Source organism: Ovis aries, chromosome 4 (genome assembly GCF_016772045.2).
Source record: "Ovis aries strain OAR_USU_Benz2616 breed Rambouillet chromosome 4, ARS-UI_Ramb_v3.0, whole genome shotgun sequence".
NCBI classification, from domain to species: domain Eukaryota; kingdom Metazoa; phylum Chordata; class Mammalia; order Artiodactyla; family Bovidae; genus Ovis; species Ovis aries.
The window spans coordinates 4,257,476-4,329,564 of record NC_056057.1 but is presented as its reverse complement, the minus strand read 5'-3'; the positions used below and the strand labels follow the sequence as shown (position 1 = coordinate 4,329,564).

Here is a 72,089-nt window from a genome sequence, read left to right as displayed (position 1 = left end):
CCTAAAATGTCAATGTTCACTTTTGCTATCTCCTGTTTGAGAACTTCCAATTTGCCTTGATTCGTGGACCTAACATTTCAGGTTCCTATGCAATACTGCTCTTTACAGCAGTGGACTTTACTTCTATCACCAGTCACATCCACAACTGGGTGTTGTTTTTGCTTTGACTCTGTCTCTTCATTCTTTCTGGAGTTATTTCTCCACTGATCTCCATAGTATATTGCACACCTTATTGGGTGCCTACTGACCTGGGGAGTTCATCTTTCAGTGCTGATAAACCCTAGCCTTATCAGCAACCTTAGTCTTAAGCTATTACTGTAAAACTTATCAAGTTCTTCTGGTGGGTTGGGACAAATATTTTTTGGAGGCAGAAATCCACTATGGCCCTCTTTGCTGTGCGAAGTAATAAAGCTATTCCGTTCTACTTCACTCAAACTCTGTCTTCAAGAATCGATTAAGCACTGGTGCACAGAGGCCAAGATTTTGGCATCATAAATAAGGCAGAGGAAACATTTAGGATAATGCAGCACTTTATAATGATAAAAATTCAGCTAACTAGGAAAGAAAGACAACTTCTAATTTTATGAAGGGTAACCTTGTGGTTACAGTCCATGGGGTCACAAACAGTTTGATACAACTGATTAACTAACACTCCACCACACACACACACAGACATATCCCCCTACAAATATCTATGACTCATATCCTGCTTAATAAATGTTTTTACCATCAGGACATAAAGATATAATCCTCCATCTTCTTTTAGAAGTATTATATTTTTATTTTTCACCTTTCCATCTATGATCCCTCTGTAACTGTTTTTGTATGATGTATGTGTTGTGAAGTAGGATTTTTAATAATGACAAAAACAATGGGAATATGTTCATTAATGCTAAAACTGGGTAATAGATTTTGCTTTGTTTGCACAGTGAAAGAGCAAATAAATAAATTACAGCTAAAAGCATCAATGGATGACTATCATAAGAACCACACTGAGCATAGCCCACCCTTCACAGAATAATAGAGATACACACTTAATTTCACTTATATAAAGTTCTACAGCAGAAATTGTCTATAATAAAATCAGAGAAGTGGTTTTCACAGATTTTAGGAAAATATTTATCATTAGGAGAAAAAAAGAGGTTAGTGATAACAGAGTGTAATACAAATGTCATTGAAGTGACTGGTCTTTATTTTTCAAACCTGGTGGTCGTTTTTTCTCTTAATGAAATATGTAGACTTTTTTAAAATGTTAGCTACATATCCTAACACACACAATTTTAAAACTGAAAATACATATAGGGAAAATTTTGGTGTCAAAAGTAAATAAAACAACAGAATAATATCAAAATTTTCTATGAAAATTTATTTTGTGGGATTGTTTTTGCTTTTTGTTATTCACATTTGAAAATAAAAGTGTTCTTATCCTTCATTCCAAGAATTATTTTTTTTATTCCTTATCTCAAGTAAAAAATACCTAAATTCACAGACTCTTTTGTTGCACTGATCCTGTATATCAGCAATCAGAAGGCAAAGAATGAATAGGTTTGTAATAATTAAAATAGTTCTTTATTTCTATAAAATCATTCTGGTTAACCCTGCTTCTTACAAGTTCAGAAGTACTAAAGCACTTCTAACATTGAATTATATCAGCCTTTGGCATATGTAACAATTTTTCCAATCTAGAGGCTTAAGCTTCTCAACTCAGAAATTAATTACATTTAATGCTTCATTGAATTTTTCAATTACTGGTCACTCCTGGCCACAACAGTTCTCTTGAATGTCTACTATGATGTCATTCCTTTGATTTTAAATAATGTGAAATTGGCATCCACTTTTCTTTTTTGATTAATTTGAATGAGAAGATTTCTGGCTGCTTTGGAGTTAAAAATCAATTGGAAAAATATTCTATATATCACTGGTCCTAAAACATCACTGCATATTAGATCTACCTTACAGGTTTGAAAAATACTAATGCCTGGATCTCATCCCAAGAAAAGCAAATTTAACTGGTGTGGGATGTGAAAGTCCTGAGGAGTTTTGAAAGCTAAATAAGTGCTTCCAATATGAAGTAAAGTTTGATAATTATTTCTCTGCATTATCTGCTCCATTATCTGCTTATGGATGTGGCAGGTTTTTCAAATAAATAAATGTTTATTCATTTTTAATATACAGTTAGTATATCTTTGCACTGGAAAAATAAAGAAAAAACACAACTAAGCAGATACTAGAATAAAATTAGTCATTTATAAGCAGATATTTAGTGTTTGCAAATTTTCGTTATATTTACTTTCAATCCAAAGAGACAGACTCATTTTTCATTAAGTTAGAATTTCTAATTTGAGGTTTCCAAATTATTGTGAATCAGAAAATATAGTAGCTATGAATTGACCATAAACAACTAAAAATTAAACAGAATCCTTCCATTTAGTTCAAAGGTACTGTTAACAGGTACTGTTAACTTGGATTAGTCCTGGCCTCTCTTATTTTTTGCAAATGTCATGGAGGCCAACAAACTTGAGAACCCAAACAATAAAACCCAAATGTGCAGAATCCATAGGAATATCTTTGTAGAATGTCAAGTAGGGAGCACTCCATTTGAATAAAATAATAATTGCGATATTCAGCAAGTTACTTTTGTGGGTTAATTTTAGTAATAATAAAATTATTCATTTTACTTAGCTTTATGCTCAGATCACGCTAATTAAAGTCATCATCGCTTTGAATGAGTACAAAGAACTTAAGAGATAACTGCTGTTTTATATTCATTTCAGAAATGAAGAAACTGAGGACCAAGAAACTTAGTTTTTCTGATGTCATATATTTCATTCATTTAAACGATTATTTTAGTCATTGCAAAACGAAGAAATACGTGACCATTTATGCTATATTCAAAATGTAGGAGGAGCAAGAAATGAAAACCAGGGAAAGAATTCTGATACAACAATTAAACTGTCAGGTGCACTGTCAGGTGCGCACTGTGCATTTTGCACATCTTAACATGCTGTATTTATTTAGCAAGCACTTGACTTCAGAAAATAATGATTGCACCTTCACATGTATTTATGGCACAAAACAGATAATTTCTATGTCACTCAATTTCCTCCAGTGGCAACATCTTGGTCAACAGAACGTTAGAGTTCCAGATCACGTCATCGTTTTGCTGCTTTCTGTATTAGAATGACATTGAATCTCTCTCTCTTCCCCTGAGGGTTGAGGGTGATGGGGTCATGAAAAAATAAAGTTTCTGAAGAAGTCCAAAGGCTTTACAAAGTTTTCCCAGTCTTGTGCAGGCTAAAGAAGTGGCTGCACTGATGGAATTTGGAGTTCCTCAGGAAGCAACACATAAAGTTTTTTGTGTGAGTTTGTTTTGGCTCTTTTCTTCCCACTAATGTAAGAATTGTATTTCTCTTTCAGTCCACTCTGATGTTAAGCCAACAAGTGGAATCCACGAAAGTGCTATGGAGGTGTTCACAGAGGCAAACGAGATTTGAGTTCTTTTTAGCGTCCCACTTTCCTAGTTTTATCAGTTAATGCTGATGACAGGTGAACTGTGGAACTTCAGTGTGTGATGATTTTCCACAGAAACCAAGCAATTCTCTTCAGGCACTAACTAGGTGTCAGATTTAACTCAATTCTGACACTACTTACAAGGAAATGACAACAGATCCTATAGGTGGAGGGATTAGTCCCACAGGACTACACCACTTCAGATGCCAGTGTTTTCAGATGATATCTACATTGTTGCCTGTGCCTCTGATTGAAAATTGGAGTATCCCATCACCCCCTCCTGAGATTTGATTAACAGGTTAGGGTGGCCCACAAATTCAGAAAACCTGTGTACTCACTAGGTTACCAGTAAACTACACAAGGTATTAAAGAATATGAATGAACAAATAGAGAGATATTAACATATTGTGAGATCTGACAAAAGGAGCTGAATCTGGCATGTGGACATATTCTGGTTTTCAATTTGGAAACTCTAAAAGCCCTATACATTTGTTTTTATGGAGGCTTTATTACATAGGCATGGTTAATTAATTCATCGATGACTGATTCAACCTCCAGGCCATTTCCCTTCCTTTCAGCGAACATCCAGGTTACACAGTGAAACTAAAAATTTCCAGTCGACTAATCACGTGATGAATTCCCCTGGAAACCAACCCCCATCCTTAGATACTTTCCAAAAGTCATTGCTGGTGGTGGTATTGAATAGGAATATGTTATGGCCATTAAGGAATATGTTACAGCCATTAAGACATCTTTACAGCTTTCATCACTTAGGGAATTTCATGGGTTCTAGAACTCTTGTGCCATAAAATAAGACAAAGACTAAATATATATTTTTTTTCTTAAAATCCATAATATTACAGGAATAGAGACATCCTGAGCAATCTTTGTAAAATTTCCCCACTGCTGATAATAAGCTATCTTTACTTAATATAGTTATTTCATGAAAACTCTTTACTAGGTTTTATTTGAAATTCCCTGTCTATGCCTCAACCAGTAATGCTGAAGAAGCTGAAGTCGGACGGTTCTATGAAGACCTACAACACCTTTTAGAACTAACGCCCCAAAAAGATGTCCTTTTCATTATAGCAGACTGGAATTCAAAAGTAGGAAGTCAAGAAACACCTGGAGTAACAGGCAAATATGCCCTTGGAATACAGAATGAAGCAGGGCAAAGACTAATAAGAGTTTTCCCAAGAAAATGCACTGGTCATAGGAAACACCCTCTTCCAACAACACAAGAGAAGACTCTACCTATACATGGACATCACCACATGGTCAACACCGAAATCACATTGAGTATATTCTTTGCAGCCAAAGATGGAGAAGCTCTATACAGTTAACAGAGCTCTATACAGTTAACAGAGCTCTATACAGTTAAGAAAAACAAGACCAGGAGCTGACTGTGGCTCAGATCATGAACTCCTTAATGCCAAATTCTACCTAAATTGAAGAAAGTAGGGGAAACCGTTAGACCATTCAAGTATGACATAAATAAAATCCCTTATGATTATACAGGGGACGTGAGAAATAGATTTAGATTCAGATTTATATAGATTCAGATTTAGATCTGATAGAGTGCCTGATGAACTATGGACTGAAGTTTGTGACATTGTAAAGGAGACAGGGATCAAGACCATCCCCATGGAAAGGAAATGCAAAAAAGCAAAATGGCTGTCAGAGGAGGCCTTACAAATAGCTGTGGAAACAAGAGAAGCGAAAAGCAAAGGAGAAAAGCAAAGATGTAAGCATCTGAATGCAGAGTTTCAAAGATTAGCAAGAAGAGATAAGAAAGCCTTCCCCAGCTATCAATGCAAACAAATAGAGGAAAACAATAGAATGGGAAAGACTAGAGATCTCTTCAAGAAAATTAGAGATATCAAGGGAATATGTCATGCAAAGATGGGCTCGATAAAGGACAGAAATAGTGTGGAAGTAATAGAAGCAGAAGACATTAAGAAGAGGTGGCAAGAATACACAGAAGAACTATACAAAAAAGATCTTCACAACCCAGATAATCACGATGGTGTGATCACTCACCTAGAGCCAGACATCCTGGAATGTGAAGTCAAGTAGGCCTTAGAAAGCATCACTACGAACAAAGCTAGTGGAGGTGATGGAATTCCAGTTGAGCTATTTCAAATCCTAAAAGATGATCCTGTGAAAGTGGTGCACTCAATATGCCAGCAAATGTGGAAAACTCAGCAGTGGCCACAGGACTGGAAAAGGACAGTTTTCATTCCAATCCCAAAGAAAGGCAATGTCAAAGAACGCTCAGACTACCGCACAACAGCACTCATCTCACACTAGCACTACTCACACTAGTAAAGTACTGCTCAAAATTCTCCAAGCCAGGCTTCAGGAATATGTGAACCGTGAATTTCCAGATGTCCAAGCTGGTTTTAGAAAAGGCAGAGGAACCAGAGATCAAATTGCCAACATCTGCTGGATCATGGAAAAAGCAAGAAAGTTCCAGAAAAATATCTATTTTTGCTTTATTAACTATGCCCAAGCCTTTGACTGTGTGGATCACAATAAACTGGAAAATTCTGAAAGAGATGGGAATACCAGACCACCTGACCTGCCTCTTGAGAAACGTATAAGCACGTCAGGAAGCAACAGTTAGATCTGGACATGGAACAACAGACTGGTTCCAAATAGGAAAAGGAGTACATCAAGGCTGTATATTGTCATCCTGCTTATTTAACTTCTATGCAGAGTACATCATGAGAAATGCTGGGCTGGAAGAAGCACAAGCTGGAATCAAGATTGCAGGGAGAAATAACAATAATCTCAAATATGCAGATGACAGATGACGCCCTTATGGCAGAAAGTGAAGAGGAACTAAAAAGCCTCTTGATGAAAGTGAAAGTGGAGATTGAAAAAGTTAGCTTAAAGCTCAACATTCAGAAAACGAAGTTCATGGCATCTGGTCCCATCACTTCATGGTAAATCGATGGGGAAACTGTGGAAAACAGTGTCACACTTTACTTTTTGGGCTCCAAAATCACTGCAGATGGTGACTGCAGCCATGAAATTAAAAGACGCTTACTCCTTGGAAGAAAAGTTATGACCAACCTAGGTAGCATATTCAATAGCAGAGACATTACTTTGCCTACAAAGTTTTGTCTAGTAAAGTTATGTATGGATGTGAGAGTTGGACTGTGAAGAAAGCTGAGCGCTGAAGAATTGATGCTTTTGAACTGTGGTGTTGGAGAAGACTCTTGAGAGTCCCTTGGCCTGCAAGGAGATCCAACCAGTCCATTCTCAAAGAGATCAGCCCTGGGTATTCTTTGGAAGCAATGATGCTAAAGCTGAAACTCCAGTACCTTGGCCACCTCTTGCGAAGAGCTGACTCATTGGAAAAGACTCTGATGCTGGGAGGGGGTTGGGGGCAGGAGGAGAAGGGGACGACAGAGGATGAGATGGCTGGATGGCATCACTGACTCGATGAACTTGAGTCTGAGTGAACTCCGGGAGTTGGTGATGGACATGGAGGCCTGGCGCGCTGCGATTCATGGGGTTGCAAAGAGGCAGACACGACTGAGCGACTGAACTGAACTGAACTGAACTGGCACAAACAATAGCTTTTATGAAAATTTCAGATTATTCTCATACAATTGATGTCCAAAAAGGTTCTAAAAGTTCTTTTCATATTCCAAAGTCAATATTTTATGATGTCTTAATATCAATATTTAAATTTATATTTAAAATATTTAATTACTTTTACCATTTTAATAGCTTCTTTGAGCATCTTTAAGATCTGACTTCTTGAAGTATCATGGTATCTGAGCTCATATTAAGAGTTACCAATGTGGTGAATGATAAACTATAGCATTTCCTCTTTCCTCCATTATCCGTTCTTGAATAGGTTTTTATGATAGTTGCCATCTCAGTAGATATTAGATCATTCAACTGTCCCTGATTATGTTGACCATCTTTAATTTGTTTTCTGTTGAGTCTTAAAACTCTTGTTTTTGCATTTAAAAATCACAGACTACTCCAAAGATATACTTGTTTACTGTTAATCTAGTTACTCTCTTTCAGTTGGAAGTCTATGAGGAAAGTGATAGACTCCTTCAGATGAACAAGTTTTATTCTGTCTGAGGTTCATATTTTAAGGATGAATTGAAATCTATTAAGGCATATCTTGCCTGCCTGTTTCCTATTTTAGCCTTAAGATATGACCTGTCAACAAACAAGATTGAATCTGGAGTTTTTAAGGGTGGTCTGATAAATCTGTTCAAGGCTTAGTTGATTCTCAGTAGAGGAAAGATAGACATGGATTTTTCTTCTTCAGGGGAAGGTAGAAGAGTAGAAGAATTTAAAGTGTTATCATAATGGAGAGAAGTGTATGAAGAATAAAATAATAAAATTCAAAAGTGCTAAGCCTGCATACTGAAAAATGTGGTAAATTTCTAGTAACTATCAAGGGTTGTATCAACTAATTGGTGGTAGTGTTGAAGAAGCATCCTAAAATTAAATAAGTAGGAGCTTTCATTTTTTTGTCTAATGCCACTAAAGCCTTCAAACAAGGGAAGTAGAATTTTCCCCCAAGATCTAAAGAAATGCTGAAGTAAGAAAGTGATACATTAATATTCCTTTGAAACTGAGTGAGCATATTAAGTGTTTGTTCAGAGCTTTCATGTATAAACAGGTGTAAAGATTTATGATAATTAAGAAGATATAGAGTGATCAACTGTGGAAGACCAGGCTTTAAGTTCCAAACTATCATTCCTGTTTAGATTCCAGGGGGAGATTCAATTGCCAATCATTGTACTCTTCATATTTGTGCTGTGTTATGCTGTGCTTAGTCACTCAGTCATGTCCAACTCTCTGTGACCCCATGGACTGTAGCCTGGCAGGCTCCCCTGTCCATGGGAACTCTCCTGGCAAGAATGTTGGAGTGGGTTTCTATGCCCTCCTCCAGATCTTCCCAACTCAGGGATCAAGCCCAGTTCTCCTTCATTGCAGGTGGATTCTTTACAGTCTGAGCCACAAGAGAAGCCCATTCTTCATACTTGGTGATTACAAAACAATCAGAAACCTACTGTCCACAATAGCCAGTGAGAACTGAAAAACCTCTTACATGCTGCACTGCTGATCCTGTTTGTGACACCAAATTATCTTACTGTTCACACTGCTCGTTGAACCCAAGGCAAGGCTCAAGCTAACAGGCTGAAAGGAGATGTGAGTCATAGGAACTGCAGAAATGTTTATTCTCTCCTGGTTATCATAGCAGCCATAACACAGCCTCTCTCCTGTTAGATGTCGTAGCCATAGAAGCAGCCATATGTAACACAACTGCATACAACCCTTCATGGTTTTTCCAGGTGAAGCTTACAGAACAAATGCAGAAGCTACAGAACAAAAGTAGCCCACAGCCAAGCAAGTACCTGATGGCACTCATGCACCTTGCTGTAAGTGAGCTCAGCTGTTACATAATCATTATTTACAAAACATGGAGAAAGAGCAGGCGGCCACAGGACGAGAGAACCTGACCATACCATCTTGGCTAATTTGCTCTTTCCCTACACTTTCTTTTAATTTTTAGTGATTTATCCTCTGTCAGGTTGAAGATACTTAATTCTTTAGGATTGTTTTCATTCAGGGTTATATATAACAAAATACTACAGACTTGGTGGCTTATAAATAAAAGAAACTTATTTCTTGTATTTGGGAACCTGGAAGTCAAGACCACGGTACCAGCATGTTCTGGTGAGGGTTGTTTTCTGGGTTTCCACCTCATTGTATCCTCACTTGCTGTAAGGACCAGGGAGCCCTATGGGGTTTCTTTTTTAAAAAACGCTAATCCCACTCATGAAGGCTCCCCCTTCATGACATAATCATTACCCAAAGGCCCCATTTGGTGGTTAGGGGATTAAGGATTTATCATGATCCACATAACATGTTAATTCTGATAAAATTATACATTTTCATTGAAATCTATATTGAGTTAAATAGTAAATCTTAATGGTCACTATCTTTAGAGTTGAACAAAAGTTCAACCACACATTGCTTAAGAACAGAATCACAAAGAAATTTAAGACTTCTTATAGCCCTGGTTAATGTTAACAACCTGTGAAAAAGAAAGGGGTGTCTCTGTAAACCTCTGTGGCCTCACTGCTCAAGTAAATTGTTGAAACTTACTGAAAAAGTCAAACAGATATTGATCACCTGGATCTAAAGCAACACTGAAGAAAGTAGAAGAAAGATTGATAACAATAAAACAGCTAGCCTTAGATAATACAGAAGGTAAAATAGTGTGTTTGTGTGTATATTATATATATATATGTGTATATGCATATCTCATACTTCATACATATATTTAAATTGCACTTAATACAGTTTAATTCAATGTTCAAATTAGCTGTAAATAGGTTATGAATAGGAGAGTACTCAGGAATCTCAGCAGTGGCATTAAAGGAGCATTGGTTTTGGAGATCTGGTTCCCTAACAGAAGTGTCTCAGAAACAAAGTTTTCCTTTAACGTTTTGATGGGGACAGTCACAGGATGAGGCTGGGGAAAAGGTTTGTGCTCATCAGTGAGATTTGTGGTTTGCATTGTAGTACTCGTATGAATAACATTTCTGAAAGATTCTTCTTTAATATTTAGAGAGAATTCTCCTTGTGAGTTTAATTGTAAACTAGGAAATCGGGCTCTGATTCCTCTTCAGTTCAGTTCAGTTCAGTCGCTCAGTAGTGTCCGACTCTTTGCGACCCCATGAATCACAGCGCACCAGACCGCCCTGTCCAATACCATCTCCCGGAGTTCACTCAAACTCACGTCGATTGAGTCGGTGATGCCATCCAGCCATCTCATCCTCTATCGTCCCCTCTTCTTCCTGCCCCCAATCCCTCCCAGCATCAGAGTCTTTTCCAGTGATCCAACTCTTCACATGAGGTGGCCAAAGTACTGGAGTTTCAGCTTTAGCATCATTCCTTCCAAAGAATACCCAGGGCTGATCTCCTTTAGAATGAACTGGTTGGATCTCCTTGCAGTCCAAGGGACTCTCAAAGAGTCTTCTCCAACACCACAGTTCAAAAACATCAATTCTTCAGTGGTCAGCTTTCTTCACAGTCCAACTTTCACATCCATACACGACCACTGGAAAAACCATAGACTTGACTAGATGGATAGATGGACCTTTGTTGGCAAAGTAATGGCTCTGCTTTTCAATATGCTATCTAGGTTGATCATAACTTTTCTTCCAAGGAGTTAAGGGTCTTTAAATTTCATGGCTGCAGTCACCATCTGCAGTGATTTTGGAGCCCCAAAACATAAAGTCTGACAGTGTTTCCACTGTTTCCCCATCGATTTCCCATGAAGTGATGGAACCAGATGCCATGATCTTCATTTTCTGAATGCTGCGCTTTAAGCCAACTTTTTTACTCTCCACTTTCACTTTCATCAAGAGGCTTTTTAGTTCTTCTTCACTTTCTGCCATAAGGGTGGTGTCATCTGCATATCTGAGGTTATTGATATTTCTCCCGGCAATCTTGATTCCAGGTTGTGCTTCTTCCAGCCCAGCGTTTCTCATGATGTACTCTGCATAGAAGTTAAATAAGCAGGGTGACAATATACAGCCTTGACATACTCCTTTTCCTATTTGGAACCAGTCTGTTGTTCTATGTCCAGTTCTAACTATTGCTTCCTAACCTGCTTATAGGTTTCTTGAGAGGCAGGCAGGTGGTCTAGTATTCCCATCTCTTTCAGAATTTTCCACAGTTTATTGTGATCCACACAGTCAAAAGCATTGGCATAGTCAATACAGCAGAAATAGATGTTTTTCTGGAACTCTCTTGCTTTTTCCATGATCCAGAAGATGTTGGCAATTTGACCTCTGGTTCCTCTGCCTTTTCTAAAACCAGCTTGAACATCTGGAAGTTCATGGTTCACGCATTGCTGAAGCCTCGCTTGGAGAATTTTGAGCATTATTTTACTGGCATGTGAGATGAGTGCAAATGTGAGGTAGTTTGATCATTCTTTGGCATTGCCTTTCTTAGGGATTGGAATGAAAACTGACCTTTTCCAGAGAAGGAAAAGTCTTATTAACTCCCTTAAATATAAACCTTCATTAATAATTCACTTCATTTTTCCCCCAATATTTTAAGCTTGTATGGGACAATTGTGTTCCAATGTTCTTTTGCTTATTTTGCTTACAGATGTCCTTATCAAGAATTTGCCTCCACTGGTCCAGGGGAAGTGTCTCATTGCTTTATCTTTAAGGCTATCAGCAATTGTGAGGTTTTGCTTTTTCAGGTTTGTTTTTGCTTTGTTATGGATTCAGTCAGTATGTCAGTGAGAATCTGAGAAGACTGGCAGGGGTTTCATCACTGTTTTTTTTTTTTTTTTTTTTCTCATGCCAGTACTCTTGTGTATTTAATTTCCTGATTCAGGCTTAAGGCCATTCACAAAACATGAATAAGCATCTGAGGTTACATTTTCTTTAGCATCTATTCTTAAATGTGTGTTAAAGTATTAAAAAATCCCAAACCTATACTCTCCAAAGGACTTTCAGAAATACTTTAGTATTCAATCTTTTTGGACAAGAAAGATTTGGGGAAGAACCTCCAAAATATGTTTTTTTTATATTTATAGATTTTCCACCTGTCTTAATTTCTGCAATTTCTCAGTATCTTCCCACTCTGGATTTTTACTTTTTTATTTTTTAGTATTGGAAGTTCCTAGCAGCTTATGAAAACATCCATATAGATCTGATAGCTTTGCACTATACATTCCTAGGGCCATTCTAAATCCTTCTATAGATTTTTCTATATCTTCTTTAGGCTTCTGAAAGTTTGACACAGCTAAGAGTGAGACCAAAGATTAGAATAGCCTTAGGGATTTAAATATAAGAAAGGATGGAACTTTGCAGGTTCCTAGCTGAGCCAGAGCAGAAAAATGAGTTAGAAAGAGGGCAGAGGCAGAGAATAATTAGAAGCATAAGATGCAGTTAGGAGAATAGTACACCAAAGACCATTAAATTCAAGTTCTGATTTGGAGTGATACAAATGAAGGATAGGTTTACACTTGTTACACTTTTATTTGCCTTGGCCCCAGGATTTTATAAGGAGGCAATTTATGTATCTGGATTTCGTTTGGAAGCTTCCTCATTCCAAGACAAAAATGCAAAAAAAGGCAGACCAATGAATGGGATTTTACTCCCATTCTGTTCTGAATAACCTCTCATGAATAATTTTACTCTTATCAAAGTTCTCCAAACTAGAACTGCAAAGTTAAATTTCCCTTGGTAAATCTAAGCTCTATAGAATAGTTCTTTAAATTTGAATTATTCTATAAACTCATGTAAGAGGCTGCAGTCCAGCTCAAAGAAGTCATTTACTTAGATTTAGGTTGTGAAAGCCCATAGCAGTATAACAACAGTTTAAGGAAAACTTTGTTTATATAACTTTGTGTATGGAATTCACTTCCACCAGTCACAGACTCAAATAACCTATGATTCTCATTAAGCAGAAGCTTAGAGATGAGCTCTCACTCAGAACTAGATTACAGACAATATAATGTAAGACTTCTTTATAAAGATTTGACTGACCCAAGGCAAAGTTTGTCCAAAGGACCATATGTAGGAGAAATCTTGCATGCACCTCAGGCTCTGAGTTGATCCCAGAAGCAGATTTAGTAGGAGCAATATCTTTTCTCTCCTTCAAACACCCTCCTGTTGTACAGAGTGAAGTAAGTCAGAAAGAGAAAAACAAATTTTGTTTATTAATGTATATATACAGAATCTAGACAAACAGCACTGATGAACCTATTTGCATGGAAGTAAGGGATGTTCAGACTTGCAGAATGGACATGTGGACACAGTAAGGGAAGGAAAGAGAAGGGGAGAAGAGGGTACAACGAACTGAAAAAGTACCCTTGACATATACACAGTATCCTGTGTAAAATAGCTGGCTAGTGGGAAGCTGCTGTATAACACAGGGAGCCCAGCCTGGTGCTCTGTGAAGGCTGGGATGTAAGTGGGGAGGGAGGCTCAAATGGGAGGAGATACATATGCATATGCTATATATGTATATATTTGTTTGTGTGTGTGTGTGTGTGTGTGTGTGCGTGTGTGCATAGATATAATTAGGACTGATGCACTTTGTTGTATGGCAGAAACCAACACAACATTGTAAAGCAATTATCCTCCAATTAAAAACATGATACAAATCCTCCTACAGACAACAAAAATGATGAGGAAAGGATAGGCAGTAGCAATTTGTCCTGGACAGGGGAGGTTGGGTGGGGGCAGGTGGTAACTGGAAGGTCTTAGGACTTGGTTCTTTGTGTCCACAGGTCATAACAAGAAGTGATTTGGTTCATATCCTCCAATTTTCAAAGCCAGCCTTCAAACTCCCAGTTAGCTAATGAGTTTAGTGAGAAATCAATGTCACAGGCAGAGGAGCTGACCAGGAATTGGAATGATTCAAAAGCTGTGAAATTTGTAAACCATAGATAAGTTGTTCTGAAAAAGGATCTTTGACATTACAAAAGTTTCTGGATAGGATAAATTTGTTTGCCCAAATTAAAAGAGAAAACAGATTAAATAACAGAATGATAGCAGTAAAATAAACCGATAATTTGAAAAATCAAGTTAAGGAACCCCATACCACCCCCCAACACAGGTGATAAAAGAGATGGAAATATATGAGAAATTTTAAGGAATATGGAGATTCATAAAGATAAACTCAGACTTAACAGATGGTGCTAGTGGTAAAGAACCTGCCTGCCAATGCAGGAGACAAAAGAGATGTGGGTTTGGTCCCTTGGTTGGGAAGATCCCCTGGAGGAGGGCATGGCAACCCACTCCAGTATTCTTGCCTGGAGAATCTCTTGGACAGTGGAGCCAGATGGGTTATAGTTCACAGGGTTACAAAGAGTCAGACATGAACTTAGAGACTTACCTTGCATGCTTGCAAGGATAACCTTGATATGAAAGTCATTCAGTTCAGTTCAGTTCAGTCACTCAGTCGTGTCCGACTCTTTCCAACCCCATGAATCGCAGCACGCCAGGCCTCCCTGTTCATCACAATCTCCCGGAGTTCACTCAGACTCACATCTATCGAGTCCGTGATGCCATCTAGCCATCTCATCCTCAGTCGTCCCCTTCTCCTCCTGCCCCCCAATCCCTCCCAGCATCACAGTCTTTTCCAGTGAGTCAACTCTTCGCATGAGGTGGCCAAAGTACTGGAGCTTCAGCTTTATCATCATTCCTTCCAAAGAAATCCCAGGGTTGATCTCCTTCAGAATAGACTGGTTGGATCTCCTTGCAGTCCAAGGGACTCTCAAGAGTCTTCTCCAACACCACAGTTCAAAAGCATCAATTCTTCGGCTCTCAGCCTTCTTCACAGTCCAACTTTCACATCCATACATGACCACAGGAACAACCATAGGCTTGACTAGACGGACCTTAGTCGGCAAAGTAGTGTCTCTGCTTTTGAATATGCTATCTAGGTTGGTCATAACTTTTCTTCCAAGGAGTAAGCATCTTTTAATTTCATGGCTGCAGTCACCACCTGCAGTGATTTTGGAGCCCCCCAAAAATAAATTCTGACACTGTTTCTACCGTTTCCCCATCTATTTCCCATGAAGTGATGGGACCGGATGCCATGATATTCATTTTCTGAATGTTGAGCTTTAAGCCAACTTTTTCACTCTCCTCTTTCACTTTCATCAAGAGGCTTTTTATTTCCAAATCTGTGATCCCATAGGCTAGACAGTCCATGGAATTCTCCAGGCCAGAATACTGCAGTGGGTAGTCGTTCCCTTCTCGAGGGGATCTTCCCAGCGCAGATATTGAACCCAGGTCTCCTGATTGCAGGCAGATTCTTTGCCAGTTGAGCCACCAGGGAAGCCCAAGTATACTGAAGTGGGTAGCCTATCAGTTCTCCAGTGGATCTTCCTGACCCAGGAATTGAACTAGGGTCTCCTGCATTGCAGGCAGATTCTTTGCCAGCTGAGCTCCAGGGAAGCCCATATAAACTTGATGGGCTGCAGGTAAATAAAGATGTGAGGCCAGCCAATTGCCCTGTGGCAAAGAATGACACAAATCAGAACAGTCCACCCACTATGGCAGGGTAATGGTGAAAACCCCATGTCATACACAATCTTTGGATTACACAACTCCAAACACCACCAAAAGACCTGAATATTCCCAGAATATAAAGCTGGCTGCATAAATATTCATGAGAGGCCACTAAATGATAAACAATTTACATAACAATAAATGATTTATTTTCAATAGCACTGGACTGAAGAAATCAATGCAACAACTTTAAAATTCTGAGGGAAAATAGTTTTTAAGATACAAACACAATTAGCAATTGAGTATGAGGCCAAGCATAGGATTTTTTACATTCAGATTCTTAGGATGCTTTTTTCCACGTGTTTATATATATACATATATTCTTCTTCTTTTTTTTTTTTTTCTTTCATTGACCAAACTTTGTTCAGGTTTCCTTGAACTCTTGCTATGGTCTGTATCCCCACAAAATTCCTGTGTTGGAAACCTAACCCTCAAAGATGATGCCATTAGGAGGTGGGATCCTTGGGAGGTGATTAGGTCATGAGGGAGGAGCCATCATGAATAGGATAAGTGTTCCTGATGTAGCTCCCTCACCTCTTTCACTGTGTGAGGATATGGAAAAAAATAAAAAATAAAACAAAGCTGCCATCTGTGAAGCAGGAAGTGCTCACCAAATGCTGAATCTGAGGTCACCTTGGTCCTGGACATCCCAGAATCCAGAACTGTGAGAGGTAAGTGCCTGCTTTTTATTAGCCACCCAGTCTATGGTATATGTAATATGTGCCCAAATGTACTAGGGCAGCCATTTCTCAACTAGACCCTGACTTTGGGGCTTCCGTGTTTCTCTTCCTTGTCCAATTTTATCAAGAATTCTGTTAAGTCATTTTAGCTAGCATCCCCATGCTCAATATCTGCTCTGACCATATTCCTCATCCTCTACCACCCCGCAGATGATGTCTGATCACCATGATCTTCAGCAAGACTCTCATTGGGTCAGTGTAAGCAGAACTCCTCTTACCCTCAATGTTTCCTCTTAGTAATTTCCATCCTCTGACCACGCTTCTTAGCCTAAATCCCCACCTGCCTATGTTGTTGTCAACTAAAAAATATTTTTGCAACCTAATAATTGACAGTTACAATTTATTCGACCAGGATTTTAAGGTCTTCAAGCCCAGGAGGCAGCATGTCAAGTAACACCGAAAGAACTTCTCTACAGAGGTGAGGGAAGCCAAGATATATACAAGTTTTTGCAACGATAGGCAGGTAGTCTGAGCATCAAAAGATTATTGTCAATTGAAGAAAACTAGACATGTCAAGTTAAGAAATTTAGTACTTTTCTACGCATGGGAAGATGTAAGAGTCTGGGCTTACTGAAATAATTCCTTTAACATGCACTTCTTCTATCTGGGGCCAGTATCCTATATTTTTACATCCTGAATTTCCTCAGGGCTCACTGTGGGGAGTGGGTACAGTCTAATAGCTGCTAGAAGGCAGGTATTCTTTCCTTCCTGAATTTCCTCAGGACTCACTAAGTCACCTTCCACCAGCGGCTACAATCACTGATGACTGTGATATATTTTGTTTACTGATATGTCAGGAAATATTCCATTTATCACTGTGCTAGGAGATGAACTTAGTCTCTCTCCTTTATTGTAGATCCTATTGCAGAGTCCTTATACCTGTCATGTTAGACTCCCTTGAGTAAAGTCTTTTTTACAATCTTTAAAGAGCACCCTAATTTTTTATTAACATTTACTGTGTGTGTATGTCACTAAATTTATGAGAAAATATAGGAAAATATTATTTTGTGAGATACATGAACTATAAACAGACATTTGAAAAATCCAAGGCTTTTTGATTTTTTACTTTTATTCTGTTTTTCTTCTAGAAGCAGGACTTGACCTCACAGGTTTACATTGTTTTCTATGTAGTTAATCACCTTGCTGATTCTGAGGTGATTTTTACTATTCTTGTAATCATTGTTTATGTATATTGTTTAATAAAGCTAAAAAGCATCCTCAGCTTGTAGGGAAAATGGTCTATGTTAATGCTAAAGAACTTACAGAAGTGAAATTACAATATAGGAGCGCTATAATCTGTATTGCATTATATACTATGCTGATATGCATTAATATTATACTCATTTTGATTCCTCTTTCCCATATATATGAACATGCCATGAAAAAAGAGATTAGTCCCTGTACTCACCCCCTCCCCCACCATAAATCTATTTCTACAAAACAACTAAACAATTTGACTCAATTCCCAAAGTTTTAGTCTATGGAGAGAATGTTTTGCTCAGCCTGTACATGTCATGATAAGATTGTTCAATTGAATAACCCAAATGTTAGCTAAGGTCACCCTGTTCTTTACAATTTAATTTAAATTGCCTCTGTTACCCAATTCTTCTGGGACTTATATGTTTCATGGACATTTCAGACTCCTCTGTTCCTGTTTCAATCTCATCTCACTCTTGCTTTATTTCAATTGGCTGCCAATTCTTTTTACTCTATTATGCAGAAAAATTGAGATCTTCACTTTGTACTTGTATTGTTTCTGCCTTTGTATATCAAAAGACTCTTTAAAGTTTCTGCTAAAACAAAAGACTGTGGGCTCTGGGCCACACTTTTAAGCAGAAAGAAGGAATGTCTGTAGCTTTGAAATATAAAACTTTTATATTCCTTTTCTACTCTCAAATGTCTATAAATGAACAGCAGCACCATATGTTGAGAGTAAGTTTCAAGATATGAGAATTATACTACTCATGACCACTCCTTACTCCCTTAGAAAACAAAAGGAGTATTTTGTCCACTGCACTAATGATCATTTAATGTATAAACAATGCTTACTAGTTAGTGTTTGCATGTAAATATAGCAAGATTTTCAACCCAGTGGCAAAGAACAAAAATATGCCAACTAACATTTGGCACCTTCCATCTGCCTCTGTGAGGATTAAGTCACTAGCAAATGCATTTGCTGAACTTCAAAAACACCAAAAGCAGTTCAGGGTGGAGATGAGAAATGAGGCATGCTGTGCTCTGGGAACAGCTAGAAGAGGCCTTCGGATAGTTAGATATTTTAAGGAAAGAATTTTATGAGCCCAATGTATTGCATCTTCTCATATCTAGAAAGTTACTAAAATCATAAATGGTGACGTCTGCTCCTCATTACTAGCAGCAAGTCTCGGCCAAAGTATGTGCATGACTACTCATACCCCCTTCACTAATGAGTGTACCCTTACCTCTTTGGAATAGCTCCTGAGAGCTATGAGAGGCTGTTACCTGGATGATAGTCCTCATTTTCTTCAAAATAAAACTTAACTTACAAGTTTACAATGCTCACATTGTGCATATATAATATTTTTTCCAGTAGACACACAAGTAATATGTGCTTGGATATGTCTGATAAGCTAATTTTGAAGCCCACTGGTGGGTGAGGCTGTAAAGATGTCTGAGTTGTATAATATAGTGATTTAAGATAATTTTGCTATTAGTATTCAAGGTCAAAAATATCAGAAGAATTACAGAAAAGCAAGATTCAATATATCTGTCAAAATATAGTTTACCATGAAAAGTTACTTATCACTAATTGGTTTGAAATATTGAAACATTAAGCATATGTTCAATGGGGCTTACACATCAAAACTTGCACACAATCTGTTCATGTGAATTGTCTCCTGAATATATGGAGTGATGTGGTATACTTAATGAGCAATGAATTTAAAGAAGTTTTGTTGAGCATGAAAAGTGTAAGGGTCAGGAGGTCCAACTGATGAGAAAAAGAAACATTTGATCAGAAGTTCAATATGAGAGATAGATTCATTTTCAACTCAGTATGAGCTCTTTGGTTCTGCTTTGCATCTGTGGAGTTCCCAAGAAAGCACCAATGGCATTTCAGCACTAAAAATAGCCTGTCATAGCCAGGTTGAAAGGAGAATTGACTGGGAGAGTTAATTGCTATCTAAAAAATGGCATTTGAGAAAACAAGTTGCTTTTTTCCCATACAGAATTTACAACTCACTTCTCAATGACTACAACTTCATTTTATGCAGCTTCTTTTGGGTCTTTCTCAGTGCATTTTAAATAAAAAACAATTAACTTCAAGTAAAAGTATGCACAGAACACTAAATTTTAGTTTTAATGCTCTCATTCAGTAGCTGAATGACTTTGTATAAATTGCCCAAACTTTAAAACAATGCAAAACCCATCTATTGAAAAATACATCATGTGTGAGGCTCATTCCAGCCTTGAAATTCTACAGTCAGACTACTGTCTGTGAGATTAAAGATGACTTAACGTATATGAGTTTGTTTTCCCGAGATTGAAGGCTGTGTCTGTCCAGATCTAACCAGGAAAGCAGAAATGTACATTTCTGATAGAGGGTATTTAGTACAGGGAATAGTGATACAGAATTTGTAAGACTGAACCAGCAATAAGGAGACTGAACCAGCAATAAGGAGACTGAACTGCAGTGTTTAGACCTGTAAGGAGAGAACAATATCAAATACTTGGAGGATTAAAATACAAAACAAAACAGAATATGAACTCGTGGTTGTTGGAACCTCATAACCAAGAATGAGAACACCAGAATTTTTAAAAAGTCTTCTCCCTTCTTGCCTCCCTCTTTCCCTCTAAGATCTCCCATGCAGACTCCACCAGGAAGCTGAGGCTGAAAGAGCATGGGAAATGGAGTCTGCAAATCCCAATCCAGTCTCACATACACACTGTAAGTAAGGGTGGAGTTGATGTGGAGAAAAGCTGGGTAAACAAAGACATGGGGAGAAGACATGCCTTTTCTTCAATGAGTCTACTTGCCAATTAATGCTCAGAACACAAGGGCCCTAAGTTATTTATTGACTTGTGTGAAGTCAATTAACCCAACATGGCAAATTAAATAATGGGAGGAAAAACTCTGCCATAAATTGGTCTATAGGACGCATAACGTACTGCAACATTTTTCAGCTAATGTGGCCATTTCTGTCAATATATTGAACACATATGAGAATTAAATTATCTTTCACTGAATAAAGAAAAAGAAAAAGGGAAGAGCAGTTTGCCCTACGTCAACTGTATAAGACAGATCCTTTTGGTTATCTAGGAGTAGATTTTTGTCCATATAGCAGGAAAGCATAATTTGTGGAAAACATATTGAATTCTAATAAAAAAAGTTTTTCAAAGTGATGAAATAAAGTCATTAATAAAAGACTAAGTGGGTGCCTTATGACATGAAAACTATGCCTCATGGATTAATTAGCAGAAAAAAAAAAAAAAGGTTTTATTTTTAATGCTAGAGCTGATGAATGGCCATGGGGGTGACCCAGGAATTGTGTTTCTCTACATTAGCCATTCATCTATGCAGTGCCACTGCTCCTGCCCATCTGTTGATTTCATTTCTTTTTGAAGGCCATTTGCTCTTTCTATACTGCATTATCCAAATATATGATTTCAAAGGTTTTTTTTTTTTTTTTGCTTCTTCTTCTTTGTTTTCTTGGACACAAATAGTTGTACTACTTTTGCATTCAAACAGCAATTTTTTGTTTGATTTTTGGTATGAGACAAACTGTTATGCAGAGATGAGATACATGAGTTGAAGTGCAGGGAAAGCACTGTGGTCTGTGTGCCCAGTCTCCTTTTGCTTCAGGCACCCTGGAAGCACTGTTTAGTGCCTCAGGGTTTGGAGAAAAACTGCTCAAGAGCCACTGTTCTACAGAACAGTCTGTTATATTATGGATTATAGTGTGTTCATACACTTTCTAGTAAAATCTGCAATCACATTTAAGGATGCTAAAAACATGAATTTGCAATAAGACCAACTTAAAGGTCACTAATTTTTCCTTTATTAAATTATTTCTAGATTAAATTTAGTTTAATTTGCATTTCAGCAAACAAAAGATTAAGCAGTCCTTCTACCCTCAAAATTGTAGGATGGTAAGTGAGGTAAAATCACTTTCCTATTATGCTTATTTAATATTATGTACAGTCTAATGAGATAGAGTTCTGTTCATGATTTGGTTATATTAGCAGTGGTATCTAGTATTTTCTTTTTTCTTTTTTTTTTCAGCTACATTGCATTGAGTGTAGGATCTTAGCTCCCCAACCAGAGATAGAAACTGCATTGGAAGCAAGGAGTCTCCTTCTGGACCACTAGGGAAGTCCACCTACTATTTTCTTTTGACTTTAATTTTTCATTAGTTTATTTTTTAAATTTGTTGTTTAACTGGAGGAAAATTGCATTACAATTTTGTGTTGGTTTCTGCCAAACAATGTAAATCAGCAATAATTATCCATACATCACCTCCCTCTTGAGCCCCCCTCTAACACTCAGTAAATATTTTAATTTACTTGATATCACCTTTGGTTCATCAAAGTGATGACTTTGATGATTTCCATGGTGGTTCAGACAGTAAAGCTTCTGTCTGCAATGTGGGAGACCCAGGTTCGATCCTTGGGTCAGGAAGATCCCCTGGAGAAAGAAATGACAATCCACTCCAGTACTATTGTCTGGAAAATCCCATGGACAGAGGAGTCTGGTAAGCTACAGTCCATGGGGTCGCAAAGAGTTGGACACGACTGAGCAACTTCACTTCATCTCACCTTTGGTTAATTCTGCCTATTATGTCAGCAGAAATGTGGTTAAACATCATTATGTGTTGGGAATTTTGTCATACGAGCAAATATGAGTCCTTCCTCTCTGTCTCCAGCACCACGTTTTATAGTATTCTTTCTCATATAAGTGGGATTACACAGCATTTTTTCTATTTTTGACAGGTTTATTTCACTTAACTATAATATTTTCTAGGCATATCCATATTGTAGTATAGGTCAGAATTTTGTTTGCTTTTCAGGAGTGAATAAAGAATTCTGCTAGTGCTGGAGATGCAAAAGATACAGGTTTGATCTTTGGGTTGGGAAGATCCCCTGGAGCAGGAGTTGGAAACTCACTCCAATATTCTTGCGTAGAAAATTCCATGGACAGAGGAGCCTGGAAGGCTAAAGTCCTTGTGGCTGCAGCTGAGCAGCAACATTTCTTTGTATAGTTATATCACATTTTGTTTATCCATTCTTCTATTATATATATTTTTTTTCTTGAAAGAATGCCTTTATTTATTTTCTCAGTACTCATTGAATCTGCTATGTATTACATAGATGTTAGTATTAGAAGCAAAAGTGAAGTTTCTTCATAGATACAAAGAACAAACTGATGGTTGCCAGAGGGACAGGGGTGAGAGAATGAGTGAAACAGGTGAGGGAGATTAAAAAGTTCAAACTTCCAATTACAAAACAAATGTCACGGGGATGCAAGGTATCTTATAGGGGATATATTCAATAATATTATAATTTAATTGACAGAGACAGTGACTACCACTTCACACCAGTCAAAATGTCTGCGATCCAAAAGTCTGCAAGCAATAAATGCTGGAGAGGGTGTGGAGAAAAGGGAATCCTCTTACACTGTTGGTGGGAATGCAAACTAGTACAGCCACTATGGAGAACAGTGTGGAGATTCCTTAAAAAATTGCAAATTGAACTGCCTTATGACCCAGCAATCCCACTGCTGGGCATACACACCGAGGAAACCAGAATTGAAAGAGACACATGTACCCTAATGTTCATCGCAGCACTGTTTATAATAGCCAGGACATGGAAACAACCTAGATGTCCATCAGCAGATGAATAAGCAGATAAGAAAGCTGTGGTACATATACACAATGGACTATTACTCAGCCATTAAAAAGAATACATTTGAATCAGTTCTAATGAGGTTGATGAAACTGGAGCCTATTATACAGAGTGAAGTTAGCCAGAAAAAAAAAAAAAAAACAATACAGTATACTAAAACGTATATATGGAATTTAGAAAGATGGTTATGATGACCCTGTATGCGAGACAGCAAAAGATACACAGATGTGTAGAGCAGACTTTTGGACTGTGAGGGAGAAGGAGAGGGTGGGATGATTTGGGAGTATGGCATTGAAACATGTATACTATCATGTAAGAAATGAATCGCCAGTCTATGTTTGATGCAGGATACAGGATGCTTGGTGCTGGTGCATGGGGATGACCCAGAGAGATGGTATGGGGAGGGAGGTGGGAGGGGGGGTTCATGTTTGGGAACTCATGTACACCTGTGGTGGATTCATGTCAATGTATGGCAAAACCAATACAGTATTGTAAAGTAAAATAAAGTAAAAAAAAAAAAAAAAAGGAAAAGAAAAATGGCTGCAGGCAGCTGCTACCTCACATTCTGTAACCCCAGGGGAAATAATTTTCCCTTCTTTTTTTTTTCTGAAGTATAATTGACTTACAATATTGTGTTATTTTCAGGTATACAATACAGTGATTCAATATTTGTATACATTATAAAAGGATCACCAAAATTAGTCTATTATATATCCTTATACTAATTTCCCTGCTCAAAGAAAATCTTCCACCACCTCCCCCCCAGAAAAAAATTCACTATTTTGGGATAGTTTTCAAACTCTCAATTTCTTGACAAACTTATCTCCTGATATCACTTTCCAGAACTTCTGTTCCAGCAAAACTTATTTTTACACTATTCCAGATCTAAACTTTGGATCAAAACAAAGTCCATTATATGAGGCTCTTCATTATCCTCAAATCTGTTTAAATAACGGTCATCACTATACGCTCTGCTAAGGTCCACCTCCCTTGTTCACTCAAGACTGAGGTTAGAAACCCTCCTTCTGATTTGTTGTTCCAAGCTATTTTATTTGTGAGTCCCTCTGGCCATCAGCCTGTCCCTGAGGATATCATTCCTAAAGCTGCTTGGCTACTTTGTATTGTTAATAGCATGTCTGCCATTTCAGTCCAGGCATCATCTTCCCAATAAATCCCTCTGCATTTCAGGAAATTTTCCTTGGATTTTCCTTCTTCACTTCTCAGCTGTGACATATCAGCACCCACAGTTTCTCCTCTGAAATATTTTGACCTACCTGCCTCTTATCCCCCAGTAAGATCAATCACCTGTTACTATGTTCTCCAGGAACACAGATCACATCTCTATGATAGCATTTGTATTGCAGAACATGCTCCAGCTCAGATACTCACACACTCTGAACTTTTTAAAGGCAAACAACCTGCCTGGACCCACTTTTTTTCAGAGTTCTGTTGTGTCTGCCAAGTATTTGCTGTGATTGTTTTCTCCACATGGAGGCCAAAGAAAACATACTGATTGATTCCAGGTGGGAAGAAACTAATCTTGAAGATATACTATTATCCATGCCATTGCACTTCTGTCTCTGATGATTATTTGGGAAGCTTATATGTGTCAATATTGTGGTAATATTCTGGGGGTTGCACAGGTGAGTAACACATGGTCTCCTTCTTTAAGAATTTAGAATATACAAAAAAAAAAAAAAAAGAACTTTTAATTCTAGTGGCCTGAATGTGCAACAGGCTGCTATGAGGAGAACACTGTTATGACTGCATTAATCATTTGATTGATCAACTGATTTAGCACAGAGTATTTTAGAAAAATCTTTGAACAAGTGGTGATAGTTGAATGTCGGATGATTCAAATTCAGATACATAGATGGAGAAGACAGAGGACATATGAACAAAGGCTTGGAGACTGGAAAGTGCCCTGTTGGGTGGAGGAAGGCAGAGAATGCATCTGCAGTGCCTTGGGTGGTAGTTCTGGTGGTTCCTGGTAGAAACACTGAAGTAGGATTTTGCAGGGGAATGTGACAGCACAGAGAGATGGCTTGTTAGGTAGGCAAATCCCATCTACTCTTTCCTCCTCACACTCAAATATCTCTACAATTTTTCTTCCATCTATACAGAGAATTAATAACAACCTTGAGCACCTCAGAAGAAGTGTAAGGCAGTGATCACACCATAGAATAATGCTGTGCTGCTGCTGAAGGCTGATTCTATACCCCAGTAATTCTATAGCATTCAGAACAAAAGAGACAAGAATGCTTATTTTCCTGACTGTCTTGGAACTTTTCCATGCTGAATGACTCTAGCAGAGAGAAATGCAGAGCATGAGTGTCTGATGGGGAACAAACAGAAGCAGGGCTGATGCAGGAAGGCTGGAGCTGGAAAGGACCAAAGAGCATCAGTGAACACAATGGAAGGGAGCAGACTGTTCAGCCTTTGGTAGACCACAGTTCTAGGGCTTCCAGTTAAGCCCTACCTGCACCACTTGCTTTATTTTTGGCAGTTTACCTGGGCTCTCCCTACCAAGCTCTGTTTCAAATTCCAGCTTTCCTCAGCTAATCAGTGACTGCTTTTCTTGAGTTCAAATCAATTCTCTAAACTGGGAAATGGTGACTAATGAAAAATCTTATATGCTTTTGAGACTCTTTTAATAGGAATTACTGAGAATATGTGAAGCAAAGGACCAGGAATATAAACTAATTTTACCCTCAGTCAGAAAAGAGTCTTGACAGATCAGATATGGCAGATATTTTTGTTTGTAAAAGAGTTGTGATGACTACACTTGAGACAGCTACTCTGGGAAAGTTCTAGTTTGAAACTTGTGATACTCTTTTGCTTATTCATTTTATCATGCTCCATCTATTCCTTCATAAACATTAAGATAAAATGAGTCACTAAGAAAGGTGATAGAAGCAAGTTTTGATGCTGTAAAGAGCAATATTGCATAGGAACCTGGAATGTTAGGTCCATGAATGAAGGCAAATTGAAAGTGGTCAAACAGGAGATGACAAGAGAGAACATCGATATTCTAGGAATCAGTGAACTAAGATGGCCTGGAATGGGTGAATTTAACTCAAATGACAATTATATCTACTACTGTGGGCAGGAATTCCTTAGAAGAAATGGAATAGCCATCATAGTCAACAAAAGAGTCTGAAATGCAGTACTTGGATGCAATCTCAAAAATGACAGAATGATCTCTGTTTATTTCCAAGGCAAACCATTCAATATCACGGTAATCCAAGTCTATGCCCCAACAAGTAATGCTGAATAAACTGACGTTGAACAGTTCTATGAAGATGTACAAGACCTTTTAGATCTAACACCCAAAAAAGATGACCTTTTCATTATAGGGGACTGGAATATAAAAATAGGAAGTCAAGACACACCTGGGGTTAGAGGCAAATTTGACCTTGGAGTACAGAATGAGGCAGGACAAAGGCTAATAGATCTCTGCCAAGAGAATGCACTGGTCATAGCAAACATCCTATTCCAACAACACAAGAGAAGAATCTGCACATGGACATCATCAGATGGTCGACACTGAAATTAGATTGATTATATTCTTTGCAGCCAAAGAAGGAGATGCTCTATACAGTCAGCAGAAACAAAACCAGGAGCTGACTGTGGCTCAGATCAGGAACTCCTTATTGCCAGATTCAGACTGAAATTGAAGAAAGTTGAGAAAACCATTAGACCATTCAAGTATGATCTAAATCAAATCCCTTATGATTATAAAGTGAAGGTGAGAAATAGATTTAAAGAACTAGACCTGATAGACAAAGTGCCTGAACTATGGATGGAGATTTGTGACATTGTACAAGAGAAAGGAATCAAGACCATCCCCAAGAAAAAGAAATGCAAAAAAGCAAAATGACTTTCTGAGGAGGCCTTACAAATAGCTATGAAAAGAAGAAAAGCTAAAAGCAAGGGAGAAAAGGAAAGATAAATACCCATTTGAATGCAGAGTTCCAAAGAATAGGAAGGAGAGATAAGAAAGCCTTCCCCAGCTATCAATGCAAAGACATAGAGAAAAACAATAGAATGGGAAACACTAGAGATCTATTCAAGAAAATTAGAGATACTAAGGGAACATTTTATGCAAAGATGGACTCGATAAAGGACAGAAATGGTAGGGAAATAATGGAAGCAGAAGATATTAAGAAGAGGTGGCAAGAATACACAGAAGAACTATATAAAAAAGATCTTCATGACCCAGATAATCACGATGGTGTGATCACTCACCTAGAGCCAGACATTCTGGAATGTGAAGTCAAGTGGGCCTTAGAAAGCATCACTACAAACAAAGCTAGTGGAGGTGATGGAATTCCAGTTGAGCTATTTCAAATCCTGAAAGATGATGCTGTGAAAGTGCTGCACTCAATATGCCAGCAAATGTGGAAAACTCAGCAGTGGCCACAGGACTGGAAAAGGTCAGTTTTCATTCCAATCCCAAAGAAAGGCAATGCCAAAGAATGATCAAACTACCTCACAATTGCACTCATCTCACACATTAGTAAAGTAATGCTCAAAATTCTCCAAGCCAGGCTTCAGCAATACGTGAACCATGAAATTCCAGATGTTCAAGCTGGTTTTAGAAAAGGCAGAGGAACCAGAGATCAAATTGCCAACATCCTCTGGATCATGGAAAAAGCAAGAGAGTTCCAGAAAAATGTCTATTTCTGCTTTATTGACTATGCCAAAGCCTTTGACTGTGTGGATCACAATAAACTGTGGAAAATTCTGAAAGAAATGGGAATACCGGATCATATGACCTGCCTCTTGGGAAATCTGTATTCAGGTCAGGAAGCAACAGTTAGAACTGGACATGGAACAACAGACTGGTTCCAAATAGGAAAAGTACATCAAGGCTGTATATTGTCACACTGCTGATTTAACTTATATGTAGAGTACATCATGAGAAATGCTGGGCTGGAGGAAGCACAAGCTGGAATCAAGATTGTCGGGAGAAATATCAATGACATCAGATATGCAGATGACACCACTCTTATGGTAGAAAGTGAAAAACTAAAGACCCTCTTAATGAAAGTGAAAAAGGAGAGTGAAAATATTCACTTAAATCTCAACATTCAGAAAATGAAGATCATGGCATCTGGTCCCATCACTTCATGGTACATAGATAGGGAAACAGTGGAAACAGTGGCTGACTTTATATTTCTGGGCTCCAAAATCACTGCAGATGGTGATTTCAGCCATGAAATTAAAATATGCTTACTCCTTGGAAGGAAAATTATGATCAACCTAGATAGCATATTAAAAAGCGGAGACATTATCTTGCCAACAAACGTCTGTCTAGTCAAGGCTATGGTTTTTCCAGTGGTCATATATGGATGTGAAAGTTGGACTGTAAAGAAAGCTGAGCACTGAAGAATTGATGCTTTAGAACTGTGGTGTTGGAGAAGACTCTTGAGAGTCCCTTGAACTGCAAGGAGATCCAACTAGTCCATTTTGAAGGAAACCAGCCCTAGGATTTCTTTGGAGGGAATGATACTGAAGCTGAAACTCCAGTATTTTGGCCACCTCATGAGAAGAGCTGACTCATTGGAAAAGTCTTTGATGCTGGGACAGATGAGGACAGGAGCAGAAGGGGATGATAGAGGATGAGATGGTTGGGTGGCATCACTGAGTCAATGAACATGGGTTGGGTGTACTCTGGGAGTTGGTGATAAACAGGGAGGCCTGCGGTGCTGTGGTTCATGGGGTTGCAAAAAGTCAGACACGACTAAGTGACTGAACTGAACTGAGCTGAAGAAAGGAGAGTTCAAACTGATTTAGTTCAATGGATTTCAAGTTCAGTATCAGAAAAGTACTTCTCCCAGATCTACATACCCACAGAGTAAATGCTCAATGAGTTTCAGGGCCCATGTCTCATACACTGACTAATCAATCAGAGTTCCATGCCATCACAATCTTTGTTTTCCCAGTGTACATTAATTATGTACAATAATTATGTTAGTAATGAAGAATCTCACAGGAAAAAAAAATGGAAAAAAGGAAGGAAGGAAGGGAGTGAGGGAAGGAAGGAAAGAACAAAGGGGAAATCAAGGAAACGAAAGGAAAGATAATAAAGGACCAGAAAATGGAAGAAAAGAAAGAGGGAAAAGGGATATATTAATAGCAGCTCTGACCCTTTGGAGAGATAGACAGTTATAGGTTAGATCCAGGGCAACTGAGAATTACAGATGAGATTATTGTGGGTGATCTGAGAAATATGTGATGTACGGTAGGCATCCTTCTAAAGGGTTGATGGACTTTCCTTCACAGAAAATTCATTATTACTCGAAAAGGTCTATGAACTGAAGAAACTAGTGCAGTGTTGAATGAAAATCCCTTCATTAAAGATTAAATGGACACAGTTGCAAAAGTAAAATAACAGGGTGAATCTTCACAGAATTCCAAAGTTATATTTCTCACATCAATAGCAATACCCTTTTTAATTGGTGTTGTTTTCACATACATTACAGTGTGTTTATCCTCATACTGCAGTGAGGCAAGAATTATTTCCACCTATAGACATGAAACCCGCCCTCTTTCTCTGACATCTGTATCTCAGCTGTGTCCCAGTGGTACAGTTGCAGCAGGGTCTTCCCTGGTGTCGGTCAGTGTTCACAGGTCCACCATTATACTCATAAATGATAGCACTGAGATCAAAGTTAAATGTCTTGCCTGCAGTTACCCCCCAGTTAAGTTCAAGTATCAGGATCTGTAGGGAGTCTGCTTTCAACAACTACGTCATGGCCTGCCCAAGAGCACTTCTGGACTAGTCGGGGTGAGTAGCTGGAATTCTGCTCCTGGCGGGGTCAGTTCAGAGGACGAGTCCTGCAAGACACTTGTCTTCTCACACAAGTTTCAACCACCATCTCACCCTTAGAAGAACTGCAAGGCTTCTCTAAGGCTCTTGGGTCTTTGTGTCCTAAGAAAGGCCATAAAGCCAAAGTAACCGTTTCCACTCTGTGACCCACTTCACTACTCTTTCATTTCTTAATTACAATTCCTCCACAAAGCAAAGTGTTAAGATATTTTGAATGATTTCCCTAAGTTTTACTTTTTTATAGAGGCAATCAAGGTTTTAACTCTTGTTTCTATTTTAATTTGAGATGCTCTCAAAGGGGAATTTAGTTAGATTCATATCTATTGATTTTTCAATGATCAGAAAAAGTAATGTTTGTAACATTTAAAATATTTTAATTTGAACTAAGATTTAGAGAAGTGTTGCAAATATAATAAAGAGATGTGTTGCCTAGCTTCACCTCTTTTAACACTTAACATGACCATTGTAAATATCAAAATTAAGAAATAAGCATTGATAAAATCCTATTATATAAAACATATAATATATTTAAATTTCAGGTTTTTCCATTAATATAATTTTTTATTCTAAGACTTAAACCGGGACACTATTTTGCATTTAATCAAAATGTTTTTATTTATGTGTGACAATTTCTTAGGTTTTTCTTGGTTCTCATGATCTTTGTAGTTTTGGAGATACTGGTGAGGTGTTTGCATCACATTACGGTTTTATCTGATGTTTGCTTATGATTTGAGGGGGTTATGTACTTTTGAAGATACTATAGATATAATATGTCCTTTAAATTGAATCATGCTATGGAATACAGTGTATCAACATGATTTATTTCTAGAGATATTAGCCTTTATCACTTGGTAGTTTTCTTCACTATAATATTTCTTCACTATAAAGTTACTATTTTCTCTTCCATGTTTTAGGGTTTAGAAGTGAGTCACTATGCTCAGCTCACATTCAGAAAAGGGAATTAGGCCAGACCTCCTGAATGAAAGAATATAAAAATTAATAAATAATATTTATTATTTGCTATGCTTAAAACCAGTACAGCAAATAATAAATATTATGGTGTGGGGATAATACACTGAGGCTCTGATATTTTCCTATCCTAACAGTGATGTTATGTTTCCCTCCTTCCTCTACACTGGTGGCTCAGAGGTTAAAGTGTCTGACTCTAATGCGGGAGACCTGGGTTCGATCCCTGGGTCAGGAAGATCCTCTGGAGAAGGAAACGACAACCCACTCCAGCATTCTTGCCTGGAGAATCCCATAGATGGAAGAGCCTGGTGGGCTACAGTCCATGGGGTTGCAAAGAGTCAGAAATGACTGAGCAACTTAACTTTCAACTTTTCAACTTTTCCTCTACATGTAACAGTAGGGATTTTTCTATAAAGACGATTTGCCTCTTATTCTCTCTTTCTTTCCTTGTTACTTTAACTCTATCTTTCATATCCATATAGTCTCATTATATGTACTTTATTCTTTATTTTATAATCCAATGCTATTATTATTCTTAGATTCATTTTATTTATTCATTGCTTTGCTTACTGTCACTTTTAAGATGTATTACAACCAGATCTATTTCATGCTTCTAAACCCTATGAAACAACCATGTACAGTAGCAGTTCAGAAAGGGAATCTGAAGGAAGAAGAAAGGATGAAGCTTGGAAACCGTGACAAATTCATGTTTGTAATCCAGGATTCTTGCAGATTCTTATTGACAGCTTCTTAAACTCAGCATGTTTAAAGCAAATTCATTGTGACCACCATCCTCTCAGACACAGGCATCACAGACAGCAAGCCAAGAAGACCTCCTTTCTTTCACCACCAACACTTCTGAACTTTCCCACTATCTCTGATAAGTCTTTGTTAGTTGTACTACTGACACATTTCCAGTTACAGGAGATTTAGTTTAGAGATTTGGATAGCTGAATTAGCAACTATAATAGTGTTCAGTTCAGTTCAGTTCAGTCACTCACTCGTGTCCGACTCTTTGCGACTCCGTGAATCACAGCACGCCAGGCCTCCCTGTTCATCACCAACTCCCAGAGTTCACTCAGACTCACGTCCATCAAGTCCGTGATGCCATCCAGCCATCTCATCCTTGGTCGTCCCCTTTTCCTCCTGCCCCCACCCCCCAATCCCTCCCAACATCAGAGTCTTTTCCAATGAGTCAACTCTTCGCATGAGGTGGCCAAAGTACTGGAGTTTCAGCTTTAGCATCATTCCCTCCAAAGAAATCCCAGGGCTGATCTCCTTCAGAATAGACTGGTTGGATCTCCTTGCAGTCCAAGGGACTCTCAAGAGTCTTCTCCAACACCGCAGTTCAAAAGCATCAATTCTTTGGTGCTCAGCCTTATTCACAGTCTAACTCTCACATCCATACATGACCACAGGAAAAACCATAGCCTTGACTAGATGGACTTTAGTTGGCCAGGTAATGTCTCTGCTTTTGAATACGCTGTCTAGGTTGGTCATAACTTTTCTTCCAAAGACTAAGCATCTTTTAATTTCATGGCTTCAGTCACCATCTGCAGTGATTTGGGAGCCCTCCCCCAAAATAGTAGTTTTAGCAACATATAAAACTGTATGAAGTAAAACAGCATAGATACCCCAAGAAAAAAACTAAAAGGTTAAAATCTAAAAATGAAAACCCAAAGTATTCCTTGCTAAAATAAAGATCTAGGTAAAAACAAAACTGAAAATAGGGTATGAAAACTGAAACAGGGTATGAGAATAACCTTTCCTCAAACAGTCATGAACCGGATTCTAAGACAAATGCTCACTACATTTTTACCTCTACATCATGATAAATGATGGACTGGAAGAAGTGCAAGCTGGAATCAAGATTGCTGGGAGAAGTATCAATAAACACAGATAAGCAGGTGACACCATGCTTATGGCAGAAAATTAAGAACAAAAGAGCCTCTTGATGAAAGTGAAAGAGGAGAGTGAAAAAGTTGGCTTAAAAGTCAACATTTAGAAAACTAAGATCATGGCATCTGGTCCCATCACTTCATGACAAAAAGATGGGGAAACAGTGGAAACAGTGGCTGGCTTTATTTTTCTGGGCTCCAAAATCACTGCAGATGGTGACTGTAGCCACGAAATTAAAATACACTTACTCTCTGGAAGGAAAGTTATGACCAACCAAGACAGCATATTAAAAATCAGAGGCATTACTTTGTCAACAAAGGTCTGTCTAGTCAAGGCTATGGTTTTTCCAGTAGTCATGTATGGATGTCAGAGTTGGACTATAAAGAAAGCTGAGTGACAAAGAATTGGTGCTTTTAAACTGTGGTTTTGGAGAAGACTCTGGAGAGTCCCTCAGACTGCAAGGAGATCCCACCAGTCCATCCTAAAGGAGATCAGGCCTGGGTGTTCTTTGGAAGGACTGATGTTGAAGCTGAAACTCCAATACTTTGGCACTCTTGATGCAAAGATCTGACTCATTGGAAAAGACCCTGATGCTGGGAAAGATTGAAGGCAGGAGGAGAAGGGGATGACAGAGGATGAGATGTTTGGATGGCATCACTGACTCAATGGACATGGGTTTGGGTGGACTCCAGTAGTTGGTGGTGGACAGAGAGACCTGGCCTGCTGCTGTTCATGGGGTCGCAGAGTCAGACATGACTGAGAAACTGAACTGAACTGAACCTCTGTATACCAATCTACAGACTAGGAACCTGGTGGATGGTAAGGATTCCAAAAATACTGTTTGGACTATTGAAACTATGAGTGAATAATTAAATCAGCTCAGTTTCTTAAAGCTCAGATTGTCTTTTGTCACAACAAAAGAGAGAAAAGAGGTAAAGCATAGTTCAGGAACTGTGCTTCTCCATCTCTTGAACTTTCCAACAGCAGAAATCAGAATCTAGGTCTGCCTTTTTCAATCCCTCCAAAGCATCAGGTGATGACTACAGCTCAACCTTGGAAACTTCTGAGAAACCTCCCTTCAAGGTTACCTGAGTCTATTCTTTTAGTTTCTAATGCTCTTGAACTGCCTAAGGCTCTTATTGAAGATTGTAGTATTCAGTTAGATTTTAGTCAATTTGTCTACTTGATTAAATTATTCTTAGGAAGATGTTAATTTCTCAAGAGTTGCTTATCAAAAGATGTGACTTAATTGGACGAGTATATTTGGGGATATCTTTGAACTGAATGTTATATATATATATATCGTATCCATTCTGAATACATAAATCCTTATTCTGAGTAGTTCAGGCTCTCCCACGGAGTATCTTGAAAAGGTTGGGCAAGAATGCCCTAAAATTTCAGTGAAGTCTTGCTTTCTTATTTTTGCTCAACATAATTACAAAAATACCATATGTCTTAGTAGTTATCATGACTTGGGAAAATCTTGGTTAAACAATTAATAGAACGACAAAACATGGAAATAGGTGGACTTTGCACTTATAATTTATTGAAGATAGAATTTTTGAGAAGGATTATAAAGAAATGTAGTGGAATCTGTATATAGCCAAGAACTTAGATGATCAGTGGATCCAGCTGCCGCAGAAATTAAGAAGAAATGAGGGTCTTCTGAATGGGTTCCCCCAAACCAGAAGACAGACTCTAGGAACACCATAAGCATTCAAGTCTGTATGCAAATATTTTTGTCTTTTTTGTGTGTGTGCAAGCATACATATACATATGCATACAGACTTATGCAGAGACACAGAGACACACACAGTGCACACACAGTGCACACACACACACATTCACAGGTTACTGAACTCTCCAGTATAGAAAACACCCCTTTCATACATATAACTATATAAAGGAAATCAGAACATGTTTCCCCAAATACATCTCTTTGATATAGATTATGGCTCAGTGGTAAAGAATCTACCTCCCAATTCAGGAGACTCAGGAAATGCAGATTTGATCCCTGGGTTGGGAAGTTCCCCTAAAATAGGATGGCAACCTGCTCCAATATACTTGCCTGGAAAATTCCATGGACTGAGGACCTTGGCGGGCTACAGTCCATACGGTTGCAAAGAGTTGGACACGACTGAGCAACTGAGCACACACATTTTGAATAGAAGACCATCAAAGAGCATCAGATACAAGGAAAGCTCTCTGCCTTCTGTTTGCTTCTGAGCAGAAGATAAATGTACAGAAATGCCTCCCCTCTTTTCTCTACTTCGAAGGACTAAACTTCATCATCTGAAACAACTTTAGACCCTTACCAGCCTTACAGAGGGCACCAGAGGCGCCTACATAACAAACATTACAAACTAGTCTTCATTTACAGCTAGTTTCGCATATGATTGTTTTCTCACAATTTTCAAACCCTAAATACTCAAGGTCCTTTTCCTTTGTTTTGCTATCTCTCTAAAAGTGTATTTTCTACTAAGCTGCAGTATGCACTTAAATTGTAAGCCACATTTTATAGTCACTCATCCCCGAGTTTCTCGCATGCATATCTGAGATAGACTTGTTAATAAACTTGTTTTTCTCCTGTTCATCTATCTTTTGTTACAGAGCTCCCACTGAGCATATAAAATGAATACCTGAAAGTTGTTTCTCCTCTACAAATACTGTACAACAACTTTCATTTCATTGGCTTTTCAATGTCATTTTATATTGTTTGAGCATATTCAGACCTGTGCCTTTCCATGCACAAAACTGTTTACTTTTCATAATAGTAAGTATCATTATATTTCAGTATACTAGGTAACTATTTATGGAAAACAAATAGCATCTGAGAAAATTAGAGTCCAGGTTTTTTTTTTTTTCCCCCTCAAAGCTTAGAATCTTAAAATCTTTCCTCTTTTACCATAGGAAAGAAAAGAGTTTTCTTCCATGTAAGTCCATAGAAAGTTACCAGATCCTTTATTATCCTGGAAAATCATAAAATCAATAACTGGGAAATTGAATTAGAACTTTTCTAACATACAAAATTTAAGCAAAGAGAGTAATGAGTTAATTTTTCTATATGACCAGTACTAAAGTGTTCTGATGGAGAAGGCGATGGCACCCCACTCCAGTCCTCTTGCCTGGAAAATCCCATGGACAGAGGAGCCTGGTAGGCTGCAGTCAATGGGGTTGATAAGAGTCAGACACGATTGAGCAACTTCACTTTCACTTTTCACTTTCATGCATTGGAGAAGGAAATGGCAACCCACTCCAGTGTTCTTGCCTGGAGAATCCCAGGGACGGGAGAGCCTGGTGAGCTGCCGTCTATGGGGTCGCACAGAGTCGGACACGACTGAAGTGACTTAGCAGCAGCAAAATGTTCTGAAGATTATTTCTGGCATAGAACATGAAAGCAAGCATATATGAATAAGTGAATGAAAAAAAAAAAACACAACAAAAAACAAACCATCAATCCATTCAAGTGGCCTTGAGAAACAAGTTAGTTGAAAGCATACACTTATGGTTTCTTTCCAAAATGAATAACTGAAAGTTGTTTCTCCTCTACAAATACTGTACAGCCACTTTTGAAAGAGTTGATTAGAGAGAAAGAAAAGATTTAGGAAGGGTCCAGTGAGTTGAGGGGAGGAGAGATACCAGATATAGTGACCACTAAGAGTCCATTCTAAAGAAGATCAGTCCTGGGTGTCCTTTGGAAGGAATGATGCTAAAGCTGAAGCTCCCGTACTTTGGCTGCCTCATGCAAAGAGTTGATTCATTGGAAAAGACTCTGATACTGGGAAGGATTGGGGGCAGGAGGAGAAGGGGATGACAGAGGATGAGATGGCTGGATGGCATCACTGACTTGATGGTCATGAGTTTGGGTGAACTCCAGGAGTTGGTGATGGACAGGGAGGCCTGGCGCACTGCAATTCATGGGGTTGCAAAGAGTCAGACACGACTGAGCAACTGAAATGAACTGAACTGAACTGAAGAGAGAATTAAGAAATAAATTAGCATATGGAAATAAGCAAGTTAATATGAAAGGCAAAGTTAGAGCTTAAAAAAAAAAGTTAGATAAAGGAATTAGAGTCAGTGAAATCAAATGACCCAAATAGATTGAATAAAATAATATTATTTGTGTTAATTGAAATTAACTATTTAAACTTTTTTTTTAAGATATATGGATTCTCTTGTCCAGCTGAACTTCTTTAAGTTGGGTTAACACACAAATATCTTGGAAAATTAAACTTACACTGAAGGGAACAAAGTTAAAATCTTACACTGAAATTAACACCAGTGTACTTGTTATAAATATCATTTGAAGTCAAATGGAAAGTTACCATAAAATGTTAAGTCCAGTCAGAAACAGATTCTAAGTGAGAAATAACAACCAGATATCTACAAATCTGGCATAATTTCTAATATAATGAATGTAATTCCTTTGTTATTTATCCTTGCCAAATTGAATACCTTTAGTGCAGATATCCTATATATATTTCCTGGGTAAAAAGGAATTATGATTGATTATCTTGTCATAATTAGGGTATTGGAGAGAAAGATATTATTTGAATGTAAGGAAATGTGGTGGATAGTGCCAGAATATCAGGAATATAGGATATCAGACTATCAAAGTTCACAAGATATGTCTCAAAAGTGACATAAACAAGTATCCAAGAATCATTTTAAATAGTGGTCTTCTGCTAATGCACCTATATTTACAAACAAAACACACAAATTCATTTGGAAACAATAAACTTTTCACCAAAACCAGAGTCAGCGATTCCATGTCCATGACTCATTTTGAACAGAGCGTTTTCCTGTAATTTTTCTTTTCTAGGCTCATATCCAGTCATCAGATGCTGAATGACAAGACTTTACAGCAGTTACTGAGAATTAAGGTATCTGAGCACCTAAACAATTGCTGGATCAATGCTCTTTTACTTCCTAACATACAAATTCCAATTGCTCCTTTAAGTTGGTGGGGCAAGGGTTGAATTATGTAAGTTCAGAGTAAATGTGAGTGAAAATCTCTACAACAAGCAAAGAAAGACTAACAGTTAGTTTTTTGGCTTATAATAACCAAATCTGTGTCCTTTGTAAAGTTTTGGTTATTGAACAACCTCAGAACCACTCTGATTGCCAGCAGTAGTCAGAATTGGAATGAGAACAGAAACTGTAGGTCTTAAACAAAGGCTATGAGCATTGGTGGACAATTTTAATTCCTTATCATGAAAGTCAACATAAAATTTAACCTTAACTTCACCTTGGAATTACCAAGAAAAATTTTATAAAATGCGATAGTGATACTAATAATTAGCCAGACTGCTATTAGAAAGCAACAAAAATAAACAAACATACCCCAAAAGCGTAGTTCTGTTGGGTAGACAGAATACAAAGCAACTGAATCAAAGCAAAAGACGTGTTTGGAAAATTGCCTATTGAGATAAGAATGTCAGTTCCATGGTCAGGTTTCCATTGGTCACATAATTTTATTGAGGTAACATTCTCTTCTTTGGTAGTGACATTTATTCCATTAAGGAAATTGCTCAGTCCTGTCGACTCTTTGTGACCTTTTGGACTGGAGCCTGCCAGGTTCCTCTGTCCATGGAATTTTTCAGGCAAGAATACTGGAAAGGGTTGCCATTTCCTCCTCCAGGGATAATTTCTGAACTAGGGATTGAACCTGAGTCTCCTGCATTGCACACAGATTCTTTACCTGCTGAGTCATTGGGGAAGCCTGCCATTTTCCCATCTAAAATGATACATGTATGCATGGGACATTTTGAAAGAGGTTGCAATTATCTTCATTACCTCCACCATAGTTTGGCGTCAGGTCAAATAACGGGGAGGGAATGCAGCCCAGCAAATCAACAAAAAAATTGGATTAAAGATTTACTGAGCATGGTCCTGCCCATCAGAACAAGATGCAGTTTTCCCCTCAGTCAGTCTCTCCCATCTGGAAGCTTCCATAAGCCTCCTATTCTTCTCAATCAGAGGGCAGCCAAAATGAAGACCATAATCACAGAAAACTAACCAATTTCATCACATGGACCACAGCCTTGTCTAGCTCAATGAAACTATGAGCCATGTTGTGTAGGGCCAGCCAAGACAGACGGGTCATGGTGGAGAGTTCTGACAAAACATGGTCTGCTGGAGAAGAGAATGGCAAACCATTTCAGTATTCTTGTTTGAGAACCACACGAATAGTATGAAAAGGCAAAACCATAGGACACTGAGATATGAACTTCTCAGGTTGGTAGGTGCCCATATGCTACTGGAGATCAGTGGAGAAATAATTTCAGAAAGAATGAGGAGTTGGTTCAAAGCAAAAACAATGTTCAGTTGTGGATGTGACTGGTGATGGAAGTGAAGTCTGATGCTGTAAAGAGCAACATTGCATATGAACCTGGAATGTTATGTCCATGAATCAAGGCAAATTGGAAGTTGTCAAACAGGAGATGGTAAGAGTGAACACTGACATTTTAGGGGCAAACTAAAATGGACTGGAATGGGTGAATTTAACTCAGATGAATGTTACATCTACTACTGTGGGCAGGAATCCCTTAGAAGAAATGGAGTAGCCATCATAGTCAACAAAAGAGTCTGAAATGCAGTACTTGGATGCAATTTCAAAAATGACAGAATAATCTCTGTTCATTTCCAATCTCTGTTTGATTCAATGTCACAGTAATCCAAGTCTGTGCCCTGACCAGTAATGCTGAAGAAGCTGAAGTTGAATGGTTCTCTGAAGACCTACAAGACCTTCCAGAACTAACACTCACCAAAAGATGTTTTCATTATAGCTGACTGGAATACAAAAGTAGGAAGTAAAGAAATACCTGGAGTAACAACAGTCAAATTTGGCCTTGGAGTACAGAATGAAGCAGGGCAAAGACTAATAGAGTTTTGCCAAAAGAATGCACTAGTCTTAGCAAACACCATCTTCTAACAATGCAAAAGAAGACACTACACATCACCAGATGGTCAATACCAAAATCAGGTTGATTATATTGCTTGCTACCATGGATGGAGAAGCTCTATACATTCAGTAAAACAAGACCAGGAGTTGACTGTGGCTAAGATCATGAACTCCTTATTGCCAAATTCAGACTTAAATTGAAGAAAGTAGGGAAAACAACTAGACCATTCAGGTAGGACATAAATCCAATCCCTTACTATTATACAGTGGAAGTGGCAAATAGATTCAAGGGATTATATCTGATAGACAGAGTGCCTGAAGAATTATGGATGGAGGTTTGTGACATTGTACAGAAGGCAGTGGTCAAGACCATCCCAGAGAAAAAGTAATGCAAAAAGGCAAAATGGTTGTCTGAGGAGGCCTTACAAATAGCTGTGAAAAGAAAAGAAGCTAGTGGAAAAAGAGAAAAGGAAAGATATACCCATTTGAATGCAGAGTTCCAAGGAATAGCAAGGAGAGATAAGAAAGCTCTTCTCAGTGATCAGTGAAAAGAAATAGAGGAAAACAATAGAATGGGAAAGATTAGAGATCTCTTGAAGAAAATTAGAGATACTAAGGGAACATTTCATGCAAAGATGGACACAATAAAAGACAAAAATGGTATAGCCTTAATAGAAGCAGAAGAAATTAAGAAGAGGTGGCAAGAATACACAGAGGAACTGTACAAAAAAGAACTTCATGACCCAGATAACCACGATGGACTGGTCACTTACTGAGAACCAGACATCCTGGGATGAAAAGTCAAGTGGGCCTTAGGAAGCATCACTATGAACAAAGCTAGTGGAGGTGATGGAATTCCAGCTGAACTATTTCAAATCCTGAAAGATAACACTGTGAAAGTGCTGAACTAAATTTACCAGCAAATTTGGAAAACTCAGCAGTCACCACAGGACTGGAAAAGGTCAGTTTTCATTCCAATCCCAAAGAAAGGCAATGCTAAACAATGTTTAAACTACCGCATAATTGCACTCATCTCATACACTAGTAAAATAATGTTCAAAATTCTCCAAGCCAAATTTCAACAGTAGGTGAACCATGAAATTCCACATGTTCAAGCTCGATTTAGAAAAGGTAGAAGAACCAGAGATCAAATTGCCAACATCCATTGGATCATCAGAAAATCAAGAGAGTTCCAGAAAATATCTACATCAGCTTATGACTATACCAAATGCTTTGACTGTATGGATCACAACAACCTCTGGAAAATTCTTAAAGACATGGGAATAACAGACCACCTGACCTGTCTCCTGAGAAATCTGTATGCAAATCAAGAAGAAACAGTTAGAACTAGACCTGGAACAACTGAATGGTTACAAATCAGGAAAGGAGTACGTCAAGGTTGTATATTGACACCCTGCTTATTTAACTTATATGTGGAGTACGTTATGTGAAATTCTGGATTGGATGGACAAAAGCTGGTATCAAGATTGCCAAGAGAAATACCAATAACCTGATATGCAGGTGACATCACCCTTATGGCAGAAAGTGAAGAATTACTAAAGAGCCTCTTGTTGAAAGTGAAAGAGGAGAGTGAAAAAGTTGGCTTAAAACTCAACATTCAGAAAACTAAGATTATGGCATCTGGTCCCATCACTTCACTGCAAATAGATTGGGAAACAAAGGAAACAGTGACATCCTTTATTTTTTTGAGCTCCATAATCACTGCAGATGGTGACTAAAGCCATAAAATTAAAACACACTTACTCCTTAGAAAGAAAGTTATGACCAAGACAGCATATTGAAAAGCAGAGACATTACTTTGCCAACAAAGGTCCGTCTAGTCAAGGCTATTGTTTTTCCTGTGGTCATGTATAGATGTGAGAGTTGGACTGTGAAGAAGGCTGAGTGCCAAAGAATTGATGTTTTTGAACTGTGGTGTTGGAGAAGACTCTTGAGAGCCCCTTGGACTACAAGGAGATCCAACCAGTCCATCCTAAAGGAGATCAGTCCTGGTTGTTCATTGGAAGGACTGATGTTGAAGCTGAAACTCCAATATTTTGGTCACCTGATGCAAAGAGCTGACTCATTCGAAAAGACCCTGATGCTGGGAAAGATTGAAGGCAGGAGGAAAATGGGATGATAGAGGATGAGATGGTTGGATGGCTTCATTGACTGGATCGATATGATTTTGAATAGGCCCCGAAAGTTGGTGGTCAACAGGGAAGCCTGGTGTGCTGCAGTTCATGGGCTTGCAGAGTTGGACACAATTGAAAGACTGAGCTGAACTAAACTGAAAGCTTGATCTCTTATTCTAGTATTCTAGTACCTCTCCAACCCAAGTAATCCAACATGAGTCAATATTTTGCTTCCTCTAGCTTTTCCTGTTCTTTGAGTTTTTAATATTCTCTTTATTAAGTATATAAAAGATTTTCATCCAATGCTGTTTTTGGAAAGTTTGATACATGTATTCAATTATGGCACTTGCATAATAAGATACTGTTTGCAATTATTTCAAAATATTACAAGCAAACTCCCATGAGAAATTAGATGGCAATAATAAGAGTGATTTTGTGAGCAACAACAGAGAAAATTGATAGAGATAGTATGATATAAATCTCTTTACTTCCCATATAGCCTTGGTATGCTAAATTATTCATTAAATATGTTAAGAAAAAAATAATTATGTCTATTGATAAGTACATGCTCACCATAAAAAATGTCAAGACTAAGGCTGTCAAATATTCAAACGCTGATGCTAGCTGTGATATAGGTGCTATGGGAAACTACAGAAGTTCTTCAGGGATTCCTCAGAAGTCAGCTAAAACAGGATGACAAAATTCTTCTTGGAAAAGCAAATATTTGTGTTAACTGAAACACCCCAAAGAGCTCAACCTTTTGGCCCAACTTGTGCCAAACAACTTACACTTGTTCAAGTCAGCCAGATTCTGTGCCAAGGACTTTACTGAGATTGGGTCTCTCATATAAGGGTGAAAAGTGATCCTCAGCTGCAACATCTAAAACTTACTGCCTTTATTTAATCTCTACTCTTGTAAGTTATAGCCTGTAATATATTTTTGACATTATAGATGCTTGCTGCTGCTAAGTCGCTTCAGTCGTGTCCAACTCTGTGTGACCCCATAGACAGCAGCCCACCAGGCTCCCTAGTCCCTGGGATTCTCCAGGCAAGAACACTGGAGTGGATTGCCATTTCTTTCTCCAATGCATGAAGGTGAAAAGAGAAAGTGAAGTCGCTCAGTTGTGTCTGACTCTTAGCGACCCCATGGACTGCAGCCCACCAGGCTCCACTGTTCATGGGATTTTCCAGGCAAGAGTAATATATATATAACAAATAGATGAAAGTTTGCTTGTATGCTGCTGCTGCTACTGCTAAGCCGCTTCAGTCGTGTCTGACACTGCGCAACCACCATAGACAGCAGCCCACCAGGCTCCCCAGTCCCCAGGATTCTCCAGGCAAGAACACTGGAATGGGTTGCCATTTCCTGTTCCAGTGCATGAAAGTGAAATGTGAAAGTGAAGTCGCTCAGTCGTATCTGACTGTTCACGAGCCCATGGTAGACTGGAGCCTACGAGGCTCCTCCATCCATGGGATTTTCCAGGCAAAAGTACTGGAGTGGGTTGCCATTTCCTTCTCCTTGGTTGTTTAAAAATGGGTAAATACAGAATCAAATTCTCAATTTCATAAGATGAATTTGACTGTTTCATTATAATTCTATGTACTGGAAGTTGGATTTTCAAAATAAACTATGTATTTTATAATAGTTTCTTTTTAAAGGAAAGATGTTAAAATAAATCATACTCATTATGGCTTGATGAAGATATGCTAAATATATCTTGACTTTTTTTTAATCTGTAACTTGAAGGATATATGTGATGCCAGTGGAGTGTGTCACTAAAACCAGTAGAATACTGTCCAATGTAAACCCTAAATACTAACGATTTATGCTCCAAAATACATGAAGATGAGGTTTGCATTTAAAATATAAGAAAGCTGTGGTACATATACACAATGGAGTATTACTCAGCTGTTAAAAAGAATTCATTTGAATCAGTTCTGATGAGATGGATGAAACTGGAGCCGATTATACAGAGTGAAGTAAGCCAGAAAGAAAAACACCAATACAGTATACTAACACATATATATGGAATTTAGGAAGATGGCAATGACGACCCTGTATGCAAGACAGCAAAAAGACACAGATGTGTATAACGGACTTTTGGACTCAGAGGGAGAGGGAGAGGGAGGGGTGGGATGATTTGGGAGAATGGCATTCTAACATGTATACTATCATGTAAGAATTGAATCGCCAGTCTATGTCTGACGCAGGATACATCATGCTTGGGGCTGGTGCGTGGGGATGACCCAGAGAGATGTTATGGGGAGGGAGGTGGGAGGGGGTTCATGTTTGGGAACTCATGTAAGAATTAAAGATTTTAAAATTTAAAAATAAAAAACTAAAATATATATATATGTATATATATATATGTATATAATTTGTAACACCTTAGGACACCCATAGACATATACACATACAGGAAAAAAAGAAACAACTATGTTGTTTTAGATTTGTTTTTGGCCATTAGAAAAGATGTGGACAATCTTATTTATTGTGGGGGAGGGGGCAAGGATGGTTAAAGAGTCACAAAACAGTTAATGTGGTATACCACGTTATTAAAATAAAGCCACAAATCACATTATGTCTCAATAGACACAGAAAAAGCACTTGACAAGATTCAACATCAATTCAAGATTAAAAACTCTCATCATAGTTGGTTTAGAGGGAACATAGCTCAACATAATAAAGGTCATTTATGAGAAACCCACATCTAATGTCATACTCAAAGGTGAAACACTGAAATATCTCATCTCAAATCAGAAACTAAACAAGGATGTCCACTTTTGCCACTTTCATTTAATAGAGTATTGGAAATCTTAGCCTCAATAATCAAAAACTAAAAAATAATTAAATACATCCAAATTGTAAGGGAAGGAAAAAACTGAAACTATTTGCAGATGACTTGATACTATATATTGAAAGACCTAAGTCTCTACAAAAAGAGTAGAAGTGATACGTAAGTTCAATAAATTTGTAGGATACAAGATTAGCACAAGAAATCTTTTGCTTTTATATAGACTAATATAATGAACTGCCAGAAAGAGAAAAATAAGAAAATAATCTTATTTAAAATGGCACAAAAATAATAAATCAGCCAGGAATAAACTTAACCAAAGATGTGAAAGGCTTATACTCTGTAAAATATAAAATATTTTTAGGGAAATTAGATAAATTGTCTTGTTTAAGCTTCAGAGATGAAACAGAGCAGGCCTTTGACCTTGCTTCTAACCTTCCTGGACACTGCTCTGACTGTGAGTGACTGCTGTTTGTGCCTGCCTGCAAGACTTGGAGCATCCTAAATAATACGGGGGAGGAATCTTGAGATTGTTGAGCCCTGGAGGGGGCCTGGCCAACCAAGCCCCAGGCTTAACAACATTCTAAGTTTTACATGACAAAATAAACAGCGTTACATGAAACCAGAGCTGTGATTTCCTCTCAGATTGATGATGATATCAGTTTGCATTCCGGGACTATAAGCAGGAACCTTAAACTGCAATCTCACCCACGGAGTGGATATCCTACCTGGGACGTTTTCCCAGTTGGGACTCCAGATGTTCTATGTCATGGGACTTACTAGTACCATTTCAGTCTGGATGTTGGTCAAAATCCAATTTGGTGATGTATTTTGCTATTTCTACTTCTCCTTTCTCTTAATGTTCAGTTCAGTTCATTTCAGTCACTCAGTTGTGTCCGACTCTTTGCGACCCCGTGAATCGCAGCAAGCCAGGCCTCCCTGTCCATCACCAACCCCCGGAGTTCACTCAGACTCACGTCCATCGAGTCAGTGATATCATCCAGCCGTCTCATCCTCTGTCGTCCCCTTCTGCTCCTGCCCCCAATCCCTCCCAACATTAGAGTCTTTTCCAATGAGTCAACTCTTCACACGCGGTGGCCAAAGTACTGGAGTTTCAGTGTCAGTATCATTCTCTCCAAAGAAATCCCAGGGTTGATCTCCTTCAGAATGGACAGGTTGGATCTCCTTGCAGTCCAAGGGACTCTCAAGAGTCTTCTCCAACACCACAGTTCAAAAGCATCAATTCTTCAGTGCTCAGCTTTCTTCACAGTCCAACTCTCACATCCATACATGACCACTGGAAAACCATAGCCTTGACTAGATAATTTTCTAATAAATATTTGTTATTTATTTGTATATATTGAGTGACTTATCTTGTTAACAAGTTCTTTGAAACAAAAGTGAAAACTTTCTACAAAACAAATATCGATGAAGAAATTTGAAAATTATGGACTACGTGGAAAGTAGTCTAGATTCATAGTTTGGAAAAAATAATATTGTTAAAATGCCATATGAAGAAAAACAATCTACAAATTTAATGCAATCCCTATCAAAATACTCATGACACATTTCACTTAACTAGAACAAATACTTCTAAAATTTATATGTGACCACAGAAGAGGACATCTCCACGCCATTGGTGGAATTGTAAATTGATGCAGCCACTAAGGAAAAGAGTATGTACTTTTCTCAAAAGAACTAAAAATAAAAATACCATACAATCCTGCAATTCCATTGCTGGGTACATATCCAAAGAAGCAAAAACACTAATTCAAAAAGATACAATCACCTCAGGGTTCATAGGAGCATTGTTTACATTTGCCAACTTAAGTATCCATCAATAGGTAAATGAATAAATAAGGCATGATATATAAACTGCCAAGAAATTTACTATTATTTTCTAATAATAATGGTATATAGTCAACAAAAAATTAAATAATTGTGTTGTACACCTGAAACTAATACAATATTTTAAACCAATTATGCTTCATTTTTCTCAAATGTGGATAACATTTTTTAATTTTTTTTAAAATTTGTGTTTATATAGGACTATGGTTCTTCACTAGACTTACTGTGATAATTGTTTCATGATCTATTTAAGTCAATTAATTATACATGTATATAGATTTTTATCTTAATAAAATTGGGAGAAAAACATCATAAAAATAATAAAAGAAATTAGAGGTTGGGTTAGACATTTCTTTTTAAAGATGCTAATAATTCAATAGCATGGTGAGAGGGTTTTTGGTTGAAGCAAAGATGCAGTGGCATAAAAGAAGTGTGCAAAATAGGAGTACATAGAGGTAAGATGGAACTGGATGATAGATGTAATATTGACAAAGGATTAAGTGATAGATGCAGTGAATTTTAGTCAGTTTCAGCTCTTAGCACAACAAAAGGCACCCATACTGTATCCCAGCTATGTGATAGGTAGCTAGCTGTGTACTTATTCTAGGATCAATTTGCAGATAGCTTGAAGAATGCAGGGTGGGCAAAAATGAAACTGTCATCTAAATACTGGGAATCTATACTCTGGTCGCTGCTTCTGATGACAGAGGTGCAAACAATGAGGAGTACAGTCATTGCTATTACACCTTCTTGCATTATTTCAAGTCTCTCATGCTCTAGCTGAGTGGCTTCCATGCATATAAAGGGCCAGTTGCCATTCCTACTTTTCAGTTTTTCTTTTTACCTTTTTGGGAGACAGACTTTAAAATCTAAGACATTGAGAAGAAACCACATATACAAGAAATTAACAAATCATCACACATGCTCAAGGAAAAACGTATGCTCAGAAATGACCTGAAAATAACTTGAATTTATTGGCATAGAAACCATCTATAACCAAATCAGCAGAAACAATAAGCAAAAAGAAAGAAAGAAAGAAAGAAAGAAAGAAAGAAAGAAAGAAAAAACCCTGATAAAGAAGAAACCATAGTAACCACATTATTGCACTAAAATATCTAGCTTCAAATGACAACAACAAAAAAGTCAAAGTCATACAAATAAGGTTCATAAAGAGGAAAAGATTCAACAAACACTGCTCTTAAAAAGATCTGATGGCAGATCAATGAGACAAATACTTTTAAACATTTATTTTAAATATGTTCAAAGAACCAAAAGAAGGCAAGGAAAAAGTTAAGAATATGATGTGTAAACAAAATGGAAACACCACACAGAGAGAGATTTAGTGAAGAAAAGTGAACACAGGCTAAAGAATCATGAAATTTCCAAGTGGCCCAACACTCACATATTGTGAGCGACCCAAAAAGAAGAAGAGAAAAAAGACAGTAAATATCTGAATAAATCATAATAAAAGCTTTCTAAATTTGATGAAGTATAGGATTGTAACAATTACGCAACAAACTCCAAGAAAGATGAACTCAAGGAGACCAGCAACAAGACACATTATAATCAAACTTTTCAAAGCCAAACACAAACAGAACATCTTAAAAGTAGGTAAAGAGAAACAACACATTACATACAAAGGACTCTTGATAAGATAATAGCAGAATTCTCATCAAAGACTCTGAAGACCAAAAGCCAGTGGTCAATATATTGAAAGTGCTAGAAAAGCAAGAAACCTGTTAAAGAATCCTAGATCTGGCAAAACTGATCTTCAAAACTGAGAAAGAAATAAAGACATTACCAGATAAACAAAAGCTGAGGGATTGTGTCACTATTTAGCCCTGTCCTGCAAAAATGTTAGCTAGCCCTGCAAATTGAAGTGAATGAACACTAGACATACTTGAAGCTTGATGAAAATCTAAAAATCTCAGTAAAGGTAAGTACATCAGCAATTATAAAAGCTAGTGTAATTAAGTAAGAGTTTGCAACTTCACTTTTGATTTTCTAAATAAATCAAGAAACTAAGACCTACAAAATAATTGGTACTACTTTATGTTTTGGAGCAAACAATTAAAAATTCAATTTGGCAACATAAAAACTGAAACAAATGAATATGACTGTATACAAGAATAGAGTTTCCGTGTTATTGAAATTAAGCTGGTATCATTTCAAATTAGCATTAAATTTTTAGGATATTAGATGTAATTATGCTGATAACCTCAAAGATAAGAGTAGTAGCATATTCACACGAGAAATGAGAGTAATTGTGAAAATTAGGAACAAAAAAATCTACAAGACAAATTAAAAGAAAAGAGTAAAATAATATAAGGCCAACCCTATCTTTAAAATTACTTTAATTATAAATGAATTCATCTCTGTATTCAAAAGACAGAGGTTGGTAGAATAGATAATAACACACGATCCAAATATACCCGGTTTGAAGTACAAAGAAAAAATTCGTTGAAAATGAAAAGTTGAAAATGTATATTTCATGAAAATAATAGAAGAGAGCAGGAATGGCTAATTGCATATTAGACAAATTAGACTTTAAAGCAGAAGTCTATTAACATGCACAAAAAATAAGAAAATTAAGTATTAATAAACACTTCAATAAGTCAAGATATACAAATTATCAAAAGTTATATACACAGCACAGACCATCCAAATTCATGAGGCAAAAAGGGATAGAATGAAAGGAGAAATAGAAATTTTAAAAATAAAAGTTGAAATTTTTATATCCACTGTCCAATGAATGACCAATCAGAGAGAAGTTAAACAAAGAAATAAGAACTTCAATGATACAATAAAGACAAAAGTCTGATAGATCAAGACCATACTACCAAAAAAACAAACAAAAAAACCCACAACATATGCATTCTTTTCAAATGCACAATAAATATTTTCCATGATAGAACATATGTTTGGTCAGAAATTTTCTCAATAGACTCGACATGATAATTAACATACAAAGTAACTTTTCCAACAACAACAGGATAGTGTTAGAAATAAAAAAAAGTGCAAGAAAAACTAAAAAAAAAAAAAAGAATCATATTTGTGAAGACTAAACTGTCAACTCAAACAAACAATTAATCAAAGAATATTTTAAAATGTTGTAAATGAAGGCAGTAACACAACATACCAAAATTTAGGGGACTCAGTGATAACAGTGGTATGGGAGAAATTTATAGGTATAAATGCTTACATTAAAAAAAAAATCTCAAGTCAACAACTGAACTTCACCCTCAAGGAACTAGAAAAATATAGGATTAACTAAACCCAAATTTAGATTAAGAAAGGAAAGATTAGAGCAGAAATAAGCAAATAGAGAATAGAAAAACAATAGGGAAAAATTATAAAACCACATTTGTTCTTTAAAGAGATCAACAAAATTGACAAACCTATAGCTTATACAAACTAAGAAACATGAGGATAACCAAAATTACTAAAATCAGAAATATAAGTAGGGATATTATGCCTGATAAGAAGAGATAAGATTGATTATGTGAGAAAATGATAAATGATTGCATTACCCCCAATATAGACACCTAAACAAAATATACAAATTTTTTGAAACAAGTAAGCAAAAGGAAAAATAAAATTTACCAAAGACAAAATATATTTATCTTTAAAAATCTGATATAACATTAATGAGTAAAGAGACTGAATCAGTGTCAAGAATTTCCCCAAGAAGAAAAGTCCTGTACACAATAGCTTCACTGATAAATTTTAACAAATATTTAAGTATGAATTCACACAAATCTTTCTCAAAAAAAAATTAACAGGAAAAAAAAAAAAGAAGGCAACATTCCTAACTCTATCTTTAAAGCCAGTGTCTCTCCAAACCAAGACAAAGACATTAAAGGTGAACTACAGACTGATATTCCTTAAAAACAAGAAAGCAGAAATCCTTTACTAAAGAAATAGAGGAAAAGAAGAGAACGGGAAAGACTAGAGATCTCTTCAAGAAAATTAGAGATACCAAGGGAATATTTCATGCAAAGTTGGGCTCGATAAAGGACAGAAATGGTATGGACCTAACAGAAGCAGAAAATATTAAGAAGAGGTGGCAAGAATCCACAGAAGAACTGTACAAAAAAGATCTTTATGACCCAGATAATCACGATGATGTGATCACTCACCTAGAGTCAGACATCCTGGAATGTGAAGTCAAGTGGGCCTTAGAAAGCATAGTGGACAAAGCTAGTGGAGGTGATGGAATTCCAGTTGAACTATTTCAAATCCTGAAAAATGATGCTGTGAAAGTGCTGAACTAAATATGCCAACAAATGTGGAAAACTCAGCAGTGGCCACAGGACTGGAAAAGGTCAGTTTTCATTCCAATCCCAAAGAAAGGCAATGACAAAGAATGCTCAAACTACCTCACAATTGCACTCATCTCACATGCTAGTGGAGTAACGATCAAAATTCCCCAAGCCAGGCTTCAGCAATACGTGAACGGTGAACTTCCTGATGTTCAAGCTGGTTTTAGAAAAGGCAGAGGAACCAGAGATCAAATTGCCAACATTTGCTGGATCATGGAAAAAGCAAGAGAGTTCCAGAAAAACATCTATTTCTGCTTTATTGACTATGCCAAAGCCTTTGACTGTGTGGATCACAATACACTGGGAAATTCTGAAAGAGATGGGAATACCAGACCACCTGACCTGCCTCTTGAGAAATTTGTATGCAGGTGAGAAAGCAACAGTTAGAACTGAACATGGAACAGACTGGTTCCACATAGGAAAAGGAGTATGTCAAGGCTGTATATTGTCACCCTATTTATTTAACTTATATGCAGAGTACATCATGAGAAACGCTGGACTGGAAGAAACACAAGCTGGAATCAAGATGGCCAGGAGAAATATCAATAACCTCAGATATGCAGATGACACCACCCTTATTGTAGAAAGTGAAGAGGAACTAAAAGCCTCTTGATGAAAGTGAAAGTGGAGAGTTAAAAAGTTGGCTTAAAGCTCAACATTCAGAAAACGAAGATCATGGCATCCAGTCCCATCACTTCACGGGAAATAGATGGGGAAACAGTGTCAGACTTTATTTTCTGGGGCTCTAAAATCACTGCAGATGGTGACTGCAGCCATGAAATTAAAAGACACTTACTCCTTGAAAGAAAAGTTATGACCAATTTAGATAGCATATTCAAAAGCAGAGACATTACTTTGCCAACTTAGGTCTGTCTAGTCAAGCCTATAGTTTTTACTGTGATCATGTAGGCATGTGAGAGTTGGACTGTGAAGAAAGCTGAGCACTGAAGAATTGCTGCTTTTGAACTGTGGTGTTGGAGAAGACTCTTGAGAGTCCCTTGGACTGCAAGGAGATCCAACTAATCCATTCTGAAGGAGATCAGCCCTGGGATTTCTTTGGAAGGAGTGATGCTAAAGCTGAAACTCCAGTACTTTGGCCACCTCATGTGAAGAGCTGACTCATTGAAAAAGACTCTGATGCTGGGAAGGATTGGGGGCAGGAGGAGAAGGTGACGACAGAGGATGAGATGGCTGGATGGCATCACTGATTTGATGGACGTGTCTGAGTGAACTCCGGGAGTTGTTGATGGACAGGTAGGCCTGGGGTGCTGCGATTCATGGGGTTGCAGAGTTGGACGTGACTGAGTGACTGAACTGAATACTAAGAAATAAAATTCAGGGGCATATATTAGGATTATACAGCATGAACTCACATGGGATATATTCCTAGAATACAAGGATGGTTCAATATGTAAAATCTGAAAACACTGTTGTTCAGTCACTTAGTCTTGCCTGACTCTTTCAACCCCATGGGCTGCAGCATGTCAGGTTTCCCTGCCCTTCACTATCTCCTGAGACTTTGCTTAAACTCATGTCCATTGAGTTGATAATGGCATCCAACCATCTCATCATGTTGCCACCTTCTTCTGCTGCCCTCCATCTTTCCAAGCATCAGAGTCTTTTCCAATAAGTCAGATCATTACATCAGGTGGCCAAAGTACCAGAGCTTTAGCTTCAGCATCAGTCCTTCCAATAAATATTCAGGGTTGTTATTAACAGAATATAGTTTAAGAACACATGATCATTTCAATCAATGCAGAAAAAAGTATTTGATAATATTCAACACAGTTTCATGATAAAAGCACTAAATATACTAGGTAGAGGAAGGAATTATCACCACATATAAAATCCAGATGTGAAAGCCCCACCATAAATATAAAACTCAGTGGTGAAAGACTGAAAGATTTTTTTATTGTTATTTTAAGATCAGAAATAACATCAGGATATCCACTTTTGCCATTTCTATTCAACATAGTTCTGGAAATCCTTGGCAGAACAATTAGGCAAAAAAGAAAAATAAAATGCATTCAATTTGGAAAGTACTGCTACATCTGTTTGCACATAATGCAATCTGATGTGTAGAAAACACTAAATATTCCGCACACTAGAAAATGTTAGTATAAATGAATTAAGCAAATTAGTAATATGCAATTTAACTTACAAAAATGATTTGCACTTCTACATATAATAATACAAAATCCAGAAAGGAAATAATGAAAATAAATTTCTTTTATAATAGCAAAAATAACAAAATAATCAGAAATTAATAATGAAGGAGGTGACAGAATTGTACAATGTAAACTACAGAACATTGTTTGAAAGAAATTAAAGAAGACAGAAATCAAGGAAAACATATTCCATATTTAAGGATTAGAATACTTTAAGATATTAATATTACCCAAAGTGATCTATAGAAATCCTAATAATTTTGATTCTATCAAAATCCAAATGATGTTTTTACAGAAATGAAATAACTATATCATCAAATTCATATGGAACTTCAAGCAACCTTGAATAGCTAAAGTAATCTTGGGAAAAAAGTAACAAAGCTAGAGGACTCATAATTTCTTTCTTCAAAACTCACTGCAAACTCTAGTAGAGCTGGAATAAAAACAAATGTATAAATGAATGAAATTAATAGAAAAAGTTTACATATATAATCAGTTCAGTCACTCAGTCATGTCTGACTCTTTCAAAGCCCATGGACTGCAGCACTTCAGGCCTCCCTGTCCATCACCAGCTCTCAGAGTCTACTCAAACTCATGTCCATTGAGTTGGTGATGTCATCCAACCAGCTCATCCTCTGTCATTCCCTTCTCCTCCCACCTTCAATCTTTCCCAGCATCAGGGTCTTTTCAAATGAGTCAGCTCTTCGCATCAGGTGGCCAAAGTATTGGAGTTTCAGCTCCAGCATCAGTCCTTCCAATGAACACCCAGGACTGATCTCCTTTAGGATGGACTGGTTGGGTCTCCTTGCAGTCCAGGAGACTCTCGAGAGTCTTCTCCAACACCACAGTTCAAAGGCATCAATTCTTCGGCACTCAGCTTTCTTTATAGTCCAACTTTCACATCCATACGTGACTACTGGAAAAGCCATAGCCTTAACTAGATGGACCTTTGTTGGCAAAGTAATATCTCTGCTTTTCAATATGCTGTCTAGGTTGGTCATAACTTTCCTCCCAGGGAGTAAGCATCTTTTAATTTCATGGCTGCAGTCACCATCTGCAGTGATTTTGGAGTCCCCCCAAATAAAGTCTGTCATATAGTAGAACAGTTTTAGACAAGAGTATCAAGAACATTTAATGGAGAAAAGGCATTCTTTAGAATAAATGGTGCTAGTAAAACTGGATATGAATATTCTAAAAATGAATGTGGATTCTTACCTAATGCAAGGTATAAAAATTGACTCAAAATGTACCAAAAAATCTAAATATAAGACCTAAATTTATAAACATTTTAGAATAAATCATATGGGGAAAACCTTTATAATTTTGAATGTGGCAGTGATTTTTCAGATATGACAACAAAGACACATGCATCAGAAAAAAATATAGAGTAACTGGCCTTCATAATATTTTTAGAATTGTGCTTAAGAAGAAATGATCAACAGATTAAAACAGCAATTCCCTGGATGGTAAAAAAAGAAAGAAAGAAAAATAAACTCATAAATTACACATTCGATAAGAGATTAATATCCAGAATATACAGAGAACACTTAAAACTCAACAAAAAAGGCACAAGGACCTGAGGGTTTTTTTTTTTTTCTTGGACCTGAGTTTTAAAATGGGCAAAAGAGTTGAAGAAATATTTCTCCAAAGAATATGTATAAATGGCCAATAAATATGTGAAAAGATGTTTGATGTAGCTAATTACCATGAGATTCCACTTCAGATTCATTAGGATGACCATTGTAAAAACAAACAAACAAGGGAAAAAAAAAAAAAACAAAAACAGCAAGCATTTTTGAAGAAGTACATAAACTGGAATTCTTCTGTATTGCTGATAGGAATACCATAGAAGGAAATGGCAATCCACTCCAGCGTTCTTGCCTAGAGAATCCTGTGGACAGAGGAGCCTGGTTGGATGCTGTCCATAGGGTCACACAGAATAGGACATGACTGAAATGACTTACTATGAATGTATGCATTGGAGAGGGAAATGGCAACCCACTCCAGTATTCTTGCCTGGTGGGCTGCCGTCTATGTGGTTGCACAGAGTCCGACACTACTAAAGCAACTTAGCAGCAGCAGCAGCAACAGCAGCTGATAGGAATGTAAAATGGAATTGTACAGCCACTGTGGAAAACAGTGCAATAGTTCTTCAAAAGTGAGCAATAAGGCTATGATATATATATCCCAGCAATTTAAATTTAGGGTGTATACTCAAATAATTGAATGAAGGGTTTCCAAAGATATTTGTAGACTCCATGTTCATAGTGGCATTATTTACAATGGCTGAAATGTGGAAGCAACTCACATTGACAGACGACTAGATAAGCGAAGTATACATATAATTAATCGACTATTATTAAGCCTAACAAAGAAAGGACATTTTGGCATATGTTACAATATGTATGAACTTTAAGGTTTAATGCTAAGTGAAATAAACCAGTCACAAAATGCCAAATATTGTTTGGTTCCTCTTCTATGATGCACTTAGAGGAGTCAAAATCAGAGACAGAGTACGGTAAGTTTGCTGAGGCTGGAAGGAAGGGGACATATAATTGTTTCATGAATATTGAGTTATAGTTTTACAAGATGAAAACTGTTCTAGAGATGGTGAGGATTACACATTATAAATATATTTAATATCACTGAACTGTATACATACAAATGAAAAATTTTATGTTTGTGTGTTTTACCACAATATAAAAATCAAAAAATATATTAGAGCTTTTATGAGTTGCAATGGTTCATGCTCAAATACTTTCAGAATTGCAAAGACAAAGTGAAAATATGAAATCAGCAGTCTAAGAAGAAAAAGAATAAAATGAATTCAGAAAAAATAGTGCTGGGGTCCAGCCCTGGTGGATCCAGGGTAATTTGAAGGTGGGGATGGAATTGGCGTTCTGGAAAAAACTTATTTAATTACAGATATAGAGGGAGATTAGAAACAGATAGTGTAGTAGGAGAATTAATGGAGAAAAGGAGGCTGAATTACTGGTTTATGTGGAATACTAATCACCACCTATGAAGGCCACAGGTGTCTTTCCGTTCTCCCAAGGGAGAGGAGGCACTGAGGCCTCCCCGGTCCAATCTTAGAAGCCCCGGCAAAGTCAGTAGGCTTGGTGTATACCCCTGTACCAGATGGGAATTCAGCCAGGAAAACGGGGAGTGAGAAAGAAACGACACAGGGGAATCAGTCTTTCCAGAAACTGATCCGATTTCTTTATTTTTCAGGTTTGCTTATATACCTTTTTGTTATACATAGGGATGAATACGGAGTCATGTGGGGGTCAGCAGACCTGACCCTTGTCACAATCAGGTGCTTCATATAAAATTATACAAAGGTCTTATGAGTTTCATCATCTTCTGGCCATGAGGTCTGCTGACATTTTATGGCCCTTTCTGATACCAGTCAGTTAACCAGAAAACTTGTTTTTCAAGGGGTGATTTTTTCTTAAATCAGGCACCACCCTCCAAGTAAAGTTGCATTCTTATAGGGTGAGGGTGTAGTGAGTTACAATCAAGAAAAGAATTTACTTAACCTAAGGTTTAACATGATGAATCTTAAAATTAATACTTATTTCTCCTATATGCTAGTTATATTCATTATAAGGGAAGGAATATGGAGATTTAGCAGCAAATATTGGCTGAGCAAATGTAAACCCTTCACAAGGTTCCCCTTAAGATCATTTTGTCTTAAGATAGTGATAAAGTTACATTTTTACATAGCATAGTGATTTATAACAAAGTACAGTGATCTATAACAAAAGAGAAAACTCATTAACTCAAAAAGTCTAGTATTGCTAACATCAAAAAACTACTATATTTCCTTTTCTATATTCCAAATACGTTGATTAATATATTCCCAGGTCCCTAAGGATATGGAGGCCTGATGGCAATCATTGACTCATCAATGAAAAAAACCCTACGCTAGTACTCCAAACTCTCTGTGCTGTTTATGGCTGAGAGGTTGTCACACAAGCTAGTCTGTCAGCAGAGAGATTTGACCTGAGACATCCTTGTCACACCCAGGGCAGGGAATTAGCAGTAATTATTGGCACGACCAATGAGAACATCCTTCACCAATATAATTTCTAATCAACCCACTATACTATACTAATGATCTTCTAACTTCTCAAAAGAGTCTGTATTTAGAAAGTTTTAAACCATCCCATGCCTCTTACAGTTGGGAGGCTGTAAACAATGACATGCGGCTGGATGAGCCTGATCAGGCAGGCCAGAGAACCTTCAGAGTTCGTAAGTTGAAACACTCTTGTCACACCCAGGAATTTTTATTAACTGGAGCTGCAAGTTAACTCCTTCTCTGAGAGAAATGGTTATGGGGGAGAGCTCCCCGTAAAGTACTCTGGTTTTGGGGGTAGATGCTCGGGAACAGGGGGTTTCCTGAGGCTTGATCACACCTTTGCGTATGCCAAGCTTCCTTCCTCATGACCTTTGCCATGGGTGGAGTTCCTCACACTGGCTCCCAACATCTCCCCCTTTTTTGTTTAGAATAATGAGGTACAGCTCAGTTGAGAGTTTTTGAACGCTTTTCTGGAGAATCCTGACAATACAAGGAAGAATGATTATAAGAAGCAAAATTAGAGCACCAACAGCAACATAACTGAAGACATTAGACAGAATGTTTCTTCCAGAAATAAAGTTGGAGAAGGTGTGGGAAAAGTCATTAGCTGCCCCTGCGGCAGTAAAATCCAGTCAAGAGCGTTCCAAGGTCTGTATCTGATTGTGAAGTTTCCCTAAGTCCAGGCCAATATCAGAGCTGTTCCAAACACCTGAAATATGATTTTTAATTTTTTCTCACTCATAGTCTGTCTCATTTACTTTCAAAGATGCCACGCATATCCACCAGTAATCAGCGTGGCATGACAGTGCCATTTTCACTTTAAGAGCTTGCAACTCAGTCCCAATATGCATTATTGCCTCTTTTAAGGCATCTACCCTCATCTCTAGCTTCCTGTCTATAATTTCCTGAGTTGCCAGCGTTAAGGAGACATTTTTAGACATAGTATCAACATATTGAGCAGTATGCACCCGCTGAGTCAATGAGACTGCTGCTACAGTAACAGAGGTGATCGTGGCTATTAAAGCTGACATCCCCAAAATAAGTAAGCCCACAAATCTTCATGTTCGCATCAAATCCTGCAGTTGCTGCAACACAGCAAGACCATAATTGTCATACCAGTGAGTAGTTACAGTTACAGGTATCATGAGATATGGCACACTTTTTAATACCACAAAGGAATAAACATTATATTGAGGAGTTAAACAAGATGCAAGCATACATTGTTCACAAGTCACTACATTAGGCCCACCTGTGAAATTCAAATGAACATTAAGTTTTCCCAAAACATTAACAAAGAGAAAGACATAAGGAGAAGGCAAGCAAGCTATGGCAGAAAAAGTAGTGTTATTATATGGGCGTGTCAGAGTAACAGGGGCAGTAGCAGCGAGAGCTTTCCATATTTTTGGCTGCCAAAAAGTTCTATTTTTAGTTGTATAGGACAACATGGGAGAAACAAATTGATTACTATGCCACCTAGTGGATCTTAATTGCCAAGGAATTATATTGGTATGCCAGTTCTCAATATCCAAACCAGATGCTTTCTCGGCCTTAGAGCTTACAGATGGGTTTAGGTTGCTCCAATCTTGAATTGAGTAATTCCCTCCTCCTGGAATTGTATAGTCAATTCTTGAATCATAAGTACAAGCTTTCCAAATCGGAAACCCAGAACGATAATTTACATCGTTCCAGACGGTAGTTAAAGGAGTAGCTTCTCTGCAATTTGGATAACCTGTGGGTGCCTCAACAAACAGAGACTCGGGAGGGTCAAGGATCCCAGGCAAGCGAGCCCACAGTATCCAAACTGAATGAGGCTTTTTAAAATTAGGTTTTTGGGTTGGAGACTCAGTCAGAATTACCTTTTCAGAGGCTCCAACATAGCCTTCCTTAGTACTAGTAATAAAATGTCTTGTTTTGCTGGTAGGGAAATTAAAGCAAACAGGGAGTTCATCAGTCAATCCCCTAAAGGTATAATTAAAGTTAATGGGATATTTGTCCTCAGTGTAAGAAGTATAGAATCCTCCCAAAAGTTGGGGTTGGTTTGTGTTAACCCGTATGGGGTCATTTTTCCAAGTAACAATTTGAAAAGTCAGAGGATCTGGAAGATATGCCCAATATTTTGTTGGAATGGGGGAGGTGCTTACCTGGCAAGAAAGCAAAGCAAGCATGGCAATAAACACCTTTTCAGGAGAGACTGGAGATCCCTGCAAGGAAGCAATTCCCTGAGCCTGGTGACAGAGCATTTTAATTGGTCCCCAGGTGGGTATGGGGGCCTGCTGGGTCACTTGGGTAGGGCAACCTGGCATCTTTTTGTGGGCCAGGGGATCAGGGGGAGTAACATCCTGTATGTGAAGCTGAGACATCTGCTTGGTGGGTGGATCCATTCCTTGCTAATCCTGGGTTTCTGACGTCAGTTGTCCCAATGTCAGCAGTGTTTCCCGTGCTGGCGGAGGGAACGGGAGGCAGAGGAGGTCTCTTCCTTTTTCCGGGTTGTGGCAGCCGGGGAATTTGGTATCCGAGGGGCTGAGACATGGCTAATCAATTGGTCTGGAACCCAAATTGGAGAATCTGCATCCTGTGGAAAAATATAAGCATATCCTCGACCACTGGTTATCAGCAGGTCGGGACCTTTCCATTGTCCAGAGAGGAGGTGCCTCCATTTTACTAATGGCTTTGCATTCAATTGCTCCGGGCACCAATGGCGAAGCATTGCAGTAGTTCCGGCTGAATCAGCATTTAAAGTATTTATTACGAAAAGAGCATGTTGCAAGATATGATGAGGAGAGCTATACTTAAACTCCCCTTCTTTTTGTTTTTTTCTATTTGGATTTTTAATGCATGGAGAATATTTCTCTATTGGTCTGACATTGTATCTAGTTGCAAATAATATTTCTTATTCTTAATTCTTTTATACCAGAAAACATCTTTGGGGAAAAAAAAAAAAAAAACACTCACAACTAATTCATCAAAAGAATTCTAGTACAAAATGGCAGCTGGCTAGCAGCCTTTTATAAACCTCTCCCAAATTTCAAATAAAACAGACCATACAAAAGATAAATTTGGAAAATAAAACACTGAAAGATAGCTTGCCAGTCATCTTAATAGAAAACTATTGGCCCCATGTTCACTCTTAGGCAGATGGAGCAGAATGGAAAATAAACTACCCATTCCACCCTGATATGGCCGAATTTCATCTCATTAAACTATGGCCAATATACAGAAAAACAAATTTTCTGTCATAGGACACTGATGTCAGAGTTCTTTCTCTCTTCCCACTACTTCCTCCAATCTCCTTGACATAATTTTCTTTCCACAATAGAGTTATATTCCCAGTTCTCTAGATGGTCCCATCTGGGAAAACAAACAAACAAACAAACAACAACAAAAACCCAAAGATGTTAATTTCCAATGCTTGATAGGGATTTTTACCCTTTCCACCATCCCTACTCACCATGTTCTGAACACTTTCTTTAATAATATTCACATTACTCCCACCATAACAATATTTAATTGTAGAAATTGATTCCAAAAATAAACACGGCATAATTATCACTGCTTAATATAGTTCTTTACACAAATAAACAGTATCTTATGATGATGTTTTCTTTTCTCTAGTCCCAATGTGATGATCCTGTGACATTGAACTGATACTGTTTAATTAGATATGAATGGATTTTCCTCCATCACATTGTCACATTTTGCAATATTTTCTGGATTTTTTAAATGTCCTATTAGTTGAGATATTTTATTTCCCTTAGCCCCATGAGGCCTTTCCCCTGTAACTCATCATAAGTGTGCTCTAGTTAGAATTAATGGACAAGTTAAAAATCTGTTCATTTTACTTTGACATTAATTTTATTTTCTGAGAGAGTATTTTAACCTGTTAGTTCTGAAAAACTTTCCTCAGTATTTAAAGGCTTTCTGTAACCAATCTCTTCCCTCACAGCTCAGTTGGTAAAGAATCTGCCTGCACTGCAGGAGACTTGGGTTTAATTCCTGGGTCGGGAAGATCCCTGGAGAAGAAAATGGCAACCCATTTCAGTATTCTTGTCTGGAGAATCCAATGGACAGAGGAGCCTCCAAGGCTACAGTCCATGAGGTTGCAAGAGTCAGAAATGACTAAGTGACTTTCACTTCACAACCAATCTCTAATGGTTTACATGCCAATAAAAAGCATGATGCTACAGGACTTCATGCTCCTTCTTAGGTTATTTTATCGTAAGTCTGGAATATATGGGGATGTATTAAAATTTCACACTTATAGATTTAGTTGTGGATTGTTGTTCAGTCTCTGTCATGTCTGACTCTTTGCCACCCCATGGAGTGCAGCACATCAGGCTTCCCTATCCTTCTCTGTCTCCCAGAGTTTGCTCTAATTCATGTCCATTGAGTCAATGATGTCATCCAACTGTCTCATCCTCTGTCATCCCCTTCTCCTCCTGCCTTCAATCTTTCCTTGCATCAGGGTCTTTTCCAATGAATCAGGTCTTCACATCAGATGGTCAAAGTATTGGAGCTTCAGTTTCATCATCAGTCCTTCCAATGAATATACAGGGTTGACTTCCTTTAGGGTTGACTGGTTGGATCTCCTTGAAGTCCAAGGGACTCTCAAGAGTCTGCTCCAGCACCACAATTCGAAAGCATAAATTCTTTGGCACTCAGCCTTCTTTATGATCCAACTCTTCCATCCATACATGACTAGTGGAAAAATCATATCTTTGACTATACGGACCTTTGTCAGAAAATTTACATCTCTGCTTTTTAAATACACTGTCTAGTTTTGTCATAGTTTTCCTTCCAAGAAGCAGGCATTTTTTAAAATTTCTTGGCTGCAGTCACTGTCTCCAGTGACTTTGAGCCCAAGTAAGTAAAATGCCACTGTTTCCACATTTTCTCCATCTGTTTGCCATGAAATGATGGAACCAGATAATTTTTTTCTTAATTCCATAGGATGCTTGTGTATTCATTGGATATCTGCAGTTTATTTGACTTGACAGTACTGGCATTCCCTTCCTGACTGATCCTCCATGTACTTTAAAAATAAATACATTAAAAAAAATTGTTCAGTCTTTATCTCTTTGTCTCTATATTTTACTTTTGTGAGATTTCTTTTTTTTTTTCAAACTATCCTGTAGAATTAAATTGATTTATTATACATAAACACACACACACACACACACACACACATATATATTTACTGAGTGACTTGTTCTCTCTACATCACTAACTTTTATGTGAGAAGTTTGCTTCTCCTCCATATAGGTGCCAGTTAGCAAATATGGATGGCTGAGTCAATGCCCTTGATGCCTTTTCTTGAAGCACACCCACAAATTCAAAACTCTTCTACCTTTTGTTTTGGCAGAGTTAACTTCTGGTTATGATAAGTTCTCACCTCTGTTGCAATAGTTACACTCAATAAAATTTCTCCTAATCACCTTTAACTGGTGTTTGGTTTCTACTATCTTTGACAGTGGTAGTCTTTGATTTGAAGTACTAGTGCCTTGAGATCTGCCCTAAAACCCCCAAATAAATTTATTCAGATTAATGTGAAACATCTTGCCATATTTTACCTGGACAAGAAAACACTTGCCTGCAATTTCTTCAGCTTTTAGTGTGAAGTGACCAGGTTCAGGGTTCACCTTTTTATGTACTGAATGGAACTTCTGCTAAGTCCCTAGTTTATAACTCAGAGACTCATTCCTATGCATATTTATAACATCCCCAAGCCTCGATCCTCTCCCTGTGCCCTCAAGTTACCTGCTGTCTTTCTCATCTGTAGGCATGCCCTCTGCAATGCGTGCACCTTCACCTAAGATTATTCCACCTGGCTTTACTAATTATCATGACTTTCTCTGTTATTCCAGAATCTTGTGAAAATGTTCCACTCACAGAAGAACCTACTCAATTATGTTTGATTTCAAAGACTATAACATTTTTAGTAAAATTGCTATTATCTGAAAGAAAGGTGTTACAGATATATATTTTTAGTTATCCAGAAAATACTATGTATTTTTCTGAGCTATTAAAATAATACTTATGAGATTTTTCTAGGAAAATGCATACTAAAGATTTTACAAAATGGAATCTGAAAAATGACAAATCATTAAGACTAGAAACTGTTGATCATACACTTTAAAAATTATATTTAAAGATATATATAATGCAGACAACTTGAAAGAATTAATGCCTCTAATCTATAGGAACCTAATGATTTTATGGGCTATACATTGTTCTAGATAATAAAACAATTTATAGATAATTTCCTAATGTGTTATTTCAAATTTAGTGTTGAAGGTTATCTTATTAAAATGTTAATTTTTGTTCTACCTCTATATTTGAGCCTTCTGGGCCAAATAAATTCAGAACATGTTTACTGCTCTTGGAAGAACTTAATGGTTTTGCTAATTCTTTGAAAATTAAAATGAAATAAGGTAAACTGGAGAGAAAAATATAGAAAAGTACAAAAAATCAAAATACAATTTGAAAATAAACAGCAAAGTCTTAGAAGGTGAGGATTGACAGCTTTAAAAATGGAAATGTATTTCCAAAAATATTTCAATAGCTATTTGAAGAGGTCAATTTTCTCGGAAAGTACAAATGATTAAAAATGAATCCTGAAATAGCAAACTTAATTATAAGAGAAAAGGAATGTTATCAGAAAACAAAATATAAGAGAGCTACAGTGTTTCACAGATGGATTAAGGCCAAATGGCTTTAATGCTTTTTAAATTGATCCACGGCATAGAAAGGCAATATCTAAGTCCTTGCTATAAGCTATTTTAATGAAGAAAACATGATCTCTGTTAAAATTACTCTAGATAATGTTGTAAAATTATGACTATTGATTAAAAATTCTAAATAAGGGCTAAAGACCTTAAAGACAAATAACCAAAGAAGATATACAGATAAAAAGATAAGCACGTGAAAAATTCTTCACATTTATAGATCAGCAGGAAAATGCAAATTAGAATGAGATAACATTACACACATATTAGAATGCCTGAAATTCAAAACATTGACAACGTAAAATACTAGTGAGAATGAAGCACAACAGGAGCCCTCATCCATTTCTGGTGAGAATGAAAAATGGTACAGTCATTTTGGAAGGCAGTTAATTCAGTACAAAACTATATATACTTGTACCATACAATCTAGTCATCATGTTTCCTGGTATTTACCCAAAGGAGTTGAAACTTATGCCCACACAGAACCTGAACATGGATGTTTCTAATTCTTTTATTCAAAATTGCCCTTCTATTGGTGAGTTAATATGTAAACTGTTATGTACCAGACAATAGAATATTCAGTTCAGTTCAGTTGCTCAGTCGTGTCTGATTCTTTGCGACCCCGTGAATTGCAGCACGCCAAGCCTCCCTGTCCATCACCAACTTCTGGAGTTTACCCAAACCCGTGTCCATTGAGTCAGTGATGCCATCCAACCATCTCATCCTCTGTCATCCCCTTCTCCTCCTGCCCTCAATCTTTCCCAGCATCAGGGTCTTTTCCAATGAGTCAGCTCTTCATATGAGATGGCCAAATTATTGGAGTTTCAGCTTCAGCATCAGTCCTTCCAATGAACAACCAGGACTGATCTCCTTTAGGATGGACTGGTTGGATCTCCCCTCAGTCCAAGGAGCTCTCAAGAGTATTCTCCAACACCACAGTTCAAAAGCATTGATTCTGTGGCACTCAGCTTTCTTCACAGTCCAACTCTCACATCCATACATGACTACTGGAAAAGCCATAGCCTTGACTAGACGGACCTTTGTTGGCAAAGTAATGTCTCTGTTTTTGAATATGCTATCTAGGTTGGTCATAACTTTCCTTCCAAGGAGTAAGCATCTTTTAATTTCATGGCTGCAGTCATCATCTGCAGTGATTTTGCATCCCCCCAAAATAAAGTCAACCACTGTTTCCACTCTTTCCCTATTTGCCATGAAGTGATGGACTGGATGCCATGATCTTTGTTTTCTGATGTTGAGTTTTAAGCCAACTTTTTCACTCTCCTCTTTCACTTTCATCAAGAGACTCTTTAGTTCTTCTTCACTTCGTGCTATAAGAGAATAGAATATTATCTAGTGCTAAAAGGAAATTAACTATAAAGAATTGAAAATTTATGACAAAACTTTAAATGCATATTACTAACTAGAAGAAGTTAATCTGAACAGTCTATACAATTTACTTGTAAAGAGCTCAGGAAGTGGAACACTGACCATTGGTGTAGATTGTTCTTCAGTCACTCAGTTGTGTCTGACTCTTTCCAGCCCCATGGACTGCAGCAGGCCAGGTTTCCCTGTTTTTCACCATCTCCAAGAGTTTGTTCAAACTCAGGTCCATTGAATCTGTGATGCCATCCAACCATCTCATCCTCCTTCATCCTATTCTCCCCCTGCCTTCAACATTTCCAAGCATCAGGGTCTTTTCCATTGAGTCAGCTTTTTGAATCAGGTTGCCAAAGTATTGGTGTTTCAGCTTTAGCATCAGTCCTTCCAATGAATATTCAGAGTTGGTTTCCTTTAGGACAAATTGCTTGGATCTCCTTGAAGTTCAAGGGACTCTCCAGAGTCTTCTCCAGCACTATACTTTTAAGGCATAGATTATTTGGTGCTCAGTCTTTTTTATTGTCCAGCTGTCATATCCACACATGACTGCTGGGGTCCAGCCCTGGTGGATCCAGGATAATTTGAAGTGGGGATGACGTGGTGAGGAAAAACTTATTTAGAAATACAAAGAGAGATTAGGAAGAAATAGTATAGTAGGAAAATTTAGTGGAGAAAAGAGGCTGAATAACTTGGTTTACACGGAAAACTAATAAAGTTCCAGACAAGGAACTTGCACCATCTACGTTAGGTCACTGGCACCCACTTGAATAGCAGAGGGTGCCCTGCCTTAGGCTCCCTCTGGTGTGGGTCTTAGAAGCCAGGGCAAGTAAGTAGACTCAGAGAGCCTCCATGCCCCAGATGGGAATTCAGCCTGAAAACAGAGTAAGAAAAGACACGGGGGAAACCAGTCTTTCCAGTGACTTGCCCATCCTCTATTGTCCGGAAAGGCCTTTTATACTTTTGATTGTACATAGAGATCAATGGATAATACAAAATTATGCAGCGTCAGCAGCCTTTCTTTAGGTTTGGAATGAGTACTGACATTTTCCAGTCCTGTGGCCACTGCTGAGTTTTCCAAATTTGCTGGCATATTCAGTGTAGTACTTTCACAGCATCATCTTTTAGAATTTGAAATAGCTCAGCTGGAATTCGGTTACATCCACTAGCTTTGTTCGTAGTGATGCTTCCTAATGACCACCTGATTTCACACTCCAGGATGTCAGGCTCTAGGTGAGTGATCACACCATGATGGGTATCTGGGTCATTAAGATCTTTTTTGTATATTTCTTCTGTGTATTGTTGCCACCTTTTCTTAATCTCTTCTGTTTCTGTAGGATCCATACTGTTTCTGTCCTTTACTATGCCTATCTTTGCATGAAATGTTCCTTTGGTATCTCTAATTTTCTTGAAAATATCTCTAGTCTTTATCATTATATTGTTTTCCTCTATTTCTTTGAATTGCTCACTTGGAAGACTTTCTTATCTTTCCTTGCTATTTTCTGGAACGCTGTATTCAGATGGGTATACCTTTCCTTTTCTCCTTTGCCTTTCACTTCTCTTCTTTTCTCAGCTATTTGTAAGGCCTCCTCAGACAATCATTTCGCCTTTTTGCATTTCTTTCTTTAGGGGTTGGCTTTGATCACCACCTTTCATACAATGTTATGAACCTCCATCCATAGTTCTTCAGGCCTCTATCTATCAGAACTAATCCCAAAATACCACTTATAACTTTATATTTAGCCCTTTCTTTTCATGGTTCCACCTCTACCAATTCAACCAACCTAAGGTCATAAATACAATAGTATGTATTTATTAGGAAAAAAAATCCTCGTGTAAGTGGACCGGCACAATTCAGACATATACTGGTCAAGGGTCCAACGTATACTGTTTGATCCCAATTCTATCATCTGGAGAAGGCGAACCTTTGAAGACAATAAAAAGAATAGTGAGCTTGAGTAGAAGAAAACGGATAATAGATGGAGCACAGAGAATTTTAAGGCAGTTGATTTTATGAATGGATACATGTGATTATACATTTGTATAACATAATAGAACGAACTATAATATAAACTATGGACTGTAGTGAATATGGACTTTGGTATAAGCTATGAACTTTGGATAATTATGATGTGTCAATGTCACTCATCAATTTTAAAAATACATGACTTTGATGGGGATGTTAATAATGGGGAAGACTATGCATGTAAGACTATGCAGCAAATTTTGGTGCCAGTTTCTCAATTTTTCTGTGCAGTGTAACGTGCTCTGGTGCATGGGGATGACCCAGAGAGATGTTATGGGGAGGGAGGTGGGAGGGGGTTCATGTTTGGGAATGCATGTAAGAATTAAAGATTTTAAAATTAAAAATAAAATAAAATAAAATAATAAAAATAAATAAAATAAAATTAAAGATCCCATAACTTGAAGCAAGAAGTCTAACTAAAATATATTCATATATTATTATGCTGTATAATGTCTATATTAGTTATCTCTAGAAAGAAAGAATAAAAAAAGTAATGAAATAATTCATTACTGTCAAACAAAAAATCTGATCAATTTAAATACTAAAAAAAGATTTTGAGTAAATTCAATGTCTAATCTTATTTAAAAGTGCTTAAAAGAGACCAAACTGTGGATTAAGAGGATGTGCAATTCATTTTCCCCCATTAACACATCAAAAATACATCAACATGTGAAATAGTTCTCACTTATAATGAACTGGAGACTGACAGAAAGACTCCTGTGCATCCAAGACTAAGAAAATTAAAATGGAATTATATAGAAAGAGAAGCAAAGCAATCAGGCTAGGACTCCTCATGCCTGGGATGGGACTCAGAAGAGGAGGTGGATTATAGAGGCAGAAATCCTCCTTTGGGAGTGAGTGGTTCAAGCCACATATTGAGTCAGCCATGGTGTCCAAAAGAGGGAAGAGGAGCTCCCTAGGTTGGTGGAAGGTCATCAGGACTAACAGGGGGACTTTGGGAAGCCTAGACTTCACTTGTGAGGTGCACATCCGCTTTTGTTTATTCCCAAGACACCCACTTTTGTTTATTCCCAGGGGCAGATTGAAACTGCATAAGGTGATAGCTATTTACTACAACCTCCCTAGGGAGAACTCCAGTCTGAACCAAATACCTGCTCCAACTTCATTTACTTGAAGATGCATCTCCACACTGGGGTAAGGGCTGCCATGGCCAAGAGGAGAGCTCAGCTCTCAGGGATGAAGCACAGAGCCAGAGCAGCATCTGTGCAGGGAGGGGGCCAACATTACTGGTGCTTCCACAAGCAGAGCATCCAAAGTGTTTAGGACTCTGTCTATGCTTGGATGACAAGAGCCCAAAAGTCAGACCATGCTAACTACTTGCACTAGCCCCTCTTGCTTCAGGATGCTCCTCCTACCCCGTGGGGTGAGGGTCCTGGTGCTGGGACAGCAAAGAGAACACACTTAAAGATAATGACTCTAGTTTCAATCAGAACATCAGGGCTTCTTCTCCAGCAGCTTGCAACTTGACTTTACTCCCAATAGAGTGGTAATGGCCACTGAGCAGAGGAGAATCCTTGGCTTATTCTTGACTCTAGCTCTAGGCCCTCCATCTTCAGACCCATCTCCTAACCAAGTAACAGCTCTCATCACACTCTAGGAGAAGATGGACCTGTGTTCATGTCACAACCAGCTCTCCCACCAAAGTCACTGTGCACATGCAGGAACACTCCATCAATGGGACCCCATTCCAAGAATGGGATAGTTAATTGTTTCACCTAACTTCACAGAGGCAGAGAAGTTAACCAATATAAGAAGACAGAGGAATTTATTTCAGTTGAAATTGAAAGAGCAAGATAAAAGCCCTAAAAAAAAAACAAAAGAAACAAAGAAAAATAAACAACTTACCAGATCAAGAGTTCAAAGTATTACTAGTCAAAATGCTAACTGAATTAGGAAAAATAATAGAGGACTACCACAATGATAATTTTAACAAGGAACTAGAAAGCATTAAAATATAAAAGCTAGCACTGAATAATTTGAGGGATACAAAGATAGTCTGATAACCACAAATCAATCAAATGTGATACACTATAACAAACAGGAGGAGAAAAATCATGCAATCATCTAAATGGACATAGAAAAAAGCTTTGGCAAAATTTATCATCTATTCTTAATAAAAATTTTCAGGAAAGTGGATGTAGAAGAAACGAATCTTGACATAAGAAATGCTACTGGTGGGCTGCCTTCTATGGGGTCGCACAGAGTCAGACATGACTGAAATGACTTAGCAGCAGCAGCAGCAGCAGCAACATTATATTCAACGGTAAAAAGTAAAAGCATTTTCTCTAAAATCAAGAACAAGACAAGGATACTCGCTCTCACCAGGTCTATTTGAAATATACGTGAAAGTCCAAGTCATAGAAAACAGATAAGAGGAAAACAAGTCCTCCAAGTTGGAAGGGAAGAAGAAAGACTGTCACTATGTGCAGAAGATATGACACCACATAGAGAAGACCTTACAATTTCCACCCACAATCTATTAAGACTAATAAATTAATTCAGGTTATCTGCAGGATACAAGATTAATTTTTAAAAATTCCATTGTTGTACACCACTAGTGAACTATCAGAAAGGGAAATAAAAAACAATCACATTTAAAATACATCAAAATAAGTAAAATAATATAAATAAATATTACCAAATAAGTGGAAGATATATACTCTCAATACTATAAAGCATTCATGAAGGAAACTGAAGATGATAGACATTAAAAAATAGTCCATGTTCACGGATTGGGAGAATTAACATTCTTAAATTGTGCATATTACGTAGATTAAAGTAATCTATAGATTTAATACAATCTGTATTAAAATACCTATGGAACTTTTCGAAGAACTAGAATAAATATTCTAAAATTTCTATGGAACCACTAAAGACCCCTAATTGCCAAAGTAATCTTTAAAAAAATGAATAAAGCTGAATTATTTTGCTCGCTAGCTTCAGGCTATATTATAAAGCTACTGTTATCAGAAAAGCATGGCCCTGGCACAAAAAAGACATATAATCAATGGAACAGACTAGCAAGCCCAGAATAAACCTGTGTAATGCAAAGAGTCACGGATATTTTATAAATTGTTGTAACTATATAAGTAAATAATCATTGCTGAGTGAAATAAATCACACAGAGAAAAACAAATACTTTAAAATAACACTTACAAACAACTAATCTCAAAATATACAAGCAACTTCTGCAGCTCAACTCCAGAAAATAAACGACCCAATCAAAAAATGGGCCAAAGAACTAAATAGACATTTCTCCAAAGAAGACATACGGATGGCTAACAAACACATGAAAAGATGCTCAACATCACTCATTATTAGAGAAATGCAAATCAAAACCACAATGAGGTACCACTTCACACCAGTCAGAATGGCTGCGATCCAAAAATCTGCAAGCAATAAATGTTGGAGAGGGTGTGGAGAAAAGGGAACCCTCCTACACTGTTGGTGGGAATGCAAACTAGTACAGCCACTATGGAGAACAGTGTGGAGATTCCTTAAAAATTGCAAATAGAACTACCTTATGACCCAGCAATCCCACTTCTGGGCATACACCGAGAAACCAGAATTGAAAGAGACATGTACCCCAATGTTCATCGCAGCACTGTTTATAATAGCCAGGACATGGAAACAACCTAGATGTCCATCAGCAGATGAATGGATAAGAAAGCTTTGGTACATATACACAATGGAGTATTACTCAGCAGTTAAAAAGAATTCATTTGAATCAGTTCTGTTGAGATGGATGAAACTGGAGCCGATTATACAGAGTGAAGTAAGCCAGAAAAACACCAATACAGTATACTAACACATATATGGAATTTAGGAAGATGGCAATGACGACCCTGTATGCAAGACAGGGAAAGAGACACAGATGTGTATAACGGACTTTTGGACTCAGAGGGAGAGGGAGAGGGTGGAATGATTTGGGAGAATGACATTCTAACATGTATACTATCACGTGAATTGAATCGCCAGTCTATGTCTGACGCAGGATGCAGCATGCTTGGGGCTAGTGCATGGGGATGACCCAGAAAGATGTTATGGGGAGGGAGGTGGGAGGGGGTTCATGTTTGGGAATGCATGTAAGAATTAAAGATTTTAAAATTTAAAAAAATTAAAAAAATATATATATATATATATAAAAAAAATAAAATAAAATAACACTTACAGTTGAAATGCAAAAACTAAAACAAATTGGTGAATATAGCAAAACAGAAACTGATTCACAAATATAAAAACCAAAACAGTGGTTATCGGTGGTGAGAGGAAAGTGGCGAGGTCAAGAGAGTGGCAGGGGATTTAATGGTATAAACTATTATGTAAGAAGCAAGTAAGCAATGAGATATATTGTAGTGCGAAAGGAAATATAGCCATTATTTTATAATAACTTTAAAGTAGTATAATCTATAAAAATATTGATTATGTTACACAACTGAAACTAATATAAAATTATAAATTATCTACAATAAGAATTTTTAAAAATGGGGCTTAAGAAATAAATAATGATATGCTGTGCTGTGCTTAGCTGACCTGTCGTGTCCAACTCTTTGCAATCCCTAAGACTGTAGCTTGCCGGGCTCCTCTGTCCATGGGGTTTCTCCAGGCAAGAACACGGGAGTGGGTTTCCATGCCCTCATGGGATCTCCCCAACCCAGGGATCAAACTCAGGAATCCTTTACCATCTGAGCCACTGGGGAAGTCCAAGAATATTGGAGTGAGTAGCCTATCCCTTCTCCAGGGGAACTTCTTGACCCAGGAATTAAACCA

The 72,089-nt window shown here is 37.6% G+C and overlaps 1 pseudogene; it reads right to left on the bottom strand.

Moving 5' to 3' along the window:
• Positions 1-55,888: 55,888 nt before the first annotated feature.
• Positions 55,889-59,705, bottom strand: LOC101111013 (endogenous retrovirus group K member 19 Env polyprotein-like; annotated as a pseudogene).
• Positions 59,706-72,089: the final 12,384 nt, after the last annotated feature.